Source organism: Arachis ipaensis, chromosome B8, assembly GCF_059453495.1.
Source record: "Arachis ipaensis isolate K30076 ecotype BB chromosome B8, ASM5945349v1, whole genome shotgun sequence".
Lineage (NCBI taxonomy): Eukaryota > Viridiplantae > Streptophyta > Magnoliopsida > Fabales > Fabaceae > Arachis > Arachis ipaensis.
Window position 1 is genome coordinate 13,171,233 of NC_142443.1, and position 62,289 is coordinate 13,233,521.

A 62,289-nucleotide genomic window follows, 5' to 3' on the forward strand; every position below is an offset into this window, starting at 1 on the left:
TCGCTCTTGGCACGCGATCGCGTCGTCCATGCGATCGCGTGGATGCCAGTTTCTTCAAAACTCCATTTTGCACTTTCCTTCCATTCTTGTACGTTTCCTTTTCCATCCTTTAAGTCATTCTGCCTTAGAAAATCTGAAACTACTCAACACACTAATCACGGCATCGAATGGAAATAAAGGTAATTAAAATAATTAATTTTAAAGCTTAGGAAACATGTTTTTCACATACATCACATAATAAGGAAGGGAAAGTAAAACCATACAATTAATATGAATAAGTGGGTAAAGGATTGAATAAATCACTCAAACTAAGCACAAAATAACTCATGAAATATGGGTTTATCACAGGGCTCCTTCCATGGAAAGCTGTATGTTGGTGGATCACCGTTGTCAATGGCTACCATCCGTCCTCTCAGTGAAAATGGTCCAGCTACGGGTTTCGTAGGGCTAATCATCTGTCGGTTCTCACTAGTGTTGGAATAAGATCCATTGATCCTTTTGCACACTGTCACTGCGCCCAACATTTGTGAGTTTGAAGCTTGTCACAGTCATCCCTTCCCGGATCCTACTCGAAATACCACAGACATGGTTTAGACTTTCTGGATCTCAAGAATGCTGCCAATTGATTCTAGCTTATACCACGAAGACTCTGATCTCATAGATTTGAATGCTCTGTTGTCAGGAGAGGCAATCAAACTCGTGAACTAGGAACCAAAAAGATACACACTCAATCTAAGGTAGAACGGAAGTGGTTGTCAGGAACGCGTTCATAGGTTGAGAATGGTGATGAGTGTCACGGATCATCACATTCATCATGTTGAAGTGCGAGTGAATATCTTAGAATAGAAACAAGCGTGATTGAATGAAAAACAGTAGTAATTGCATTAATCCATTGAGACACAGCAGAGCTCCTCACCCCCAACCATGGGATTTAGAGACTCATGTTGTAGAAGATACAAATTCTGATGTAAAATTTCATGAGGTACAAAATAAATCTCTAAAAGTAGGTTTTATACTAAACTAATAACCTAGGTTTACAGAAAATGGGTAAACTAAGATAGATAGTGCAGAAATCCACTTCCGGGGCCCACTTGGTGTGCGCTTGGGCTGAGCATTGAAGCTTCTATGTGTAGATCTTGGAGTTAAACTCCAGCTTTTGTGCCAGTTTGGGCGTTTAACTCCAACTTTTATGCCAGTTCTGGCGTTTAACGCCAGAATATGGTAGAAACTTGGCGTTAAACGCCAGTTTGCGTGATCTCAACTCAGGCAAAGTATGGACTATTATATATTTCTGGAAAGCTCAGGATGTCTACTTTCCAACGCAATTGAGAGCGTGCCAATTGGGCTTCTGTAGCTCCAGAAAATCCATTTCGAGTGCAGGGAGGTCAGAATCCAACAGCATCTGCGGTCCTTTTCAGCCTCTGAATCAGATTTTTTTTTTTGCTCAGGTCCCTCAATTTCAGCCAGAAAAACACACAAACTCATAGTAAAGTCCAGAAATGTGAATTTTGAATAAAAACTAATAAAAATATAATAAAAAGTGAATACAATATACTAAAAACTACCTAAAAATAATGCCAAAAAGCGTATAAATTATCCGCTCATCATAAGTGCATAGATTCATATCATTTATGTAAAGAATGCATTACATAGTAATCATATATCTTTTATTAAACAGCTTGTTCCATGTTTTTAACTAGGTTCAAAATTAACGCAATGAAATTGTTGACTCTGATTTGCAATCACTTTCTTGGAGTCCTTCAAACAAAGCAAAAAGTTATCCAATTTATAAAGTAAATAGATATACAATTTCATACTCTTGCAAGGACAAAAAGAAAAAAATCGATAACACTGGTGTGTCTGTCAAAGGTGATGTAGGCAATGAAGAAAGTGATAGGTTTGGAGTATTAGAAGATATACTCGAGTTTAAATACATTGGTGGTGACTCTAATCGAGTTGTTTTGTTCAAATGTCAATTGTATGATCCAAGTCGTCCAAATGGAACGTATTCATAATGACTAAAAAATAACTGAAGTCAACCATAGCAAAAAATATCGCCACTATAATTCTTTCATTGTTGCCCAAAAAGCTAAACAAGTTAACTTCTTGCCTTATCTTGGAAATTACAATTCTATGTGGCATGTTGTTGTAAACACTAAACTAAGAGGTCGATTTGAAACCAATCATGTATATGTAGACAAGGATGAGGATGAGGATGATGTAGCTTACCAAGTAGGTGAGAGCAATCCTTCTAGAATTTCTGACACTGAGCCTCCTATCAGTCTTAAGTCTCCATTTGGAGAGGACCGCATTATCGAATTATCCATTAGATCTAGTTCTGGGGCTAATCAAAATGAATATGATGATGTTGTAGACTTTGATGATGATATCGATTTTTAATAGGGTAACTATTTTTAATATTTGACTTGTCTTTAATATTGTTTTAACTTGTGTTGTTTGAACGTATATTGTATATTATTGTATATTTTTTTAATGGGGTTAATCTTTAAAATGTACATGTAGGTCATGGCTCCTCGGGTCAAGGGTAAAGGTGTCAAGGGTCATAAAAGTTCTTGCACCACTGCCGCAGCCGCTATTACCACCACCTCTACCTCTTTTGGGACTTCAGTTGTGCCAAATTTTCAGTCAGGACCACTTACCCAGCAATCGTATTTGATGGTGCCTAATCCAGGCTACACAGGTCCTCCTCCACCAAGTTCGCCTACTCTAGGATGTATGGGTCCCCCTCCCCACCCCCTCCTCCAATTTTGATTCCTCTTCTGTCTCGCAATTTCAGTCTATTAGTTGATTTAGAGATAATTGGAAGCTCTAGTACATCTCTTCCATTAGAGACTGCATCGGTTCCTAATGGTGTCACAAAAGAAAGATTGGTTCCAGATGGAAAAATAAGGTAAAATTTGATTGTTTGAATTAGAGAAATAATTACTTTTTTTAGTTTCTTAACTTGTCAATTCTTTATAAAATTATCAGTTGGTTATCTTTCTCTCCTGGTTCTCAGAAGATTACAGAGATTATCAAGAAACGGTATGATAAACTGTACAAAAAATTTGGGGATGTCCCTCTTCCGACAAAGAAGCTTTGGTTTAAGGAGTGAAAGGTAAAAGTAACAAATATATTATACAAATCATATAAATTATTCTAAGAAAAAAATAAGTTATTTTCTTGTCTTAAATATTATTACCAACAAGATTATTTTCTTATATCATAGTATCTTTTTTATATGCAGAGCCACTTTCTTATTGATGATGATGATGAAGGGTTTTTTTTGGAGGGCTTTCAAGTATAAGACAAATAAGTGATTTAGCCAAATGATGTCGGATATTCGTAAAGGTGTGGATACAATTCACGAATGACTAATTCCTTCTTAGAAAAAGGTGTTGAAAAGATACCGGAAAATAGATGAGAAATGAAAAAATATAAGGAAAAAAGCAAGGGAGAATCGAGCATCACTCTTAGGTGGTTCTTTCAATTGCGGTGGTTCTATTCCACTGAGCTCAACTATAGAGAGGATGGTAGTATAATTTAAGTGGCTTTAGATCTTATTTAATAGACATCTATTTATGTAAAATTTTTCTTATTTTGTGTTTTATGTGAAATAGAAGAAGCAGTTAGGCCGTACGCCAACCTACGAGGAAGTCTTCAAAAAAATTCACACACTTAAAAGTGACATGTCTAAATGGGTGGACAAACACTTTCAAGACACTCATGTGAGATATAGTATAAATGTTAAATCATTAATTAATTAAAATGTTATATAAATGTTAAACCAGTGTCTATAATGTATCTCCGTGTCCCTGTCTCAGTGTCCTGTCTCTGTAAACAAACACAGCCTAAAAATTTTGGGTCAGGAATGGATATATGTTATAGCTAGCTATGATTCTTAGATATATAGTAACAGCAAACATATGAAGACAAGTATGTATAGTAGTCATTATACGTTGAGATAGTAGGTATGATCATTAAAACATGGGACCAATTTCAATTTATCATCGTTGTTTATGTCTATGTCGTTCCACACATTATTACATCACAGTGTTGCATTTATAGTAATTTATCTAAAAATAGAAAAAAAATGAGCCTTTAAGCTAGTAATTAGTAAATCATTCGATCAATTCTGTGAGATTTAAGCTAACATGCAGTTAATTAAGACTTTGTAGTGCCAGTACCAATCATTAAGGTCTGCTATTCAGTTAATACTGTGTTCATTGTTTACCTTTTTGTTGACTTGTTTAGCAAGGGTTCATAGATAAAAAATCCTATCTAGTTTACATGGGTTAAATGATTTGTGAGGCAATATCATAAAGGCAAACGCTTTTAGGTACAAGTGACAATGCTGTAATGTGAAGTGAAGGGTAGGTGGGAGATAAGTATACTTTAGGACTGCTTGAGTATTGTTTCATAGAGATTGTGAACTGGTTTGGGTTAGCTAGGGTGTTGAAGAACTGCTTTAATTTACACCGCATTTTCTTATTATCATTAATTTTATGGGATGAAGTTTTTTCTTTCTTAGTTAGCAAGCTTTTTGTTATTGCAATAATTCTGCAGGCAACAAACTATACTATGTTTTGATTTGTTAAGAAAGTAAAGTGGAATTGAACTAATAAGTAACGAGGATCATTGAATAAACTTACTTTTGGACTAATTGAGTGTATAAAGCTAACAAGTAAATTATGTGTTAAAAAGAAAAAGCTGATGATGGAATGGTTGTTGAATAATGTGGTTGCATGTGGGTCATTCAGGATCTAAATTATATAGTATGCTACCTCTCTTATATTTGGGATCAATGTGGTTGATGCAATTTTTTTTTCAGCAACTTTGCAGTATGTAACAGTTTTATTTGATGTATGCATAGGAATATACATGCTTATGATTTATCTCATGCTGGATTGAAACTTGGTTTATATAATTGATATAATTATTGTGTAACAGGAGAAGTTTATAAAAAAGTTGGCAGAAGTTTAGGCCCAACATGCCGAAGCTTAATCATAGGGAATGGAGCTATGATGTTAAAATTATCGTCGGTCTAGAAATTTCTCATAATAGAAAAGGAAACTCGTTGTAAGCATAGTTCCAAACCAACAAATAATCCTCAATCAAATTTAAATTGTTTGTCACAAGTACAAACCCCAATAAAAATAAACCGAAGTATTTAAACCTCGGGTCGTCTTCTCAAGGAGTTGCAGTGAGGTATGCGTATTATCGGTTATGGTATCAAAGGGGGGGGGTTTGATTGATGAAAGGACAAGAAAATAAACCAAGCAAGCAATTAAAGAAAGTAATTAATAAAGAGAGACATTCATGGCAAGAGTTGAGAGTTAAGCTTTCTATCATAGTCATTAATGATCATACAATAATTATCAAGAGTTTATCTCATTTAGTCATCTCTTAACAGTAGAAGAAGGTACAAAATTATCTTCACATGAGAAAAAGTCAAACAAGACTAGTTAACCTCAATCCAAAAGTCCTAATCAACCTACTAATTGAATTAGCAAGAGATTAGAGTCAATAGAAACAATATTAACTAATAACCCTAGATCACCAACATGAGTTGGGTATTAATGACTCAAAATTGTCCAATTTCTCTTTCCAAACCAAGAATGCTCAAAAACTACTCTAACATCCTACCAAACATTTTGTCAAACACTTGGAAGGCATAAAAGAAAAGCACCATAAATTGCAAGAAACTAGTAAAATCTACTACTACCCAATTGTAAGGAAACAATAACAATAACTCAATTAAACAACATTGAACATGAAATACCTCAAATTGCATTAAAGGAAATTGAAATTGACAAGAGTTCATCACAACATAAGAATAACCAAATTGAGAAATTAACAAGAGGAAATAGGAGAATCAAGATAATAGAACTAGAAATTGTAAGGAAAATAAGATGGAAGCAAGAATTTAACCCTATATCTAAGAGAATTTAACCTAAACCTAATTCTAGAGAGAAGAGGGAGCTTCTCTCTCTAGAAAACTAAGTAAAGGCTCATCATAACTATTCTAAGTGCTCCTCCCTTGTCCAATCTTCAATTCTACATGAAATAGTCTCTGGAATCAGTTGGATTTGGGCCTGATAAACTCAGAAATTGCCCCCAGCGTTTTCACTTTAATGAGGTCACGTGCAAGCTACGACGCATACGCATGGGTTACGCGTACGCGTTGCTTGGCATTTTACTTTCCATGCGTACGCGTCATGTCACGCGTACGCGTCACCATGCGACTTCATATCCACGCGTGCGCGTCAATAAATGCACTCCAAATTCTTGATTTTCCATGAATTCTCCACTTTGCATGCTTTTCTCTTCACTCCTTTGATCCATTCCTAGCCTTTTCAACCTGAATTCACTAACAAACACATCAAGCCATCTAGTGGAATCAAAGGTGAATTAAAACTAGCAATTTAAAGGCCTAAAAAGCATATTTTTACACTTAAACACAAATTAAGGGAGAATTATAAAACTATACTATTTCATTGAATAAATGTGAGGAAAATGTGATAAAATTTTCCAAATTAAGCACAAGATAAACCACAAAATTATGGTTTATCAAGCTACCACCAATTGATAAAGACTTGATTTGGGAGAAAGTGTGTGGTAGGCAAAAGAAGAATCGAGTTTACGAAAAAAGGGCATTCTTTTCTAGCTCTATCAAGTCTGGAACCACTTTTGCCAACTCTGTATCTAGAAGAGCATCTACAAATCAAAATTTTGTTCCTGATTTGCGAGAACAGATTTATAATCTCAATGAAGAGATTTTTTAACGTGTTACTCAACAGACAGATGAGCATATTAGTAAGTTGTTAGATACACGCTTGACTTTTTTGGAAAAGACTCAAAAGAAGTTGAAAAGTTAGAACGGACAATTGGAAATGCCAAGAAGAAAAAGCCGAAACAGAAGAGATGGAATGAGGCTTATGTTAGCTATTACAAGAAGGTTAGAGCGTCAAATAGTTTCACTTCTGTTCTACTACCACCGCCACCTTCAATCTCTTTGGATGAGGACTATAATGATAATGGGGATGAAGATGACTCTGAGGACTATAGTTGATAATTTTAGTATGGTTGTATCAATACACTTTGTTTATGTTTTGAATTATATTGACTTGCTTGTTTATAGTATTTTTCTTTTAGTTTCATAATACGATGAACTTGTTTATTTTTTAAAATATTATAAATGTTCAAATACAAGTTAGATGAAAATTTGTATTCATTAAATTTATACTTATTTTATATGAAAATAAGTTTATTTTGCAATGAAAAAATCTAAAAAAATTATGTTTTACCTTACTGATGGATTTACAGACGGATTTTTTGTCTGTATTCAGAGTTTGGAAATGCTTTCCAAGGCTCTGATTACCGATGGAAAATCTGTCGAAAAAATTGATGCTAGTTACCAACGAAAAATCTGTCAGAAAATTGGATGGTTTAAGCGAAATAGAAGTGACGATTACCGAGGAAAAATCTGTTGATAACGGAAAAAATCTGTCAATAACTTATTGACAGAAAATCTGTCAAAAAATCTGACGATTTTTTAGCGAAACAGGGGACCATTACCTAGGAAAATTCTGTCGGTAACGGGAAAAATTCTGTCGGTAAATTACCGACGGAAAAAATCAGTCAGTAAGTAATTTTTGATGAGGTTTTTATAGAGGGACAAAATCTGTCGGTAATTTCATCGGTAACCAAAAATTCGTCTGTAAAGAAGACTAAATCTGTCTGTAAATCCATCTCTAATAAGTAATTTTCTAGTTGTGAGCAGTGATGAGAATCAATTTTAAAAATAATGTCATAGTTCTCTCACTACAAGAAAAAAGTTGAGTACCGTCGGATTTAGTGTCATAGAGTAGCAGCGAATTTACCGTCGGAATTATCGGCAATAATCATGTTGAATTCACAAGGTTTTTTAATTACTCGCAGATTCTATTTTCCGATGGTAAATCCGCCGGTAATTTTAGGAGGGAATATAAATTAAATTGGTGCGTTCTTTACCATCGGGTTTACCGTCGGATAACTTAATTTAGTGAAATGATGTGTTTTAGTGACTCACAGTGGTTTATCGTCGGAAAATTTCGATGGTAAAAGTGGCGTAAATTCAAATCACAAACCCCTTCCCCCTCATTCGAACCCTCACCATCATCACCACCATCCCCCGTCCCACTCTTGCATTCCAGCTACTGTCACCATCCTCTGCTGCCACCGCCAAGGCCACTGCCGTTGCCTTCCCCTCTCCGTCGCCGTCAACCCCCACCGTCGCCTCCTTCTTCTCCTTCTTCCCCCCTCTCAGTGCCACAATGGTCCTTTCCTCCTTCTCCTTTCGCCTTTTTCAGCCCATAGCCTCCAGCTCGCCCTTTCCTCTCTAAGATAGGACCAAGCAGAATAGGGCAACCGTAGTCCAACTCCCTACTCTGGCGGCTCATAACCGCCTCCTCTAGCGCCAGCAACAACATAGTGACGTCACCTTCCTCCCTTCTTCTTCATTACTTTCTGCACCCTGCATTCAAGATTTTTTATTTGAACTATGTTTTTTTTTTGTCTAATTGTGTTATTGCTGCATTGATGACTGTTTTACCGAGAAATTATTACTGAAATTATTTGATAATTTGATATTTGCAGACATGTCGATAGGTAGAGGTGCTACGGATCAGGCTACTGGTCGTTGCCATAGCCGTGGTCGGGGTAGAGGGAGGGTTTCTTCAGGTACCCCCCAGGACTTTTGGCTCCTCTCCCTCTACTCTGAGCACCTTGGTGATGCCACAGGTTGTGGATTTAGCGGAACAGCCGTTCATCATGGTCTTTAACCTCAACTACGTGCCACTGTCTAGGGTGACGACACTGCCCCCTATCGCTCAGCAGCTCGCATCCACATTGACGCCGCCTCCAATGATGGATGCCACGGCTCCGGAGTCCATCCACGATAGTAAGGCAGCAGCTGATGCCCCACCACCACCACCTCCCATCGTATGGTTGAAGATTTGGCCTGATGGCGACACGGGGTAAGTATCAAGTTGAGTCTCATGTATTTCCTATTTATGGTTATCGCTGAAAGTGACTAAAAATTGATTCTGGTTTAGCCGATTTATGTTTGAATACTGGTTAGTGTTTTTCAATTTCAATGATTATGATTAACTTTGTTTCTGAAAGTTCCTAATAATTGATTCTTGACTAGTGGATTTAGGTTAATTTGGTTGCCTGTTTAGTGTTTCTTGTTTCAATGATTATGGTTATTGCTGAAAGTTTCTGAAAATTGATTCCTATTTAGCGGATTTAGGTTGATTTGGTTGCATGTTTAGTGTTTCCTGTTTCTATGATTATAGTTATTGCTAAAAGTTCCTGAAAATTGATTCCTGTTTAGTGTATTTAGGTTGATTTGGTTGCCTATTTAGTATTTTCTGTTTCAATGATTATGGTTGTTGCTGAAAGTTTCTGAAAATTGATTCCTGTTTAGTGAATTCAGGTTGATTTGGTTACCTGGCTAGTGTTTTTAAGTTTCAATGATTATGATTAACTTTTTTTTCTGAAAGTTCTTGATAATTGATTCATGTCTAGTGGATTTAGGTTGATTTGGTTGCTTGTTTGGTGTTTTCTATTTCAATGATTATGGTTGTTGCTGAAAGTGCCTGAAAGTTTATTCCTATTTAGTGGATTTAGGTTGATTCTTGTTTGTGGGTTGTAGGTTTGCGCTGAACAACAACGTATGTACTCAGGAGTTGACCAACATCATCAAGTTGATGTACGACCACCCCTGGCCCAGCTACATGAAGATCCCGCTGAGACCAAGGAGCGATGGTTTCAGAAATGGGTGATAATTAATATTTTTTTATGTTCAAACCTTTTTAACTACTTTATATCTTCTATCTTTCTTAACTAATTTTGAAGTTTTTTGTTGCAGTTGCACTTTAAGTGGGATGTAGAGCATGATCTGACTATCCGGAAGATATTCGACCATAGAATGGGTCGACGGCTCCAGTAGATGCTGAATGATGTTCGCAGTGGCTCTAACCAGACATAAAGAAGGCTCTATTTGTTCATTGGGAGACCGATGAGGGTTTTCGGCATCGATGTTTCACTAACAGAGCTAATAGTGTCTCGGTTAGGTCATCCAAATATACTGGTGGCTCAGTGACCTTCATGAAGACGAAGGTCAGGCAGGTATGTAAAGTGACTTTAATTTTGTTAATAACTTAGTTATATTCTTCTGCATATCATTACTAGACATCTTTATCACATTGTTTTAATGTAACATATGTAGTCGAAATTGTTGGATCACGAGTGACGTTGGCAGAGACGTTCAAATACACCCACATGCTAAAGGAGAACAAAGAGGCATTTGCTTATCAGTGGTCTCAGAATCATTATGTGAGTAAATATACATCTGATTATGTTCTGCTATAAAATTATTAGAGATTAACTATATATCTATCATACTAATCACAATAACTTGTGTCAATTATACAGGAATCCTACACACAGAGACTAGAGACCGCGACTTAGCAGTCTCAGTAAGGTGGGGAGGATGCCGCCGATGGCTCTACAGTTGTAGTCGTCGATCCCGATGTGATTTGGCGAGAGACCGCCCCAGCGCTACAAGAACCGCTTATATAGGATGTGGTCGTTTTTCGCCAGCAGCCTCCGCACATCCACATTGAAGCCATCGTCAGACTTCACCACCAGTCAAGCCGTCGAGTCTGAGGAAGGCATGGATTTGAGACTGCAGGCTCAAGAGCTTAACGATTATCGAGAGAGGTATCAGGAGATTCTCAACAGCGTGACGTCTACAGATGTGCTCAGGCTGGAGTGAATGCAACATATGGAGGCTCAGATGGAGGTGTACTAGACCCAAATGCACGCTACTAACATTGACCTTGCTGGTGGCAGATGGACATCACCACCTTCTGCGGCGCCGACTCAGAGCCACGGGACCGACGACGACGACTACCTGGATCTGTAGTTATTAGTTGTTCATTTTATTGTTTCATTGTATTTATTTGATATACCAGACTTTTAATTTATTTGAACATTGTATTATTTATTTTAAATAAATTTTTTTCATTATTTATGATGGACCACTAATTGTGTGAAAAAATTTAAAATTAAAATTGACAATTTATTTCAAATTGAAAAAAAATGACATTACTGTCAGAGTTATCGTAGGAATAATCCGATGGTAATAGTACGCGAAATAACATTTTTTGGCGCCAACAATACCTCGAAAAAATTCGCCGTAACCAATTAGTTTTCCAAGCTGATAATCCATCGCAAAATCCGACGGTAATCACCGTTGGACGAAAAAATTTCATCGGTAAATATTTACCGGTGAGGTTTATACCTTCTAATTGTTTTCAATGGTAATTAAATCACTGTCAAATTTTATTTGTTTTTTCGATGATAAATTTGACGGTACTCAGCGTTTTTCTTATAGTGTTTATTTCTTCAATTTTGTGGATTTTGGGGTTAATAGGAATGAAAATGGGAATTTCGGATTTGTATGTGTGGAAGTGGTGACAAAATAGGAGAAGAGAGGTGGTTAAAGGTGGTGACAGTTTTCTGTTTCTTTGTTAGAATGTTGTTGTTGCAGCGACTTCAATGAAAAAGAAGATAATGTTGTCATTGTTGCAATTTCGAAATAGTAATTGAGATCTGTTGTTCTCGCGGCTACTCTGGGAAGATTTAGGAGAGGGAAAAAGTGACTCTGATATTGTTTGTTATTGTTGTTGAAGTTACTTTGGGGAGTGAAGGAGTGAGGGAGAATGAAAGAGAAAAAAAAAAGGAAGAGAAGCAGTATAACAGAATTTATTTGACACCTTAGCCTATTCTACTACTGTAATAGATTTTTTTTTACAATTGAGTATTTTAGTAGCGTTTCTAATATTTGAGAGATATTTTTGTCGTTAACAAAATAAAAATAATTCTTAGGGTTAAGTATTTTTTTTGTCTCTAACGTCTTGGGTCAAAATCAAAATCGTCTCCGACCTTTTTTTATTAATATTATCCTCAACGTTACAAAACGTTATAAAATCATCATTTTCCTAATTCTTGGACCAAAATATCCTTTATTATCATCTCTCTTCCACCATCTCCACCACATCTATTGTCAGCAAGAAGAAGAAGAGGAAGAAGAAGGCTTTGCTGGCGAGAAAGGGTGCAACGGTAGCAAGGTCGTCCCAGCAACAATAACCCTCTCTCTCTCTGGAAGAAGAAGGCTTTGCTGGCGAGAAAGGGTGCAACGGTAGCAAGGTCGTCCCAGCAACAATAACCCCCTCTCTCTCTCTCTGAAGATGAGGAGAAGGATGACGAAGAAGGGTATTTTAGTCTAAGAATTAAAAAAATGATAATTTTATAACGTTTTGTAACGTTGAAAATGATATTAATAAAAAAAATCAGAAATAATTTTAATTTTTGATATGGTCACCATTAATACGAGCTATAACTCGGCCTCATAACCGTTATTGGCAGTCACCATAACTCGTCATTTTTCGTTATTGCTCGGTTCTTATGAGCTATAACTCGGTGACATCAATACTCTTATCATAACCGACGTCTCAAACGGTATGATAAAATCGGTTACGAAACCGACAATTTATCACCCAGAATGTAACAGACGAAGAAATATCTATAAAAGAAAGGTAAAGTATCTTTTTGAAGAACATTTTTGAACTTGACACTATACTGACTTAAGCATTGGAGTGCCTTTGCAGGTGCATTCCCCCCTCCTCCTCTTTGTATTGCTTGTGCTCTCACACAAACAACAAACACAAGAAGCTCGGATTTTAAGAGACGGACGCTCCACCTTGCAGCCTATAGCTCGGTCGATTCCGAGAAATTGAAGCCGATCTATTTCCCAGGCAAGATCATTTTCTTTTCAGTTCCTAGTCTTTAATTCATTTATTTTCCAGCATTTCAGTTTTAAATTTCATTTCAATCAGAACGTAATCTAATTCTCTCAAAGTTTTTGAAACATTTTTTGTTTGTAAACTTTTCCATTGTTAATACAATTTAATTATTTTTATTTCACTGTGTCGAGCATCTATCAATAGGTTCTTCGGTTGAATTTTTTGAGAAGATATATATACTCTTGATACAAACTTAATTGACATATGATGTCAAAGTCGAAATCAAAATTCAAACAAAATCTGGCACAGACCTACATAGTGCAATGGGGGCACTTGCCCCACTCTCATTTCAATTTTTTTTTAAAATATATATATATATAATGTGCCTCTATTTTAAATTTTAAATGACTCCACTATATATAAACTAATCCCAATTATTTAAAGTTTTAAATCCATTTTATCCTTCTATCATTTTGACTATTAGTTAACTTAATCAAATTTAGATCCAGTTTGGATAAATAGCTTAATTAAGCTCCTTTTAAAAAAATAGCTTAAATAATAAATGTTTATATTAAAAGTAGCTTATAAATAAGTTATTTTGTGTTTGATTTTTTAGTTCTAAAAGTATTTATTTTAAAGAAATGTGATAAAAAGCTTTTTATTATGAGAGAAATCATTGTTTTTAGAGTAAATGTCATTTCCGGTTCCTAACTATTTTTTCGATGGACTTCGCACCCCTAACAAATATAAAAACCCAAATCGTTCCCTATCTACTTTGATATATGTACGTTTCAGTCCTTGCAATCGGTTCCGAACAGGTCACTTGCTGACGTGTCAGTCACTTGCTTGGCCATCTTCTTCGTTATTGTAGGGACAAGTTACTGACACATCAGTAAGTGACCTATTCGAAACCGGTTGCAGGGACTGAAACGTACATATATTAAAGTAGATAGGGACCGATTTGAGTTTTTATATTTATTAGGGGTGCAAAGTTTATCGAGTAAATGGTTAGGGACCGGAAATGACATTTACTCTTGTTTTTAACTTCTTCATAAGCACTTAAATAGTTTCTTAGAAAGATACAATTTAGTTTTGAAAATTACACCAAATATTAATACTACTACTTTTCATAAATCAAAAGCTCAAAAAAGTAACTTTTAAAACTTCCCAAACGGGCTCTTAGTCTTCTCCCATTCTCAAATTTCAGTCGTCATTCCTTTATTCTCTTAAACCCTCTTCGTAGTTTCATATTTTCAACCTTCTTTTTTTATTCATTGTCTAGTGGTCATCTTCTCTTCATCAAAAGATAAATTTTAAATTTTCTATTTTTTTATATAGCTCTCTATGACTCTATGTATCTTACAATTTCATTGTTTCTCTTTTTGATGTTTTTAATTGTAAATTTTAATTCAAGCAATTATAGTTTAGGTATTAATATAATTTTTTATTCTTTTCATGAATTTATATATTTTATTTTATTCTCAATTTAGTAATCTTTATTATTTATTTATTTATTATTTTATTATATGTAATTATGTTGCATATAAATTTTTAAAGTGAATTGATCAATTTATTAATTTAGAATATATATTTTTTATTTTTAGAAATTGTAATGAAAAAATATTTCAAAAAAAAGCTACCACTAGAATCTGAAGTCACTCCATTAGTCTCTTCTAAGAAAAAGAAGTTCTTAGAATCCAATGTGGAAAGCCTGGATCCTAGACAATGACCCAAAATTTTAAATTATAATCCAAATGGTGGAGATGAAGTTTTTACGAGCTTATTTGCAAAAAAGTTCTTGTCAAGCAAGAGAACATGATTTTTTCCAAACATATTTTGGGACTTTTTCTGTAGATTTAATGCTGATTGGTTTGATAAATTTGACAATTGGTTGGAATATAGTATTTCAAAAGATGTTGTCTTTTGTCTCTATTGATATCTTATGAAACCTAATGGTGCGAGTGGTGATGCTTTTGTAAAAGAGGACTTTTTAAATTAGAAAAAGAATGAGTGATTACAAACACATGTTGAAAATCATGATAGTGCTCATAATCAAACTCGAAAAAAATGCGAAGCACTCGTGAAGCAAAAGTAACATATTGAAGTTGTTTTTCAAAAGCATGACCAAGCTAAAAGAGATTACCAAACTCACTTAACAGCAACAATTGAGTGCATTAGGTTCTTATTGCGACAAGGATTGACTTTTCGTGGTGATGATGAATTGCACAATTCAAACAATCAAGAAAATTTTTTGGAGCTTCTTGACTTTCTTGCTCAACATAATATAGAGATTGATTGTATTTTTAAAAATGCTCGTGAGAATCTTAAACTAGTAGCACCTAAGATTCAAAAAGATATCATTAGAGCTGCTGCAAGTGAAACTACTAAAATTATTATTGATAATCTTGGAGATGATGTATTTGCTGTTTTAGTTGATGAAACTCGAGACATTTCTATTAAAGAGCAAATGGTTGTTTATCAAGTGGTAGATAGACAACTTCAAGTTGAATTATTTTCGAGTTACTTCTTTGTATAGCTTGTTTGAATCCAAGTGACTCATTTTTTGCATTTGATAAGAAGAAGTTGATTCGTCTAACTGAATTTTATCCATATGAATTCTCTTCTACTCAACTTTTGGCACTTGATAGTCAACTTAAAAATTTTATACTGAATAGGCGTCTTGATAATGAATTCTCTAATATAAATGAAATCGGTGGACTATCTCAAAAATAAGTTGAGACAAAAAATTATATTATTTATCCATTGATATTTTTTCTGTTGAAATTAGCTTTGATTCTATTTGTGGCAATGATATCAGTTGAAAGAACATTTTCTGCTATGAATATCATAAAGAGTCGACTTCGTAATCGAATGAGAGATGAGTGGTTGAATAATTGTTTGGTTACATATTTAAAAAGAGAGACATTCAATCAAGTTGATAATAAAATAATTATTTTAATATTTTCAAAATATAAAAACAAGAAGAAAAATACATTCAAGATTTGAAGAGAAGAAAGTTAGTGATTAATGTAATATTTAATTTTTTTTGTATTCGAATAATTAATGTGCACTTTTATTTATTTTTTTTAAATTTGGATTAATATATCTTTTGATTATAATGTGTATTATTTTTGCTTTTTAATATAAATTTTTTGGATCCATCACTACACAAAACAGAAGAATTATTTTACGAGTTTACTAGATCGAAAATTTTTCATTTTTGGTGTTAAAAAAAATTATAGATCCAAATCCAATGTCACATTCAGTAAGGATTTATGATACATGTATAGGATGTACTCAATGTGTCCGAGCCTGCCCCACCGACACCGTGGTTCGTAGCCACGTGCTCTAATCCTCTGAGCTACAAGCCCCATCCCGTCTCCACTGGATCTGTTTCCCGGAGTACCCTAAAATTAAAAAAAGAGAACCTTCCCTCGGTTATTGATAGAGTGAATAAATCTATCATTTCTTAAGATCTCTTCTGATTCAAAATCATGGTATAACGTGTATCCCCCTGTTCCTTCAAAAGTTATGATATAACTATTTTTTAGATAAATAATTAAGAGTAAAAATGTACGTACAATTGTACAAATATGCGTAAGAGCTCTTAGATTATTCAGCTTTTATTGATTTGATATTTTAAAACAAAAAATAAATATAATGATACTTTTTCTTAATTATATTTTTTTATCTCTTGCCAAAATTAGAATATGTCTAAAATGAGTATAACCATTATGTGTTTATTGGATGTGCCATATTTATATAGACCATTAGATTTGATTAGATAAAAATCAAAGGCTAATATAAAAGAAGAGCATTGATGGACTCTAATAAATACAGAATATCCTAGTACATAAATAAATGCTTTAAATGACAATACTTTAATACACAATACTTTAAATAGTAGCAGAATCTTTTATTCTTAAATAATTAAATATAAAACATATAAATACAAAAATATGAGTATTCTTTATTCAATAAGATTAATTATTATGTAAGAAATTTTTATGATATTAAAAAATCATATTAAAATAAAATTTTAAACTGTAACATAAAAATATAAAATAATTAAAATTTTATTTTATATTATTTGACAAATAATTAGATTATTATATTCAAAATTTATTAATTAATTAATTTTGTTAAAGATATTATTATATAAAATAATTTTTCGTCAAAATATTTCGAAAATATAATTTATTTAAAATATTATATATAATACATGAAAATATTAACTTTTTTTTCAATTTTTTTTTAGAAAAACGAAATAAAAATAATATAATTCTAAATACATGCCTATCACATTATATATTTACTTATATTAGTAAGACCTAAACTAATCAAACTTACGTAATTAAAAATATAAAACATATAAATATAAAAAAATAAATATTTTTTATTTATTAAAATTAACATTTAAAGTTTCATATATATAATATTTAAAATTATATATTTATTATTTTCAAGTATTTTTTATTATTTTAGTTAAATTTTTTATTCTCTAACTCGACCAAATTTATATATATAGGTGAATTATATCCAACTCCCTCTAAAACAACATGTAAATTAGCCTCTATGACGTGATATATTTTAATTAGATGTTTAATTTTAATTTGAGTTAATTTAACTCAATAAGAGTTAACATCTTAACTAAAGTAGGACTATTTTATAATAAAATATTTTTTTAAATGGATAATTATATAATTTTTGTAAATATTAAAAAATAAATTTATATTCTTTTACCAAATCATTATTACTTAAATTCGTTCCACCCTTCTATTAAAACATACTTTTTCTATTGAGTGAAGTATATTTCCTCCCTTCTACTGTTCCTTCATCACTCAAAACGCGTTGAAGGCACACTATAATTCAAATCAGGACGGAGAGTAAAGATGCAAGTATCCTTTGAATATCTAATGCAACAGATCTTGTGTACGATCCAATGATCCATAACCATTTCAAAGAACGATTTTGATATAATTGATATAGTTCAATTTAAATTCTAACATACGGATGGATCAAATGCATATCTAATTCAAGCATCATTTTAATATATGCAATAATTATCATAACCCTAAATCATAGATTAATGCATCCTGATAATCAAGAATTATGTCACACGAAATTACGTGAACTAAAGAGTAAAAAACAACTACAAAATAGCAGCACGACTAAATACACTATCTTCAACTAATCGCAGATCCACTACAAATTGAAATTAATATAAAAGAGCAATTAGAGAGAGAAATCATGAGGTTACAGAGAGCAAAGATTCTATTTTTAAGTATTTTATCAAATTATATATTTATTCTTTTAAATAATTTTTTAATTATAAAATAGTTTAATCATAGTTAACATAACCAATTAAAAAGTGACATGTCATAAAGAATAATTTACATGTTAAAATATAAAGAATAGAGTATAATTTAGTGTACAAATGTCATAATATTTTCAAAATATTTTTATTTTTTTTGGTATTTATATGTTTTCTATTTTTAATTACGTAAGCTTGATTAGTTTAGGTATTACTAATATAAGTAAATATATAATATTAGCCATGTTTTTAGAATTATATTATTTATTTTTTTAAAAAAATTAAAAAAATAAAAAGTTAATATTTTTATGTATTATATATAATATTTTAAATAAATTATATTTTTAAAATATTTTGATGAAAAATTATATTATATAATAATATCTTTAATAAAATTAGTTAGTTAATAAATTTTAAATATAATAATCTAATTATTTGTCAATTAATATAAAATAAAATTCTAATTATTTTATATTTTTTTGCTACAGTTTAAAATTTTATTTTAATATAATTTTTTAATATCATAAAATTTTTTTATATAATAATTAATCTTATTAAATAAAGAATACTCATATTTTTGTATTTATATGTTCTATATTTAATTATTTACGAATAAAAAATTTTGTTAATATTTAAAATATTGTGTATTAAAGTATTGCCATTTAAAGCATTTATTTATGTACTAGGATATTCTGTATTTATTAGAGTCCATCAATGCTCTTCTTTTATATTAGCCTTTGATTTTCATCTAATTAAATCTAATGGTCTATATAAATATGGCGCATCCAATAAACACATAATTGTTGTGTTCGTTTTAGACATACCCACAAAATTACACTCATCAATTTTTTATTTCCTTCTTTAAATATATGCAAAACAACAGCAACAATAATATTATTGTTATTGTTGTTATTGATTAAAAAAATTGAAAATCAACAAAAATCAAAATATATTTTTCTAATCATTTTTTTATCATATACATAAATAAATAGTTGTTAATATTTAGTTTTCAAACATAAAAATAATAACTTCAAACTAATCATTCCAAAAAAAATTTTAGTTTGGGAGAAAATTATAATAAAATTCTACTTACATTACTAGCATGTGAATTTTGTTCAAGTTATTATTTTCCCGAACTTGTTTATTTTTGTTAGTTTTGGTTTGTAGTAATATTATATTGTTGTTACTTTCTATAATAGCTTTTATGGTTTTGTTTATTTTGTGGTCGGATCTGTAAACTATTTAATTTTGCTTAAAAAAAAAAAGAAAAAGAAAGACGCTGATTGCATTATACAAATGACATTATGTAAAGTGATTTTATTGTGAAGAAAAAAGGAAATATATAGTTTTGATTTTTGTTTGTTTTCAAATTTTTAATTATTTATTATTATTATTATTATTATTATTATTATTATTATTATTATTATTTATTTTTTTAAAAAAAATAAGAATTGGAGATGTTTTCAAAGGAAGAGATTGTCATGAAGGGAGTAATATTATCGATATGAAAATGGCATTTTTCACTCCCTATATATATATATAATTGAATGGTGATTTTTTTCTTGAATTAAGAGGATGTAGGTTCAGAGTACATTTCTTTTTATGGACTCTTGTTTAAGTGACTAATAAAATAAAATTTCTCTTGACTGATAAAATATTTTCTTAGAAATTGAGATTTTAAACATCTCACCCCTCAGGTAAGATTGAATCCATCCCTTTCCAGTAGGGGTGTTCGCAGATCGGATCGAATTGGATATGGCCAAAAATTCGATCAGATTCGCATTAAAATCATCGGATCGGATCGGATCCAATATCCGCAGCTTTTAAGGTTGGATCCGATCGGATATCGGATATATCCGCAAAACATAAAAATATTTTTAAAAGCTTACTTTTATTAAAAAAATGTCAATAAAATTTATTTTTTCTATTCTTTTAAATATGTTTACTCTTAAAATAATATTTAACATACTTTTCTTAAATAATAAATTAAAATAATATAACATATATGATAATTATTAATTGAAATAAAACATAAAAAGAATATTTACTTATTTATTTCTTTAATGTTGAGTTAAGAAATTAACTAAATTAATTAGTGATGACAAACATTATTTTTGGGAAAATAAATAATTAGTGTTGATTAATTATAATTGCATATTACTAATTGTTTATAAAATTGCTGCAGGCCAAAATCTGATTTACAGCCCAAATGGAAGGGAAAATAAAACAAGGGTAATGGGTTAATGAAATAAATGAAGCCCATGAGGAAACAAGGCTGAAAAATCAGAATGGGCAAAAAGATTGGATACCCGATCCAAGCCCGAATTGATTTCAATTCCCTCCATCTTGCTCCAACCAAAGCAACGTTCCTCTCCTCTCTAATCAAGTCACATCAAGACTTCAGAAAAGTAAGAAAGAGAAAGAGAGAAAAAGCTTCCTCCATAAGCTAGAAACCAAAAAAGCAAGAGAGAGAAAATTCAAGCTTGGAGTACAGAAGCTATAGCAGAAAATATAATCCAAATCAAGCTTAGGTTAAATGTAATCCATCTCATCTAACTTGCATAAAATCTTCTTCTCTTCTTCCCAACTCTCTGCTCTATCCGAAAATGGCATTCAAGGGAAAGTTGTTCTCTGCCCTATTCTGTTTCGCATCTACGGTCACAAGTAATACTTGGGGACCAAGTAGTTTTTCAATGGCTCAGATCAAGTTGACCATGAGAAGATCTCTATGGTTACTGCTTTATGGCTTTCAGTCAAGATGAAGAAGTCAAAAGGAAAGTTTCTACTCTGAGGATTAAGGAGAAAAAGTGATTCTGTGGGTTGGTGAAGCTCAAGGCTCAAGGTGTTGACCTTGGAAGAAGAACCAAGCAACATGCAAAGAGATAAAAGAAGCTTGATGTTCATTCAGAAAGCAAGGAGAGAAAACCAGAGTTTGAGAGTTGAGTTCTGTGAAGTACTCCATGTGAAGTTCCTCTACTTGGATAATGCTTTCTATCAAAGAAGCATTCGGCCAATACTGAAGAACTAAATCAGTGATTTGCGAAGCTGGTTTTTCACATAGCAAAGAGGCTGTTGATGAAGTCAATCTCCTTCATGTTTTTCTGAATGTAATGTACTTTTCTAAGTTTATCTTTCTGTAATTTTTTGTGAAAAAAGGCATTGTGAGAAAGCTCAAGTAAAAGCCATGAGTGGAAAAAGGCTGAGTGAAACACTTGAGAGAAAAGCCTAGAGTCATTTTCATATTTCTTTAGGTGTGTTTATGTCTTGTATCTTGTACCTGTGAGGTATCCCTTTCTTAGTTGGGTTAGCACTAAGAGTGAATAGCTAGGTATTAGCATAGCCAATGTCAAGTTAGGTTAGAACTTGAGTGTGAAAGGATTGGGTCAATCATGTGTTATTGGTGTATGTAATACTGTTAACTATAGTGAAATTCTTCCATAGTTGTGGAGGAGACTGAATGTAGGTTGCATAGCACAAGGCAACCGAACCAGGATACATGCTGGTGTTAGCTTGTCTCTTCTCTGCTGTGTTCTATTTTCTGATATTCATGAGACAAAAATAAATTGTCTCATAAATTTTCGCTGCTGAGTTCAAACAATCAGAATTGCAAATTTGTTTAAAAAGGGTAATAACAGCAACTAAAAAGGAAGGCATAGATTCAACCCCCCTTCTCTAAGCCTACCACAACCTTCATTTAATTTTGCGGATGCGCGGATATGCGGATCGGATATGCGGATACCAACACAAAATCCGCAATCCGATCTGATCCGAAAGCTTTGCGGATCGGATCCATATCCGCAATTTTCAGATCGAATTCGGATAAACACCGCAGATATGCGGATCCCTTACTTCCCATGGAAGAGTCTGAGATTGCTTATTATTAACTCAGTTCCATTTCCTACATTTATTAATGGCACCTGCACCAGAAATAATTGAGGATCTTAATTTTGGGTGTTGAGGTAAACAATGCAACTACACACTAACACCCAAACTTTGCTAGAATGGAATCCAAACCATTACTGGGTCTAATATTTCTAACCTGACTAAATATACGCAAAAAATCAATCATATGCATAAAAGATTAATTACTAAATTAGTCACTTATTTAAATATAAATTAAAATATAAAATATATATTAAAAATAAATTAAATAATATATATTTATAAAAAACACACACTAAACATAATCATGAATCTCACAGACTCATCAAGTTCTTCTCAACCTATACATCACTCTACCCCTCTGAGCATAGACTGATTACCCTCCAGTTTAAAGAAAACTCTTGGAAATAAGATTGATCAGTTGGTAGAATTCACTCATGTTCCAGAAGACTCTCGAACCCCGGCCACTGAGTACCCTCTCATAAGTCCTTACTCTTTCTACCACAGACAAAAGAAATCAACCCTCACTTCTATTCGCCATCTCATCCATAGAAACCCTTCTCCTCCTCCTAAAGAAGTCATCCAGTCCTCTAATCTCCAACAGTGTGGTTTAAAAGCCACTACTGCTGAACAATACATAACCTTAGAAATCCCACAAGAACTCATCCAAAACTACCAAAACCAAGGCTACACTCATATGCATCTAGGGGCTGTCAGGCTCATTCTTACCCTTCATGGAAGGAGATCTCTTCCGGTAACAGCCAAAGTTGCTCTTTTAGATACTACTTTCAAAGAATATCAACATGCCTTGATCGGAGCATTAGTAACAACACTCTCAAATGGAAGTGTCATTCTTACTATAGCTCCTAATTTCACCATGAGATTATCAGATCCTACGATAAGTCAAAGGCTAAAAATCCAAATACAGTTGGTAGGAGTAATTCAAGACTCTAATGCTGAACAGGCCACCTTACATCACCAAGTCCTCTATAGAGTCCAAGATCATGCTCTTGATCTTAATCTCCCAAACACTACTGGAGAGGCATTATTCATGTTCACAGACAGTGCTGGAGGACCTGCAATAGTAAATATTCCAAGGATGATCACTACTGAAGAACTTTCTTCTATCATTCCGTTGGAATGGATTACTGATTATGAGAAAGCTTTCCCAAAAGAACAGGTTGATGTTCATACTACAGCACCTCCAACTATTACTCATAACAGTGATGGTACGGTGACCACTGTTTTTCAGAAACCTGGAATGACCAAACAAATTTCACTGCGAAGATCATCCTTCAGAAGGATCAATATGATCTCTCCTGTTCAGGTGCAAACAACTCATGATCAAAATGATCCACCAGTGCATTTCTATGAGAACGGAAAACCTGTTTACGTCTCTCACATAAATGGCCACTTCATTTGGGATGTTGATCCCTCTATGTGCGATTCTGACTGTGACTGTGCTGATCAATGGAGTGACACTGATGATGAAGATTATGCTAGAAGACGGAGGAACAGGAAAAAGAAGAAGAAGTTGTTACAAGCCCCATGCTCCTTTAAAAGACCTGAGCCTCCTGATGATGCTGAATCAGCTCCAATGCTCAGAAAGAAACCAATGATCAAGAGGACGAAACTGTCTAGGAAAAGCTTCGCAGATTATCCTTTTCAGCCAGTCGATACAATCCCATGTATCGCCACCCTCAGATCTTATGAGGAAGAATTCCCACCTTTAGTAACCCAAACTGATGAAAAGAAAATCACTAAGAGACCCTATGTGATACCTCAAGGAATCACTCCACATGGACATCAAGCAACAACTCCTCAAGAGGAAGTGCTCAATTGGCATACAGATAATGCAGTCAGCCAAAATAAAGTATTGCTCCGGATAGATCACACTCTTGATACTTTTGTAGAGAAAACTGAGGGTCTCTCAGTACAATTAAGTTCTATGGCAGAACAAGTGGCTGAACTCAAAGATCGACTTTCTGCACAAGCTTTTCAACTTGATCAAGAACTCAAGGCCTACATTGACAATCGCTACTTTGGCCCAGAATTCCAAAAGAAGAACAGAGAATTGGATCAAATCAAGGCTCAACTTCGACAAATTGAGATGGACAAAAGCAAAACAACTATACCCCAAACGCTGTCCATAGACCCATTATCTATGTATGCCAAACCATATCCCTCATATTCACCTATCTTATTTCCTTCCACATGTTCACCACCAGAAACCCCAGACTATGACTCCATCTTCAAATCCACCTACCATTTGGCCAGGCAAGCAAACACTAAAAGATCCATTTCTCCCCAAGGACGGCATCATTCGTCCCTGCCTAAGCCACAACAACCTCAGCCATCCCTCCAATCTAGACCTCATCCTCCTTGGAAATCAGGAAACTTTTTTAGAGACGAGACATCTCCCAATGTCCCTATAAAAAATAAGGGCATCAAAGAAGGGTCGCCAGCTCCAGGACGATCAATTTATACCTTTACTCTGGATACTCAATCACCCAGTGAAGAGATTACTGAATAATCAGAAGATGAGACCACTGAGACCAGTGAACAAGAAGATGAGGAGTCTGAAGGAGATTATGAAACAGATCTTTCAGCAATAGCCATGGTCAACCCTATAGAAGAAGAGGAGGAAGAGATAACTTCTGAAAGGGATGAACCAGAAACTTCAGCTAATCACGATCATATAAGCCCAATTGAAGTTAAAACTCCCAACAAATGGTTCACTTTTGATGATGTCCCACCAGCAAGGTACAGAGAAAGGTTGAATGAATTTAGTGTTTGGATTCAGACCATGGCCAACCCAAATCTCACAAGCAGACAAGTCCTTGCAGATTTCATAAATCGGATGACTGGCAATCTCCGAAAATGGGCAACTAACCTTTCTGAGTATGAAAGACTCCAGCTCATCAATGGTACCTCTTCACAGTTTCTGGGAATAATACATCAAGAATTTCTAGGAGACATTGCAATTATCCAAAAAAAAAATTCTCAAGAATACTTTGAGATGAAGTGCTGTTCACTCAACAGAAAAGACTTGAAAAAACACTACAAAAAGATGGCTGCTAAATATTATCCTCTTGGAGGAAATAATAATCCGCCACTTAAGCAAGTCTTTATAGCATCCTTGCCAGATGAGCTTCAGCCTGAAATACAGCGAATGATGATGACTCTTCGCAAAGAAGTGGCTACCACTACTATTGGAGAAATATACCAGTTAGTCCTAGCTGCCTTGGACAAGTTGTGTGAACAACAACAAATGTTCAAACAGCTTAACAAAAACTCAAGCAAACTCAAAAGAGCATGCAGCAAATCCCATTTGAAAATTAAGTGCAAAGAGTCAAGTATGTGTGAATGCAAGCCAAAGAAAAAGACGCATTGGCGATCACCAACCAATACATTTCATCAGAAAGCATTCAGAAGGAGAAGAAGCAAGCAAAAGTATCGTTACTTCAAAAGGAAGAAACCCTATACCAAGTCGAACAAATGCTTCATCTGTGGAAAACAAGGACACTTTGCTAAGTCATGTCCTCACAAGACAAAAAAGGAGATAAAAATGCTCCAGTCTTTAATGGATGCTGCCTCCATTGGTGATGAGGAAGATCTAGAGTCAGTACTTGAAGAACAAAGAAGCAAAGATGATGAAACTGAATACGTTTTTTAAGACTCTGACTCAGAAGAGAATGGTTCAGAAGAAGACCTCCCACCAAAAAGGTCTATCTTTACCATATCATCCATTGCTTCCATCACCACAAGAATTCCTAAAGGAACGAGTATGCCAGAAGAAGAACTTGGGTATCTCGGATCTTTATGAGTAAAACAGATTGATGGTACTCCTAGACCTCATTTTGATAAACCAATAAAGGCTGTTGCATTAATGGACACTGGATCTTGTGCTACTGTCGTAAAACCACATGTCTTACCAAAAGAAATGTGGACACCTTTTTCCAAGAAATTCGCAGTAGCTAACAGTGAAGTCTTCACCATCAATCTCATCTCCAAAAAACCAGTTGGATTGGAGATATTTGCAGGCCAGACCACTTGGCTTAGAGTACTGGGAAGTTATCTCCCAGACAAAGACGTTTTGTTCGGATTCGATGCCTTCTTCCGAACTCATGGGCTACATATCAAACCCACTGGTCTGAGTTACAAAGGGCAGTTTTTGCCTTTTACAGGGATACAAAGTATCCTCGAAATTCAAGAAGCTCCAGAAGAATATAAGGAGATCCAACAGTTACTCCTCAATGCTTGCTGTGATAGTCATGATCAATTCAACCACCCTGCTCCTTTATGGAAAAATCCAGAATTTTATGTTCGACTCCCCTTCAAAAAGAATGAAGACATCAACCCTACAAAGGCCACTCATTCAGGGATGAACTCTGAAGATCTTAAGTTGGCAAGAGCTGAATGTGCAGCCCTTCTTGTTCAAGGACTCATTGAACCAACCAACTCCAACTGGACATGTCAAGCATTCTATGTTGAAAAAAGAGCCGAGCAAAATAGAGGAAAAAAGAGGCTTGTCATTGATTATAAGCCACTTAATGTCTTCTTACAAGACGACAAGTTTCCTCTACCAAGAATCTCAGTTATTACACAGAGATTAAGTGGAGCAAAAATATTCAGCAAGTTTGACTTGAAAATTGGATTTTGGCAAATTGGGCTCCATCCTGAAGATAGGTATAAAACAGCGTTCTGTATGCCTGAATTCCAATACCAATGGACGGTAATGCCATTTGGACTCAAAATAGCCCCCTCTCTCTTCCAAAAAGCAATGACCAAAATCTTTGAGCCCATACTACATTCCACACTAATCTACATTGATGACATCTTACTGTTCTCAAAAGACAGTGAAGCCCACAAGGCACTTTTGGCCCAATTCACTCAGATCATCAAAGACCAGGGAATCATGCTATCAGCAAAAAAGAGCTCTATTGCTAAGACAAAAATTGAATTTCTTGGGATGATTTTCGAAAATGGATTTTTCCAACCAGGGGATCACCTCGCCAAAGAGTTAATCCATTTTCCTGATGAAAACTTGACAGTCAAATAAGTCCAACAATTCTTGAATATCGTCAACTACATCAGAGACTTTATCCCAGATGTGACCAGACACACCAGCCAGCTGTCAAAACTCCTAAAAAATAAGCCCCACCATGGGGACCTGAGCAATCCACAGCTGTCAAAACCCTGAAGAAGATAGCACAAGACCCCACCTTTAAAGATTCCCAGCACAGGAAAAAGAATATTGCAGACAGATGCTACTGATGAATTCTGGGGAGCTGTGCTACTTGAAGAGATTGATGGGACGAGACACTATTGCGCGCATGCTAGTGGACAGTTCAAAGAATCTGAAAAACATTACCATGCCACTTACAAAGAGATTCTTGCTGTCAAAAGGGGAATAGAGAAATTCAATTTCCACCTCAGTGCTTATCATTTCACTGTAGAAATGGATAACACCTCTTTCCTATCAATGTTAGAAATCAAGAAAAAAATTCTGCCAGACTCTCAATTGCTAAGATGGAAGGACTGGTTCTCTCGCTATAAATTCGAGGTAAGACACATCAAAGGACACCAAAACACACTTGCTGATTTCCTATCCAGGCCAACCAAAGAACCACTCCCAAACCAGTAGAATTACTCCTCAAACCAATCCATTACATTTGCACCATGAGTTCCTACAACCCTTCATACACCATTCCATTTCCTGATTGTCCACTTCACAATAACTCATACAGAAGAAAAATTGGTCCTTTTTCCTTCAAAGCAAGACCCCAGACAGCATTTCAAATAGTCTGTCTAGCCAGACAAACTTTGTTCTACTGGTTACACCAGCTCCTTACCATAACCCAAATACATCCAAATCCGAAGTACTTTGACGTGGATACCCCTTTTTGCACTATACCAATAATCCAAGGACCTATACCAGAGAAAATGATGTGGTATATCTGGGCTCTGTCCTCTCTATATCCATGTGCCATCATAATACCACTCTTCCCTGTATATCACATCCTGTGTAACCGCACTGAAGCCCAGTCTCATCTAGTCCGGTTATTTGCTATGTATGCACCACTTGGGGCATGGAGAGGAATGTTATATAACATGATCGAGCAACACCAATTATGGGATAAACCCTCCAAGACAAAGCGAAAATTCTGTTGTTTTGTCACCCTTCAGAGAGATTATTTTACTGGATGTAAAGCACATACTGAGAAAGCACATACCATGAACAAGGTCGATATTGTTGGATATTCTACCATATGGCCCACAGATGAAAAGACAGTCCTAAATGCCTTGACTAAATACCTTTGTCAAATTTGGCAGCCTGGACTATATGGTGAAAAAGATGTAGTTGAAGGACTCACATTTCAATCAGATGTTCCACCGATAACTCTCCAAGAGTTTCAGTCCGATAATCAACCAATTTGGACAATACTCCTTTTATGCTCCAACAGACCAGCCCAGTACGTCCACACAAGTTCCAAGCAGAAATTCTGAAGAAGATCTGAATTCTGAAGATCCAGGTGGAAGAGTTTATGCCTTACCACCAAGCCCAACTAGAATTGATGCAGGAATACCCGATGATGCTGAAGGCCCAAAATCAGACCCATATGACCCATACCTGCAAGATGCCCAAGATCCAAATGAAGGATACACTGAAGATCCGTTTCTCTACCTACAAGACTCGGATACAGATTTCAGAGCTGTCAATTTAGCTTCTGACTCATCCTTTTCAGATGGTGATGGGACCCTTCCAGAAGACTATTTCAAACCGTCTCTTTATTAGAACACTGTTGTTCCTACTATGTATAATTATGAGTGTGCTGAAATAAAGTGACCTTAGTCACATACTTAGAAAACGCCAAAAAAGATAAGGCTTATCCTTATCCTCCAGTTGGTAATGTATGATAGGATTGTTTAGATTTCACGTCTATCTAGAGACCTCTATATAAGGAGGTGCTCACCCCAATTGTAATCAGATCTCAAGAAACATTGTAATATATCCACTTTTCCTATCTCTCAAAATGTTCTGAATTCTCTTTCTCTCTCTGAAAGCTTAGCTAGTGCTATTTCCTTCTTCCTCAGTCCAGTGCCATAAAAGTATGCTCTGAGCTTGCCTCTTTAAGAGGATGAGTCAGAAGCTAAATTGACAGCTCTGAAATCTGTATCCGGGTCTTGTAGGTAGAGAAACGGATCTTCAGTGTATCCTTCATTTGGATCTTGGGCATGTTGCAGGTATGGGTCTGATTTTGGGCCTTCAGCATCATCGGGTATTCCTGCATCAATTCTAGTTGGGCTTGGTGGTAAGGCATAAACTCTTCCACCTGGATCTTCAGAATTCAGATCTTCTTCAGAATTCCTGCCTGGAACTTGTGTGGACGTACTGGGCTGGTCTGTTGGAGCATAAAAGGAGTATTGTCCAAATTGGTTGATTATCCCTGAAGTTATAAATCTGGACTAAAACTCTTGGAGAGTTATCGGTGGAACATCTGATTGAAATGGGAGTCCTTCAACTACATCTTTTTCACCATATAGTCCAGGCTGCCAAAGTTGACAAAGGTATTTAGCCAAGGCATTTAGGACTGTCTTTTCATCTGTGGGCCATATGGTAGAATATCCAACAATATCGACCTTGTTCATGGTATGTACTTTCTCAGTATGTGCTTTACATCCAGTAAAATAATCTCTCTGAAGGGTGACAAAACAACAGAATTTCCACTTTGTCTTGGAGGGTTTATCCCATAATTGGTGTTGCTCGATCATGTTATATAACATTCCTCTCCATGCCCCAAGTGGTGCATACATAGCAAATAATCGGACTAGATGAGACTGGGCTTCAATGCGGTTACACAGGATGTGATATACAGGGAAGAGTGGTATTATGATGGCACATGGATATAGAGAGGACAGAACCCAGATATACCACATCATTTCCTCTGGTATAGGTCCTTGGATTATTGGTATAGTGCAAAAAGGGGTATCCACGTCAAAGTACTTCGAATTTAGATGTATTTGGGTTATGGTAAGGAGCTGGTGTAGCCAGTAGAACAAAGTTTGTCTGGCTAGACAGACTATTTGAAATGCTGTCTGGGGTCTTGCTTTGAAGGGAAAATGACCAATTTTTCTTCTGTATGGGTTATTGTGAAGTGGACAATCAGGAAATGGAATGGTGTATGAAGGGTTGTAGGTGCTCATGGTGCAAATGTAATGGATTGGTTTGAGGAGTAATTCTACTGGTTTGGGAGTGGTTCTTTGGTTGGCCTGGATAGGAAATCAGCAAGTGTGTTTTGGTGTCCTTTGATGTGTCTTACCTCGAATTTATAGCGAGAGAACCAGTCCTTCCATCTTAGCAATTGAGAGTCTGGCAGAATTTTTTTCTTGATTTCTAACATTAATGGGAAAGATGTGTTATCCATTTCTACAGTGAAATGATAAGCACTGAGATGGAAATTGAATTTCTCTATTCCCCTTTTAACAGCAAGAATCTCTTTGTAAGTGGCATGGTAATGTTTTTCAGATTCTTTGAACTGTCCACTAGCATGCGCGCAATAGTGTCTCGTCCCATCAATCTCTTCAAGTAGCACAACTCCCCAGAATTCATCAGTAACATCTGTTTGCAATATTCTTTTTCCTGTGCTGGGAATCTTTAAAGGTGGGGTCTTGTGCTATCTTCTTCAGGATTTTGACAGCTGTGAATTGCTCAGGTCCCCATGGTGGGAGCTTCTTTTTTAGGAGTTTTGACAGCTGGCTGGTGTGTCTGATCACATCTAGGATAAAGTCTCTGATGTAGTTGACGATTCCCAAGAATTGTTGGACTTGTTTGACTGTCAAGTTTTCATCAGGAAAATGGATTAACTCTTTGGCGAGGTGATCCCCTGGTTGGAAAAATCCATTTTCGAAAATCATCCCAAGGAATTCAATTTTTATCTTAGCAATAGAGCTCTTTTTTGCTGATAGCATGATTCCCTGGTCTTTGATGATCTGAGTGAATTGGGCCAGAAGTGCCTTATGGGCTTCACTGTCTTTTGAAAACAGTAAGATGTCATTAATGTAGATTAGTGTGGAATGTAGTATGGGCTCAAAGATTTTGGTCATTGCTTTTTTGGAAGAGAGAGGGGGCTACTTTGAGTCCAAATGGCATTACCGTCCATTGGTATTGGGCTTCAGGTATACAGAACGCTGTTTTATACCTATCTTCAGGATGGAGCCCAATTTGCCAAAATCCAGTTTTCAAGTCAAACTTGCTGAATATTTTTGCTCCACTTAATCTCTGTGTAATAACTGAGATTCTTGGTAGAGGAAACTTGTCGTCTTGTAAGAAGACATTAAGTGGCTTATAATCAATGACAAGCCTCTTTTTTCCTCTATTTTGCTCGACTCTTTTTTCAACATAGAATGCTTGACATGCCTGAATGAGTGGCCTTTGTAGGGTTGATGTCTTCATTCTTTTTGAAGGGGAGTCGAACATAAAATTCTGGATTTTTCCATAAAGGAGCAGGGTGGTTGAATTGATCATGACTATCACAGCAAGCACTGAGGAGTAACTGTTGGATCTCCTTATATTCTTCTGGAGCTTCTTGAATTTCAAGGATACTTTGTATCCCTGTAAAAGGCAAAAACTGCCCTTTGTAACTCAGACCAGTGGGTTTGATATGTAGCCCATGAGTTCGGAAGAAGGCATCGAATCCGAACAAAACATCTTTACTATCACCCATATCAAGAAACACGCGATTGCCTTACCAACCCACTCCCTGCAAGGTCTACATCATGTTAAATCCTTTCTGTATGCGAAAAGAAAAAGGTGGCATCTTCACGTGAAGATGATAGTTAAGATGTGGACATGTTCTATGTTAAATACTTTAGTCAAACATATCAAAGTATCGAATAATTCTCATATATAATTTTTACATGAATACATTTTTACGTAAGTAGGCACCAAAGAAAAAATGTTATGGGTACTTATTGCGTATGAGATACCCTGCGACTCATGTCTCATCTAATAATGAATGAAGTATAAATCGACACTGTCCTATATAGAGTATTTACACATGGTCAAGGAAAATATTTAAGTACCTAACATTTTGAAGGGTATACAAGCAAAGATGCATAAGAGTGAAGAACAAGGGTGAGAAAACTTACATATAAGTGATTATGAGAGATAGAACAAGAACAGCAACAGTATTTATTGGCCTTTCCCAAGCGAAGATTCCTTGAACCCATGGGACTACATGTTTGAGTGGTTTTAATAGTTCCTATAAAATAAAATTAAATCAGAGTAAACAATGCTTTCAACTCCAAAACATATATGTATAGTTGAGGATACTTACTGTAAGAACCATAACGCTGTCGATGACACCATCATCCTTTAATTCTTCAGTCATAGCTTTCGCGATGAGAACTTCATTTTCTTCCTCCCTTGATTGTTTGATAGCTGTCTTCAAGGAAGGACTATCTTCTAAAGCACTGGCGCTACTTTCAACTTCTTGACTTGGCTTCTCTACTATTTCATCAGAAGGTATGGACCTATACATGTTCATAATTCTAAGGATTGAGCTTGCGCTACATGAGTGTCCGCTATTGACCTTCTTGAGGCTATCCGCGAATTCTTCGAGAACATAATCTCCCTTTGGCAGCTCGTGGTATAAGGAGAATATTAGGAACTTCGTTGGGACAGGTGGTGATATTCTTAGCATTTCTCTGGCTGCATGAAGCCTTATGATTCCCAATATTGTCCTTGCATGAATCTCCCATGCTTGGATTGGACCATTGATATTGTACTTCGATAAAAACTGGTGGAGAAACATTATTTCCCTTATCAGTGCTAGCCAATGTTCGCGCCTCGTGGAACTTGTGAGTTCTGGAAACTCTAGTACAATCTCCTCTGATCTAGAAAATTCAGAAGAAATTTCTTCATATCAATGACATAAGTGAAGATTAGTTATGTGTACATATCAACTTCGACACACTATGCCGACTCGCAACCCATCCAAAGGTGGACAAGATGCCAGATGACAATGTCTCATGCATAATATGTAAGCATTTTCCTTTTCAACAAGAATATCTCCAAAGGATTATGTTGATGCACTTACAAATCAGATGATTCATAGATTATGGCCTTGTCAAAAAGTTGAGCTCCCCAGGGACCTGTGGCAGCTGGTTTTACACTCTGCTCGACATCCTTGGAGAGGTCCATTTTTATAGCATCTTCGTAATTTATTATTCCCGAGGCCTCGAAGTAAAGAGCATAGTTGGTCAGAGTTAGCCTACCTGTCAATTAAAATCAAAGCAACATGAACGGATTAATTTACTAAGATTTCCGTTTTAATATTGGAATGAATAGTCAGATAAACCAAACTGCAGACCAGGCCAACTTGTCGTCCCAACGTGGCGAACGACTCTCTGGGAGCTTGCTGTTCCTTCGACATGTAATATGTATTCGTCATCGGCCAGTTCCACACCATTTGGCTTTGTCTGATTCTGCAAATGCTGTATGCACCTGAGGAATCGGGAATCCCAGACAATAAGTATGTTTTCAAAACTCCAAATATCTTTACAAATCAATAGACTACAACTATCAAATCATTTATATGTCCACTAGAAACTTCTATGCCAAATGTTCATATACTATATATACCAAGGTAGTCACCTACTTGTCCATATTTTTTAAGAATATATCGTATGCCGGATGGTGTAGTCGGAGCCCTGTTGGTGCTGTTAGAGTTTCAAAAGTAAACCTTCCATTTGCAACATCTGCTACTAAAGGAAATTGTGATCCCATCCACACAAATGCATCTTCTCCAACACTGGCCTCATTAGTAACCTGGAAAAGAAAATGCATCAAGTACAATCAGAAACCTATAATCATAAATGTTCCTATGTACTAAACAAATCTGGTCCATGTTCTAAACAGAATATTCAACTGACTATTGCATCAAGAAGACGAGCTTCTCATGGCTGGAATTCAACCTCACAATTGAAACAACAAAGAAAGGAAGTAAAAAACATCTATGTTCTGTAGTACCATGAAAAATGAGAAGGAAACACTCTTACAAGTAGAGGCATGATGTCTGAATAAAAAAGAGGGATATCTTCCTGTTCTTGAGTGGCTTTTCGAGCTATCCTTTCTTCGTGCTCCTTTGCTACAGATTCCTGAAAACCTCAAAATGCTAACATTATCCTCTAATCTGATTAAATTACAGGGGATGGCAAAAAGCAAAACTATAGTTCACATCTCATATATATAATAGGGGACAAAGCTGAAATTGAGATCAAGCCAGACCATATCTTTGTTTAGACCATTTTTTTAATCACAAGATCATAGGCTAATGTTGCATGACATGATTTCAAACTATGCAGTTACTAAAAGCAAGCTTACTTTGATTACCATGCAAAATTTCATTTATCATATATTCATATTTCTCTGCATTACAAAATATTTAGGAACAAAACTAAATGCCAAAGGCTCATTAGAACTTCAATTTTAAATGTTTTAGAAAGACTCTTTGATCAACATTGAAGATGAAGCTATAACTTATCATCTCAAACCAGCACGAATGCTTTGCTGCCATAAGTTCGAAAAGGGGAAAATTTGATTTCCCCAGTAAAGTACTTCCTTTGAGATGCGAAGTAATGGAACTAATAGAAAATAACTTATATCTTCATGAATGTGATGAAAGAAAGATCAATGTCAAGTAAATTCCACCAATAGGCAAATTTTGTCAAGTTAGAGAAACTAAGATTGAATTTCAGCATTCGATATTGTTTTTCATAAAGAAAACTAAGATGCAAGCTAATCTTCAAGAAATCATCACCAAATATTCAAATTGACATATTCACCAAAGTCCTGATTTGAATAAAATGCATTCATGTTTCAAAACTTAGTATAGTATAAATTAACCCCAATTCAAATAACTGTAAATTTAGAAATGTAAGAGTAAGACAATAATTTGCATGTATACCGTGCCGTCTTCATCATAGTATCTAGGTCTCTCCCAAGCAAGCATCATATCATAGGTCAACCTGCTAAATGAGCCATCGTTGATCTTTTCCTGTATGCTATCCTGGCACATTTTTTGACATAGAGTCTTGCTACTGCAAAATTCCACTAATTTTTTGCAGTAGTCTCCCTCATCTGGGTTCCATCCTGATTCAAATTCTTCCACCAATCCCTCTACTGGAATTTCCAGTTTCCTAATTAAAAACAACAGTAGCAGTAACTAAATATTATACAATGTCATCCAATTACAAATAGTGTATCAAAATTAAATTAACATTCATTAAATATAAGTAAAATCTGATTTTGATACCGTGTAAAACAGTTTTGCATTATGTTATTAACTACGAAAAACAGTTTTGCATTAAATATAAGTAAAATTTGATTTTAATATTATACATTCATTATGTTTTGATTTTAAATTAACTACGTAAATGATTATCCAAATTCATATAACTATACAATTGGATGATAGTGTTAGTGCATAACAATTAAAACTCCAATTATATTATTAAGCAAAAATTGGAATTTGGTCAAATAAACGAACATTTCAGTGATGTAATGTCACATCCATTTATCAATCTTCAATGGGCAAATATTAAATTGGATACAAATAGTATCATTTCCCCGAAGAAGAAAATTCATATATAGATAAAGATGACAAACAAAGTAATATTCCACATGTGTGGCCGTGTCATTTCATCAACAAATTCTTGTAAACAATTCCTCGAATGCAAGTGTATGTGTAGCATTTTTCAATGATATGATATATGAAGTTGAATTTTGATAACAAATGTATTGGTAAGGAAGAATATATTACTGTGCACATCTCTTAAGAACGTCCTCTGCAATGGAAGACAGATACTCTAGCTTTGTAGCCATAACATCTACGTATCTATATGACGCCGTTTCTTCTTCTTCTCCTCCTCCTCCTCCTTCTTGTTGTTGATGCGGTTCGTTCTTTTTTCTATATAACTCTTATCAGTAGCATGTTGTATGTATGGATTATGGAAGCACCGAAATTCACAATCAAGACTGATATCGGTTTTTTTTAAAAAAAATATATATAGAAGGGTTTGACACGTGTGACCACTATGAGGCGCCACTTCATAACTCCCATGCAATGTTAAGCATCATGCTAACTCCTCCGTCTACTACATTTTTTGATAGTATAATAATCTGATCCATTTCTCTCTCGTGCAAGGTTCTGAAAACCGAACCGGTCATCAAACCGTTCTCGTTACTGGTTCATAGGTTCAACCGGTTCGATTGTGGTTGAACCGAAAAAACCGTTTTATAATAAAATAATAATTAAAATATAAATAAATACATTAAAACATAATTATAGTTTAATATAAACTTTAAAATATCATCCAAAATAAAACCAAAATATTATGATCTCATTCAAATACAAACTCAAGTCAAATAACAAAAACAACCAACTAAACATAAAATGCCAACATCCAAGTTTGTCATCAATCATATTTATTCATATTCACAGTTTTATCACATTCATTTATATTCATAATCCCTTGCCTTATTAAACAGCACAAAAATTTAATTCAGTTAACCATTTATCCACTTGAAATGAAAATGGCAAATAAAACACCTGTTCTGAGAACATCAGCAACAGCATCCTCTGCTGATTTTGCATACTTCTGATATTCATGTGGCCACTACATGTTACTATTTAATATTAGGAAGGGTACTAGTTATGCCCAATAGAATTACTTAGTCTTTTAAGAATATAGATAAGAGACTTTTATCAATGTATTAAAGCTTAAAGGAATTAATGAATTGATATTGAACTTGGTTCAATTTGGAGTTTCTCTCCCTAATTCATAGAAGGAGTTCTAACATTGGTGCTCTCGCTGAGAGGTTTCTTCCATTTTTCATGGGAAAACAAATAACTCAACAATCTGAAAATACATTTCCAATATTCAATGGGAAAGATGGTTATGGATGGACACCTGAGGAGCAGAGATTCATAGAGGTGGAAAGAGGTTTGAAAGGGAAAGCTCTAAGATGGTTTCAGTTATGGAAGGCGCTCAATCCATTTGCCAATTTGGAAACATTCGAAATTGCTGCTGGAAAATTGAGTGGGAAGAGATTAAAGCTAGACTAAGGCAACACCGGCAACCAAATCTCAGCTATCAACAGAACAAGACTCGCAGCAACATCAACAGAAATTCAAGAAAAAAGAGAGGCCAAAATCGATGCAAATTCAGATTCAACAAGCAATTTAGCTACAAATCCAACAACAGATCACAAATTCAACTTCACAAGATCAGTTCACAAATCAACAAATCCAGAATATGAAATTGACGAAGAAGAAGAGTCAGATTTCAATTTTGAACTTCAACCACAACAACAATAAGAAGAATTAAACAGAAATTGCAGATCAAGCACGAATTCAAAATTCAAATCCAGAAATTCAATAAAAAATAACTCTAAATCCAGAAAATCAAGTACGCTTAGAGACAATTGCAAAGAAAGTAGCAGATCGCAACAATAGTGAGGAAATCAGAACAACAAACCCTAGCAGCGGCGGTCTCTCTCGCAGCTTCGGTCTCTCTCGCTTCCTTCCTCACGTGACAGCGACGACGATGGCTTTGCGCAGCTCCAACAAACCCTAGCAGCGGCGGTGATGGATTGGCAGCGATGGAGGCACGGCGGCGACGCATCAGAGGCTCCCTCCTCCCCTGCGGTGGCTGCGATTTTCGAAGGCTGACTTCGTGGCTGCGAGCGAATAGAGCTAGCTGACGTTAGCACAACGGAAGTTGTGACGGCGGCGGTGGCTCGACGGAAGTTGCGCCGGAAGCTCGAGGTGAGTCAGACTGGAGACGTGAGAGGTGAGAGTGGAGGCTGAGGCTCGAGAGGAGAGGAGTGGGTGACTAGTGTTCTCTTTTGGTTTTGGCCCTTTCAGCATGCAAAACGCAGCGTTTTGCCTAAATTTAAAAAACCGGCCAGGTCCCGGTTCGGTTCGACCGACCGGTTCCCGGCCGGTTCGGCGGTTCAACTCCGGTTTTTAAAATTGGCGGTTTACTATCTGTCCGAATCGTATTTATTATAACAGCGGTTTTCGGTTCGACCGGTTCGACCGGCCAATCGAACCGGTTTTCAGAACATTATTTGAAACAAAATAAAACTTACCGATATTTTTAAAACTTTTGTCAAACTTTAAAAACAAAAAGTATACTTTACCATAAATTTAATATTAATTTTTTAAGTTTTTTATTAAATAATTTTTTATATATATAAATTAATTTATTTTAATTTTACATGGATCTAAATCTAGTTGCATATAATTTCATATCTTTTGTCGCCTAAATTTTTTTACTATATACCCGAAAGAAGTCCAAATTATTAAAGACTAAAATTTCTTACTATATTTTCTGAAATTGACATTTTCTTTGGATTTATTCTGACTTAACAGGCTATTTATATTAACCAAGTGAGGTACTGTTAAGATTGATGTTTATTTTTCACTAATAATCAAATTTTTTTCGCCGCTTTCTTTTTTAAAATGTTAAATTTTAAAATTATATTACTTCAATTTTGGTTTTTAAATTACATATTATGACATAAATATTATAATGATGATATTAAAGAAGTTTTTAGTGTAAAATTGTGAGAAATGTATTAACATACTTAAAAAAAATTTTAACCAGTTGCGTGATATCCTTGAGTTTCCTTCTCATTGTTTCCACCCAATAAAGACGTTCTTGTATTTCCACCATATGAATAATTTATAGTATATCTTAGTGGCTATATTGAACGGAACAACAAAGTTCCGCTTCCCTACAGAAAATACTAAAACCGCTTCCTATTTTATAATATAGTGAATTCACCATGTAAATTGTTGATCTATCCTATAATAATTAACAATTAAGTATCACTGTAAATGAGCAATGCAAAATCCGGATACCTATCGTTAACTAAGCTGAAATATCAATTTAATATTAAGTAGTACATTGTTTATTTTACTTTATCGTTGGGAAATAATTTCCCTTGCTGGTTAGGTGAAATTCGATTAAACAAAATTCTTATAGATCATATAATTCTTTGTCAAGAAAAAAAATGAATTAATAATTTTCTTGTTGTAAAATAAATAAGGAAGAAGTAATAAAATAAAAATATAAATAGAAAATAATATTATTAGTATTTACCAATACTATTATACTACTATAAAGATAATATATTAATATTATATTAATAGTATATGAAGAAAGAAAATAAAGAAATGCTTTATATAAGAAAGAGAGAGAGGAAGTATTTGCTTTTTATTGCTAAGTGTATATTTCTTTTATCTCGTTCATGCTTTTATAGGCAAACAAATACAACTTTCCACACTTCATTAATCATAGTTGTCAAAATCGGACCGGACCGACCGGTTCGACCGAAAAACCGGTGAACCGAACCTCACACCGATCCGATACGAACCGGTCAAATCTGGAATGAACCAGTGAGAACCGGTCAAATTCGGTGAAAACCGGACCGGACCGAACCGCGTGGGTGGCAGTTGAAGGGAAGTGCAGAGTAAGATCACTTCCGATCATCAAACCGCTCGAGCTACTGGTTCATCGGTTTAGAAGTTCAACTGGTTCAACCGTTGTTCAACTGAAATAACTGAATTATAATAAAATAACATCAAATTATAAATAAATATACAAAAATATAAATATATTCTGATATAAATCTTATATATATACAAATTAAAAGTATAATTCCAATTAAAATCTCATAATCACATTTAAATACAACACGAGTCAAATATAAAAAACCAAATATTAAAGGTCAAAACTTATATAAGTATAAAATTTATATTATATGAAATTTAAGATAGTCACAAGAAACAAAAAAAAAATTCATTGGATTAACCAAATCAATAATAAATATTTGATCATCTACTTATCTGGTTAATTGAGTTTATTCAGTTAATTCAATTCATCTATTTCTTCATTAAAAACAAAGATGACAAATTTATTTCTTCTCTAACAAAAGATTGATCATAATGAACAAATAGAAACTCCGAAAAACTTTTAACAAAATTTTCAACATAATTTTCAGCTGATCACAATTTTAGCAAAATTTCAACACAATTTTAACAAAGATTAACAATTTTTTTCCAAAAATTAACTAAAAAAAACCAGCAGTTAACTAATCATTCAATGATTCAATCAACACCAAAAATACAGAATATAGAGTACAGAATATAGAGTACAGAACAGCACTGGAGCATAGCTAATCATTCAATGATTCAAGTTATGGAAGGAAAAGCTCTAAGATGGTTCAATCATCGCTAACAACCAAATAAGCTTTCAATCTTGCCAGAATCAAGCAATAATTCAGCAATCATCAACCACAATTTTAGATCTAAAACCAGTAACAGCAGAAATTATTGAAATGCACCATTCAATGCAACAAAAACCTATGCAGGATGCACTGTACAACAAAAGTATAGTTCAGGAGTTGTATATGGGAAAATAAGATAGTAAATCAAAAATAAATTTTTTTCACCATATCACCATATTTAAAAACTCATATATCCACCTTAAACTAAGACAAATAAATTAATCTCAGAATTAAGCCAGTCATAATGCAGCATAATTTGTAAGACTTAATGACACACAAAAGATAAATAAAAGATAAATAAAAATTCGGTGTTTATATTTATGAATTATGACTACTTGTCCTTGTCCCGATGCAATGCAATGCAGTACCATGACCCATCACCCACAAACCCAACCAAAAAAATATTAAAATGACATCACCGCAATCAAAGAATTTTTATTTCATGCATTGTACTGAGTGTCCTTCATTTTATCTTAAATAGAGAGTATAATTTGAAGTCAAGTTTAATGTACATGTAGAATTTTTTTCGAGACAAATACGGTTAATTAACAACGCCGTGAGGTAGGAGCCAAAAGAATATTTGTACAATGTGCATAATAAAAGTTTAAGGAGTATTAGGGAGTATTAGAGATATAACCATTAGTGTTACCTTTTCCTATCAATTGAAGCTTTTGAGATAAGTGGTATCATGACATGGTATTAGAGCTCTAGATCCGAAAAGTTAAGAATTTGATCCTTGGTAAACCCCAAAATCAATTTAAGTTTTTGGGAAGATGTTTATTATTCCTAATACTTGGATGGTTATTCTAGATAGTATAGGAGATGTTTATTTTGTAACTCAATAACCCATTATACACATTGTACAAATAGTTCATTGGCTCCCTCAGGACTCTTTCTAAATTTCACTACACCCCATCTGAAAAGGAGTCTTTTAACTCCGATAAAGAATTCAATTTTCTCACCTTAGTTCTTTGTGACTCTGTGACATCTGAATTTTACACTGAAACCCTGAGGCCAATGATCCCCAGATAATTTAAGTAACTAAACACCTAACTCCTGCTCATTAAATAAAGTTATGAATTTAAACTTTTTAACTCTCAAATAGTAAATAGATAAAATAAAACATAAAACTCAATGCAAATTGTACCAAGTTAAAAACGTGCCTCGTGGTCCGTGTGGGTGTATTTCGGTATAGGTCCATATCATTTTAGTTTGAGCTGACCATCCTTGCGTATGAAAAACTATGAATAACAATCATAATGTAACACTGAGAAAATAAAAATGGGTAAGTAAATAGGTATATAGCCATTAGCCAATTTAACAATTCAAAACAACGTAGGAAGCCGGAACAATAGCAAGAAGAGACTATTCTAAAATATCATCATCATCAACACCATCATAGTCATCATCATCAACCTCCTCTTTACAAGGAAAACTTTTTTCTGCAGATTCAACCTAATTAAGTATCTGAAAAACTACCGACGAAATTAAAATTATATTGTTTTTTATTGGGGAGGGAAGGGTAGGGGGAGAAGAAAAAAATAGTAGAATGAGGATGGGTTTTCTTCCTTGTTATGGGTGAATTGATGGACGATGCTCTTTGCACTTGTCTTATCATTGTCTTGTGTGTGTATGAAAACAAAGTTTAGATCTTGAAAAGGAGGCCACCATGGGTGGCAAAGAAGGGAGCAAAGACAAGGGACTCAACGGCCATAAGTTTGATGAGAATGTTGAGTGAGGGTCCAGATATGTGCTTCAGTGAGTCCCCAATAGAGTCTCCAATCACAGCTGCCTTGTGACAATCTGACCCCTTTGGCCCAAGGCTTCTCGCATGCTCAGATGCACCAGCCTATGACATCCAAATAATTCATTTACACATTAGACCATACTCATTAAACCTTTCACATCAATTTATATATATAGCCCAACTCCACAGTAAACTCCTTTACTTCTTGGCATGTGCCAGTCAGGGACTAGAGAAATGCCTCCAGTAAAAAGGAGAACCCAGAAGATTGTTGATAGAGCCAAAGTAAAACAATCGGTTACTTGAATATTGAGCATGCAATAAAATATGTACACTAAACTAAAATATTACTTGTACACCAGACACCAGAGATTACACCAAAAGGTGTTTCTACTCCAAAGAAGATACCGACAATGAGGGGTGTAAGCATGACAAGGGCGCCAGGCGGGATCATTTCTTTAATGGAAGCATCGGTGGAGATCTTAACGCATGTGGCGTAGTCAGGCTTGGCAGTTCCCTCCATCAGGCCAGGAATGGTATTGAATTGCCTGCGCACTTCCTCAACCATCTTTAGTGCATCACTTCCCACACTCTTCATGGTCATGGAAGAAAACCAATATGGAAGCATTGCACCAACAAGCAAACCAATGAAAACCTTTGGAGTCAACATGTCAATAGTTGTGATAGCAGCACGGCTCACAAAGGCACCAAAGAGAGCCAGAGGCACAAGTGCAGCAGAACCAATTGCAAATCCCTGAAAAAGAATAACAAATTGTCACGCACCTATCTGGAAATGTGGTGTTTCCATAAAATCAAGATATCAGACTGTCAAAAAATCCAAACCTTTCCAATAGCAGCAGTTGTGTTCCAGCGGCTTCAAGGGCATCTGTTCTCTCCCTAATTCTGTGGCTCATGCCAGCCATCTCAGCAATACCTCCAGCATTGTCACTAATTGGACCTTAAGCATCAATGGCCAATCCAGTGGCTATGGTACTCAGCATCCCAAGTGCTGCAACAGCAATACCATACATGGCAGCAAAGCTGAAGCTAACAAAAATACTAGCGGCAATAGCAAAAATTGGGATAATGACAGACTTGTATCCCAAGGCAAGCCCAAAGATAACATCAGTGGTAGCACCAGTCCTGCAGGAATCTGCAATATCTTGCACAGGGCTGCAAAAGCAGGTAGGGAAAAAATAAGGTAACATCTAAAAATGAGAACATGTGAAAGTGCAAAATATATCCTAAAACTGCTTACCTATATGCATTGCTGGTATTGTACTCGGTTACAAATCCAATAATAATCCCTGCCCAAAGACCAACAGCAACACATAAAAATAGTTGCCTGCAAACAGAAAGCAATTTCATTAGTTCCAAATAGGCAATGTACCATTAATTATTTTGCTAATGGAGAATTGTAAAACATACCAGTTCTTGACATCTTTCTGGAATCCAAAATTGAAGATAGTGAAAGAAGATGGTAGTGCAATCCAACTAACAATTGCAATCTCAATGGTCATTAAAGCAGTGGAAATATTAAAGCAGTGGAAATAATGAGTTGTTTTTTCAATGCCGGCTCAATTTCCTTCACAGCCTTTATCTCAAAAGAGTCAGTTGCAAATAAGGTGGTAAGTAAACAGACTATGATACCCACAGAGCTGACAATGAGAGGGTACATCATAGCAATCAACTCATGGTTCACCCCAAAAGAGGAGATGGAAGCAACAACAAGGGAAGCACAGTATGACTCAGCATATGAACCGAAGAGATCAGATCCCATATCAGCAATATCCCCAACATTATCACCCACATTATCCGCAATCACCTGGTTACAACATGATTGACTCAGAGTCGGATATACAGGAAAATTATTGAAAATACCTTAAAAATAAAATCTAGCTCAGGGAGATCTCTCTTACAGTAGGATTTCTTGGGTCATCCTCGGGAATGTTCCTTTCAACCTTGCCAACAAGATCAGCACCAACATCAGCAGCCTTAGTGTAGATACCTCCACCAACTCTGCCTAAGAGAGCCATAGAAGACCCACGAAGACCATAACCAGTTATGGCCTCAAAAAGACCTTCCCAGTCATCGCCATAGTAGACCTTGAAAACGTTGATAGCAATGTAAAGAACCAATAGACCATTTGCAACAAGGAGAAATCCCATAATTGCACCAGATCTAAATGCAGTGATGAAAGCCTTTCCAACACCCTTCCTCACCTCCAAAGTGGTTCTCGCATTTGCATAAGTAGCGATTTTCATTCCAAGGAAACCGGAGACTAGCGACGTGATGCCACCGAGCAAGAATGAAATAGTGCTGAAAAGGGCAGTGGCTAGAGCTGGTTTACACATCTTGGTTTCATCATAGGTGCAAGGCTGGTGGCTTGTGTTGAATCCTTACATAGAGCCAAGGAAGAGGAATATCAAGATGGCAAAAGCCACCATGAAGATTCCCACATGCTTGTACTCAGTGAAAAGGAAAGAGGTTGCTCCTGTTGATGATCAACAATAAATATATTAACATAAGAAGAAATACACAACAATAGTTAGAAAAATATCCCGTAAATGTGAATTGAAGATTTAAAAAAAAAATATGCAGAGATATATAAAACTCCAAGCAACAGCTGAAACTAGGATTAGGTCTAGTAGTATTAAACTGAAACAAACCGAAGGCTAAAAGGTTTTTGTGAAGATATAGCCAATGGAGAGAAAATTACATATAAACCATGTTCAAACGGCAATAAGGAATTAAGAGTACGAAAATGTTAAAACTGTTTCACGGATGACAGAGAAAATATGTACTCTAAGCTGATCAATAAACACATACTGCTCATATCGAGATCAAATCTAGTTTACATATATGGAATGTTAAAATGGACTATTTTGTGACAGTCATATTTTCTTTTCTTGAGCTATGGACTACCTCCGTTTGATTTTCCAGACCTGGTTAATGTCCTTTATCAATCTGTCAATCATTCTATATATATATATCATCTGATTTAGGGTGTGACTGATCAAATGCTGTAAATTCATGCACTTCCTCTTCTACCTCAATCGAACTAGCTCCAGAAGGCTTTTGGCTTCCTGTGTTCTTCATTTGCCACTTTACACTAGCAACATTCACCCAATCCCCTGCTTGAGCATAAATGTTTGACAAAAGGTTGAAATTTCCAGGATCCAATGGTGCCAACTCAAACAAGTGTTCGCACACAGCGTTTGCAAGATCTACATCATTATGCATTCGACAAGCCCCCAAAAGAGTTCCCAAGACTATTTCATTTGGCTCCATAGGCATGTTGCGCACAAGCTGAAAAGCTTCCTCCAGGTGTCCCCCTCAACCAAGAAGATCAATCATACAACCATAGTGCTCAACTTGAGGAACAATCCCATGCACTTTCTCCATTCAATAGAAGTAATATGCCCTCATTGACAAGGCCTGCATGGGTGCAAGCACATAAAAGGCCAATGAACGTATATTTGTCCGGTTCAAAACTCTCATGTACCATCCTAGTGAAAAGCTCAAGTGCTTTCTCACCACATTCATGCATGTCTAACCCTTGAATTATGGAATTCCAAGGCACCAAATCTTTCTTTTCAATCCTACTAAAGACACCAAGGGCAACATCCACACAACCACACTTCGCATACATATCGATGAATGCGTTCAACACCTTAGTGCTACATCTAAACCTCCGCCTCTCAACAGAAGCATGAATTCTTTTCCCTAACACGGCCATTCCAGACTCGGCACATGCAGTCAAAATACTTATCAGAAACCCATCATCAACCCTCATCCCAACTCCCTCCATCTTATCATACAACTTTATTGCCTCATTAACAAGCCCCTTCTCAGCATCCCAGATATCATAGTGGTCCAAATCACCAAGTTCTTCCCAGGACACTTATCAAACAACATCCTTGATATATTCATATCCCCAACTCTACAGTAGCCCCAAACCATCGTCGCCCATGACACGACATTCCTCTCAGGTATTCCCTCAAACATCTCAAGCACCTTCCCCATCTCCTCAGCCTTAGCATACATATCCAACATGATGTTCCAACTAACTACATCCCTCTCAAGCGTTTCATCAAACACCTTGCAGGCTTTCTCAAACTCACCACCTCTCACCAACCCACCAATCACAGAGTTCCAAGACACCACATCCCGTTCCTCCATCTCCAAAAACAACCAAATTGCGGCATCAATTCTAGCACCCCCACATTTACAATACAAATCTATCAACGAGTTCGGCACAAATATATCACTCCCAAAAAACCCAAACTTCACCACATGTGCGTGGATCATCTGCATCATCCAAAACTGTTATAACCATCAAAAGCTTTCAACAGACACGTGTATGTGAAGCTATCTGAAAAAACATCGTTCCTTTATATCTGGAAGAAGGTTTCAAATGCGACGGAAGGGTGAGCCTTGTTTTGGGCCTGAGCTCTGAGAGAGTGTTGTAGAGGTGGGCGTTGGGGTTGGTTACGAGGTTGAATGCGTTGACGGCGGAGGGAGGTGGCGGGAGACGGAGAACGCGGCGACGAGTTTCGGTGCGATGTAAGGGTCTTGGTGGACGTCGTGTTTGAGGACTTGAGCTTGGATTTGCTTCACGGTGTTGAGGTTTGAGCAGCGGTGGAGGTCAGAGAGCTTTTCATCGAGAAGGCGGCAAGTGTAAAACCATGTGGGCGCACGCGCCGCTGCAGCAGGCAATTGCATCTGTCGCTGACGGTGGCTCTGCAGTGAAAGGGTTTTGAAATGAAATGTCTCAAAACAGCAAAACCGCTCGAATTATGCCCACCAGGGTTTATTATTATAAACGGCCCTCCATGTAAATCATCTAATCAAGTTGGCCTAAATTTAAAATAATTAATGCGCTTTCGGTCTCATTAAAAAAACGTGACTTTCACGCACCACATACAAACGAAATGACTACTTCATTCGTGTTTCATTATGAAAAAACGTTCCTTCTTCTTTAACACACATAAAACCATTTCGTCTCTTCGAATCTCTCTCAAAATTATTCAAATTTCAGTCACGTTCTCTGTAAAAACCACTATTGCAGTAGAATCGCAAAAAAATTTAGTAAGAAACAACAAAAAAAGAACGAAAACAGTATCACAGACTATAAAAGGTATGAGAAAAATTACTGTTCATTTGAAATCTTGTAATATCGCGTTTCTCCTAGTTGCATTTTAGGTGTATTGAATTTATTTTCTTTTTTTAGTAGATCAAACTATTGTGAATGCATTTCTACAGTATAATTAGGGTTTTGAATGAAATTTATTGTTGTTTTCATTCAGTTCAGTAGACAGTGTAACTAGCGCTTTGAAATTGGTTGTTATACTGTTTAGTACTTCTTTTGCATGGAGAAATACTATTCTTGATGATTAAAAGTTGAAAACGATTTATTCTTGACATGAACATTGTTTTGTTCGGTGGCATTCTTGAAATACTGATGATTGAATTTTTACAGTAGTATAACTATGGCTTTGGAATAAATTTTGTGGATATTTTTAAATTTGACCAAATGAATTTTATTCGGTTCGGTGGCTTCCTTTTGCTTTGTTTGATGGCTTTTAATTGACTTCATTAAGATATACATGCTTGTGTTTATTGGTGTATTGAGTGAAGTATTGACCAAACTTTTTCTTTACAGCAAAACAGAACAAGACAATGGCAACAATGAAGGAGAAGCCGCACTATAACGTAAGCACATTAAATATATTTATCCGCTTTCATTCGAATAATATCTATTTTCTATTATAAATATATCCTCACAATCTGTTTCAAAACTTGTAGAAAACTCATTATTGCAGATGCCAAACAAAGATAATGGCAACGGTGTATAGGGATATGATTCAAGAAAAAAAAGATATAGTGGAAAAAATAGAATTTGGTGCCTTGGCACATGTCCCAGAAATGAATCTCTCTCATGCCCTGTTGAGAGAATTGATTGATCACTTTGATGAAGAGAAAGGATGCTTGAAAACTCTCTAGGACAGAATATACATAACTTCTAGGAAAGTAGGCATAGTTATCAAATTCGGATCAGACCAGCCGGTTCGACCGAAAAATCAGTAAACCAGACCTTAAACCGGTCCAAGTGAACATTTTAACCAAACAAATAAATGAACCGGTCAAATTTGAAAAATCTGGTCAAATTCGATCTAAACCGAAACTCGAACCAGACCGCTGAAGTCAGCATCACTCAATTTCAAAAATTCAAAATATATAAGGGACACGTTTTCTTTTTACATTATATAGTGTCTTTTAATAAATATATTACTAACTATTAGACATATCCTAATTAATAGTTTGTGTATTAATTCTTTTAGTCATGTAAATTTAAGATATTTTTTTTATCTTTTTATTCTAATGAATAGTGTTTATATTAATTTAATTTATTTTTTATTTTATACTTACTTTTTTAAAAATGAATTATTTTTTAATTATATATAAAAATTAAACTTTGTTAAATATCTATAAATTAAAAAAGATAAGCAAAAATTTTTTATTAATCAATGACATATTTTTGTTATTGATAATTATATAACATCTATTAATATTAATATTTTTTAATATATATTTAAATATGTAATAGATACTAATTATTTAATGAATTAGAAAATAAGTTAATTTGATATAAAAAATTAAATTTTATATAATTATTTAATTATGACCGAGTCAACTGGTTGAACCTGTGACTCATTGGTTGAACTAATGACCCAGTGACCAGTGACCAAGCTGCTCGGTTCTGATAACTATGATTGTAGGGAATCGTTTTGATGATAAGGTTGATTACAACAACCTGAATTCAGAAGACAAGGAAATATTTGACAGTGTCAAAAATATTTTCTTGGCGACTTTGACATGGAATGTGCTGGATATGAGCGTAGAAAGGGAGGAGAACTGGAAAAAATTCAAGAGGACTTTTGTTGTCTTCAAACAAAAGTGATTCTTGCTGCCCACACGGTAAGTGTGACCTTCCCAATCCATAAGCCACCGATCTTTCATATGGACAACATTCGGGAATGGGATTGGACAAAACATGTGCTCAACTTCTTGATAAAAGGAGTTGAAAACAAGAGAAAGGGGGGAGGAAACAGTCTGTTGATGGCTGTGTTTTTGTGTTGATGTTGATATACTTTCACGAAACCAAGTTCCCTCACCCGTTCGCACCTGATGCTCCCTGGTACACAAAATTGTGATCCTCTTGCAATCGCTCCAAAGACTTGGTACTCGATTTATGATTCACACTTTGTCACAACTCCATGTAACTGACCAGCAAGTGCACTGGGTCGTCCAAGTAATACCTTACGTAAGTAAGGGTCAATCCCATGGAGATTGTCGGCTTGAAGCAAGCTATGGTCATCTTGTAAATCTCAGTCAGGCGGATTCAAGTGGTTATGGGGTTTTCAAAAATATAAAGATAAATAAAACATAAAATAAAGATAGAGATACTTATGTAATTCATTGGTGGGAATTTCAGATAAGCGTATGGAGATGCTTGTTCCTTCTGAATCTCTGCTTTCCTACTATCTTCATCCAATCATTCATACTCCTTTCCATGGCAAGCTGTATGTTGGGTTTCACCGTTGTCAATGGCTACCTCCCGTCCTCTCAGTGAAAATGGTCCTATACGGTTTCTGCACGGCTAATCAACTGTTGGATTTCTCATCTCGGATGAAAAATACCAGGTACAGCTACCGCATGGCTAATCAGCTGTTGGTTCTTGATCGTGTCGGAATAAGATCCAGTGATCCTTTTGCGCACTGTCACTGCGCCCCACAGTCGCGAGTTTGAAACTCGTCACAGTCATCCCTTCCTAGATCCTACTCGGAATACCACAGACAAGGTTTAGACTTTCTGGATCTCAGGAATGCTGCCAATTGATTCTAGCCTATACCACGAAGGTTCTGATCTCAGATTCAGATGCCCCAGTGTCAAAGGGGAAACGATGTAAATCATTGATTAGAAACCCAAGAGATATTCATTCAAGCTTGTTTTCATGTAGAACGGAAGTGGTTGTCAAGCACGCGTTCATAAGTGAGAATAGTGATGAGTGTCACATAATCATCATATTCATCAGGTTCTTGAGTGCAAATGAATATCTTAGAATAATAATAAGCATGAATTGAATATAAGCACAATAGTACTTTGCATTAATTCTCGAGGTACAGCAGAGCTCCACACCTTAATCTATGGTGTGTAGAAACTCCACCGTTGAAAATACATAAGTGATAATGGTCCAGGCATGGCCAAATGACCAGCCCCCAAACGTGATCAAGAGATCTCCATATGGTCAAAGGACAATCAAAGATCAAAAGACGATCCCCATATGAAAATACAATAGTAAAAAGTTCTATTTATACTAAACTAGTTACTAGGGTTTACAGAAATAAGTAATAATGTAGAAATCCACTTCCGGGGCCCACTTGGTGTGTGCTTGGGCTGAGCCTTGAGCTTTCTCATGTAGAGACTTCTTTTGGAGTTAAACGCCAGGTTGCAACGTGTTTTTGGCGTTTAACTCTAACTTGTAACGTGTTTCTGGCGTTTTACTCCAGAATAGGGCAGAGAGCTGGCGTTGAACGCCAGTTTGCATCATCTAAACTCGGAAAAAATATGAACTATTATATATTGCTGGAAAGCCCTGGATGTCTACTTTCCAACGCAATTGAGAGCGTGCCATTTAGGTTTCTGTAACTCCAGAAAATCCATTTTGAGTGCTGGGAGGTCAGAATCCAACAGCATCTGCAGTCCTTTTTCAGCCTCTGATCAAATTTTTGCTCATGTCCCTCAATTTCAGCCAGAATATACCTGAAATCACAGAAAAACACACAAACTCATATTAAAGTCCAGAAATGTAATTTTTGCTTAAAAACTAATAAAAATATACTAAAAACTAATTAAACATACTAAAAAACTATCTAAAAATAATGCCAAAAAGCGTATAAATTATCCGCTCATCACAACACCAAACTTAAATTGTTGCTTGTCCCCAAGCAACTGAAAATCAAATAGGATAAAAAGAAGAGAATATACTATAAATTCCAAAATATCAATGAAGCTTAGTTCTAATTAGATGAGCAGGACTAGTAGCTTTTTGCTTCTAAACAGATTTGGCATCTCACTTTATCCTTTGAAGTTTAGAATGATTGGCATCTATAGGAACTCAGAATTCAGATAGTGTTATTGATTCTCCTAGTTTAGTATGTTGATTCTTGAACACAGGTACTTTTATGAGTCTTGGTCGTGGCCCTAAGCACTTTGTTTTCCAATATTACCACTGGATACATAAATGCCACAGACACATGACTGGGTGAACCTTTTCAGATTGTGACTCAGCTTTGATAAAGTCCCCAGTTAGAGGTGTCCAGAGTTCTTAAGCACACTCTTTTTGCTTTGGATCACGACTTTAACCACTCAGTTTCAAGCTTTTCACTTGGACCTGCATGCCACAAGCACATGGTTAGGGACAGCTTGATTTAGCCGCTTAGGCCTGGATTTATTTCCTTGGGCCCTCCTATCCATTAATGCTCAAAGCCTTGGATCCTTTTTACCCTTGCCTTTTGGTTTTACGGGCTATTGGCTTTTTCTGCTTGCTTTTTCTTTTTTCTTTTATTTTTTCGCCACTTTTTTTTCCGCAAGCTTTTGTTATTCACTGCTTTTTCTTGCTTCAAGAATCAATTTTATGATTTTTCAGATTATCAATAACATTTCTCTTTTTCATCATTCTTTCAAGAGCCAACAAATTTAACATTCATAAAATTCAATATAAAAAATATGCACTGTTCAATCATTCATTCAGAAAACAAAAAGTATTATCACCACATCAATATAATTAAACTAATTTCAAGGATGAATTCGAAACTCATGTACTTCTTGTTCTTTTGTTTTTAAAACATTTTTTATTTAAGAGAGGTGAAGGATTCATGGAATTATTTATAGCTTTAAGACATAGACACTAGACACTAATGATCATGTAGTAAAGACACAAAACATAGACAAACATAAAGCTCAAAACCGAAAACAGAAAAATAAATAGACAAGGAGATTAAGGAATGAGTCCACCTTAGTGAGGGTGGCGCCTTCTTCTTGAGGAACTAATGGTTTTCTTGAGCTCTTCTATGTCTCTTCCTTGCTTTTGTTGCTCCTCCCTCATAGCTCTTTGATCTTCTCAAATCTCATGGAGAATGACGGAGTGCTCCTGATGTTCCACCCTTAATTGGTTCATGTTGTAACTCAAACCTTCTAGGGAAGTGTTGAGTTGTTCCCAATAGTTGTTTGGAGAAAAATGCATCCCTTGAGGTATCTCAGGGATTTCTTGGTGAGGAGCTTCCTCATGCGTCTCTTGAGATCCGTGAGTGGGCTCTCTTGTTTGCTCCATCCTCTTTCTAGTGATGGGCTTGTCCTCTTCAATGAGGATGTCTCATTCTATGACAACTCCAGCTAAGTTGCATAGATGACAAATGAGATGAGGAAAAGCTAGCCTTGCCAAGGTGGAGGGCTTTTCGGCCACTTTGTAGAGTTCTAGAGAGATGACTTCATGAACTTCTACTTCCTCTCCCATCATGATGCTATGGATCATGATAGCCTGATCCACAGTTACTTCGAATCGGTTGCTAGTGGGAATAATGGAGCGTTGAATGAACTCCAACCATCCTCTAGCCACAGGCTTAAGGTCCGGTCTTCTCAATTGAACCGGCTTGCCTCTTGAGTCTCTTTTCCATTGAGCTTCTTCCACACATATGTCCATGAGGACTTGGTCTAACCTTTGATCAAAGTTGACCCTTCTAGTGTATGGGCGTGCATTTTCTTGCATCATTGGCAAGTTAAACGCCAACCTTACATTCTCTGGATTGAAATCTAAGCATTTTCCCCGAACCATTGTAAGCCAATTCTTTGGGTTTGGGTTCATGCTTTGATCATGGTTCCTAGTGATTCATGCGTTTGCATAGAATTCTTGAACCATTAAGATTCCAACTTGTTGAATAGGATTGGAGAGAACTTTCCATCCTCTTCTCCTAATCTCTTGTCGGATCTCCGGATATTCGCCCTTTTTGAGCTTAAAAGGGACCTCGGGGATCACCTTTTTCTTGGCCACAACTTCATAGAAGTGGTCTTGGTGGGCTTTTGAGATGAATCTCTCCATCTCCCATGATTCAGAGGTGGAAGCAATTGCCTTCCCTTTCCTCTTTCTAGAGGTTTCTCTGGCCTTAGGTGCCATTGATGGTTATGGAAAAACAAAAAGCTATGCTTTTACCACACCAAACTTAAAAGTTTTCTCGTCTTCGAGCAAAAGAAGAAAGAATATGAGAAGAAGAAGAAGAAAATGGAGGAGATGGAGGGAGGTTTAGGTTTCGGCCAAGGGGGAGTAGTAGAGGTTGTGATGTGTGAAAAAGAAGGAGTATTGAGGGATTTATATAGGAGAGGGGGGAGGGTTAGGTTTCGTGTATTAGGGTTGGGTTTGGGAGGGAACGGATTTTGAATTTTAAAGGTAGGTGGGGTTTTTGGGGAAGAGTGGATGGATGTGAGTGGTGAAGAGGTAATGGGTAAGAGAGATTGAGGTGATTGGTGAAGGGTATTTGGGGAATAGTGTTATTGGATTGTGTGAAGAAGAGAGAAGGTGAGTTGAGGTAGGTGGGGATCCTGTGGGGTCCACAGATCCTGAGGTGTCAAGGATTTATCATCCCTGCACCTAGGGGTGGCAAAGCGGGCTGGCCCGCACTAACCCGCCCCGCCCTGCCCCATAAACGGGCGGACCGGCCCGCCCAGCCAATTAAAATGGGTTCAAAATGCTAGCCCGCCCTGCTTTATGGCGGATTGGCAGGTTGGCGGGCTAGCCCGCTTGACTCTTTTTTTTTTTTTGAAAAATAAAATTCATTAAAATTAACCAAAAAATAATAATTAAAAAATCAAATACAAATAAAAAATAGTCAAATGATAATATAATTTTTTTACTATTTTTTTAATTTTTAACTTCAATAAAATTGTTCAAAATAATATTTGTCAATAGAATCATCTTTATTTTAAAAAATAAGTCACATAATTTAAGCATATATACGAAATTGTAAAATAAAATAAATAAAGTTAATAACTAAAAGAAGAATAAAAACAAAAAAATAAAAAAAAGTGTTTAAAAATTCTATAATTATTAATTTTATAATAGTAATCACTCTTTTATTTAATATAAAAAATAAAAATAAAAATCTTCGGCCCGGCAGACCGGCCCGCCCCGCCCCGCCAAAACCCGCCAATTTGGCGGTGTGGGTTTGGCGGGTTTTTTTAATTTGGAGGGCTCCAAATCCTAACCCGACCCGTCTTTTTTAGCGGGTTTAGCGGATCGGCCCGGCGGGCTCGACCCGTTTTGCCACCCCTACCTGCACCATTCAGGCGCGTAAATGCCCTCTAAGTGCAATCCTGGCGTTTAACGCCAGACTGCTGCGTGTTTCTGGCGTTAAACGCCAGCTCTATGCTTGTTTCTGGCGTTAAACGCCATTTTGTTGCTTGTTTCTGGCGTTTAACGCCAACTTACAGCCTGTTTCTGGCGTTAAACGCCACCTTGCTGCTTGTTTCTGGCGTTTAACGCCAGCTTGATGCTTCTTTCTGGCGTTAAATGCCAGTCTGATGCTTTTTACTGGCGTTTAAATGCCAGTAAACTTATCCTCCAGGGTGTGCTGTTTTTAATGCTATTTTTGATTTTTTTTTTTGTTGTTTTTGTGACTCCACATGATCATGAACCTAAGAAGACATAAAATAACAATAGGAAAAACATAGATAAATAAAAATTGGGTTGCCTCCCAACAAGCGCTTCTTTAATGTCAATAGCTTGACAGTGAGTTCTCATGGAGCTTCACAGATGTTCAGAGCATGATGATGGCCTCCCAACACCAAACTTATAGATTGAATGTGGGGGCTTCTCAACACCAAACTTAGAGTTTGGTTGTGGCCTCCCAACACCAAACTTAGAGTTTGATTGTGGGGGCTTTGCTTGACTCTGTATTGAGAGAAGCTTTTCATGCTTCCTCTCCATGGTTACAGAGAAAGATCCTTGAGGTTTAAACACAAGGTAATCCTCATTCAATTGAAGGACTAGCTCTACTCTGTCAACATTAATCCCAGCTTTTGCTGTGGCTAGGAAGGGTCTTCCAAGGATAATGGATTCATCCTCATCCTTCCCAGTGTCTAAGATTATGAAATCAGCAGGGATGTAAAGGCCTTTAATCTTTACTAACACGTCCTCTACTAATCCATAAGCTTCTTTCATTGATTTGTCTGTCATCTCTAATGAGATTCTTGCAGCTTGCACCTCAAAGATCCATAGTTTCTCCATTACAGAGAGTGGCATAAGGTTTATCCCTGACCCCAGGTCACACAGAGCCTTCTCAAAGGTCATAGTGCCTATGGTACAAGGTATTAGGAATTTACCAGGATCCTATTTCTTTTGAGGTAAAGTTTGCTGAACCCATGTATTTAGTTCATTAATGAGCAATGGAGGTTCATTCTCCCAAGTTTCATCACCAAATAGCTTGGCATTCAGCTTCATGATTGCTCCTAGATATTGAACAACTTGCCCTTCAACAATGTCTTCATCCTCTTCAGAGGATGAATAGTTATCAGAGCTCATGAATGGTAAAAGGAAGTTCAATGGAATCTCTATGGTCTCTATATGAGCCTCAGATTCCTTTAGGTCCTTAATAGGGAACTTCTTTTTGTTCAAAGGACGTCCCATGAGGTCTTCCTTACTGGGATTCACGTCCTCCTCCTCCCTTGTAGGTTCGTCCATGTTGATTATATTAATGGCCTTGCACTCTTTTTTTGGATTCTCTTATGTGTTGCTTGGGAGAGTACTAGGAGGAGTTTCAGTGACTTCCTTACTCAGTTGGCCCACTTGTGCTTCCAAATTTCTTATGGAGGATCTTGTTTCATTCATGAAACTGAGAGTGGCCTTAGATAGATCAGAGACTATGTTTGCTAAGCTAGAGTGGCTCTGCTCATAATTCTCTGTCTGTTGCTGAGAAGATGATGGAAAAGGTTTGCTATTGCCAAACCTGTTTCTTCCACCATTATTGTTATTAAAGCCTTGTTGAGGCTTTTGTTGGTCCTTCCATGAAAAATTTGGATGATTTCTCCATGAAGGGTTATAGGTGTTTCCATAGGATTCACCCATGTAATTCACCTCTTCCATTCTAGGATTCTCAGGGTCATAAGCTTCTCCCTTAGAAGAAGCACCTTTAATACTGCCGGATGCATTTTGCAATCCAGTCAGATTTTGAGAAATTATATTGACTTGCTGAGTCAATACCCTGTTCTGCACCAGTATGGCATTCAGAGTGTCAATCTCAAGGACTCCTTTCTTCTGAGTTGTCCCATTGCTCACAGGATTTCTTTCAGAAATATACATGAACTGGTTATTTGCAACCATTTCAATGAGTACTTGAGCTTTTTCAGGTGTTTTCTTCAGATGAATGGATCCACCTGCAGAATGGTCTAATGACATTTTAGACAATTTAGACAGACCATCATAGAATATATCTAGGATGTTCCATTCTAAAAGCATGTCAGAGGGACACCTTCTAGTCAATTGCTTGTATCTTTCCCAAGCTTCATAGAAGGACTCACCTTCTTTCTGTCTGAAGGTTTGAACATCCACTCTAAGCTTGCTCAGCTTTTGAGGAGGAAAAAACTTGGCTAAGAAAGCCGTGACTAGCTTATCCCAAGAGTTTAGGCTATCTCTAGGTTGTGAATCCAACCATGTTCTAGCTCTGTCTCGTACAGCAAAAGGGAAAAGCATAAGCTTTTAGACCTCAGGATCAACTCCATTGGTCTTAACAGTATCACAGATCTGCAAGAATTCAGTTAAGAACTGATAGGGATCTTCTGATGGAAGTCCATGAAACTTGCAGTTCTGTTGCATTAGATAAACTAATTGAGGCTTTAGCTCAAAATTGTTTGCTCCAATGGCAGGGATTGAGATGCTTCTTCCATGGAAGTTGGAAGTTGGTGCAGTATAGTCACCAAGCATCTTCCTTACATTGTTGTTGTTCTCATTATTTTTGGCTACCATCTCCTCTTCTTTTTCAAAAATTTCTGCAAAGTTTTCTCTGAAGTGTTGTGTTTTAGATTCTCTTAGCTTCTTCTTCAGAGTCCTTTCAGGTTCAGGTCAGCTTCAACAAGAATGTTCTTGTCCTTGCTCCTGCTCATATGAAAAAGAAGGGAACAGAAAATAATAGGGATCTTCTTTATCACAGTATAAAGGCTCCTTTATGTGAGTAGAAGAGAAAAAGAAAAATTCGAACACAGAAAGAGAGAGAGGGTTCGAATTTTTGATGGGTGGAGGAGAAGTGTTAGTAAATAAATAAAATAAAATAAATAGAAAGGGATGAGGGGGAAAGAATTCGAAAATTAGAAGAAGGGAAAAGAAAAATATTTTTATTTTTATTTTATTTATTAATTAGTATTCAAAAATGTTATAAGAATTAAAATTAGAATTTAAAACAATTAGTTAATTAAAAAGATTTTTGAAAAAGAGGGAGATGATTTTCGAAGATTAGAAGAGGGAAAGTGGTTTTGAAAAAGATTTTGAAATTAATTTTGAAAAGATAAGAAGTTAGAAAAAGATATTTTGAAATTAAAGTTTGAAAAAGATATGATATGAAAAAGATATGTTTGAAAAGATATGATTTTGAAAAGATATGGTTTTAAAAAGATATGATTGAAATTAATTTTGAAAAAGATTTTATTTTTAAAATTGGAATTAATGACTTGACTCACAAGAAATCATAAGATATGATTCTAGAATTTAAAGTTTGAATCTTTCTTAACAAGAAAGTAACAAACTTGAAATTTTTGAAGCAAAACATTAATTATTAATGTAATTTTCGAAAATATGAAGTGAAAATAGGAAAAAGATTTTGAAAAATTTTGAAAAAGATTTTTGAGAATTTTCGAAAACAAAGAAAAATTGGAAAAGATTTGATTTTGAAAAAGATTTTGAAAAGAATTTTTTTTTGAAATTGAAATCTTGACTTGACTAACAAGAAACAACTAATTTTAAAAAATTTTTGACTACGTCAACCCAAAGATTTCGAAATTTATGAGTAAAATAAGGAAAAGATATTTTTTTTATTTTTGACATTTAATAGGGAAAGAGAAAAATACTAAAATGACTCAACACATAAAAATTTTAGATCAAACAAATGATGCAGGCAAGAACACTATGAATGTCAAGATGAATACCAAGAACACTTTGAAGATCATGATGAACATCAAGAACTTATTTCTGAAAAATTTTCAATAAAAGAAAACATGCAAGACACCAAACTTAGAAATTTTTCATGTTTAGACACTATGAATGCAAAAATACATATGAAAAACAAGAAAAGACACACACAAAATAAAATTTAAAGATCAAACAAGGAGACTTATCAAGAATAACTTAAAGATCATGAAGAACACCATGCATGAATTTTCGAAAAATGCAAGAAAAATAATATCATGCAATTGACACCAAACTTAAAACATGACACAAGACTCATACAAGAAACACTATTTTTGGTTTTTATGATTTTATAATTTTTTTTGTATTTTATTTTATTTTTTTGAAATTATATAGGAAAAAGAAAATAAGAAATTCAAAATTTTTAATAAGAACTCCAGAAATCTTTGCAATGTTAGTCTAAAGCTCCGGTCCAGGAATTAGACATGGCTTAATAGCCAGTCAAGCTTTGAATGAAAGCTTCGGTCCAAAACACTAGACATGGCCAATGGCCAGCCAAGCTTTAGCATAAACCATACAAGCATGTCAATGAGAAGTGGAAGCCTCAGTCCAAAAGATTTAGACATGGCTTAACAGCCAGCCAGGCTTCAACATCTCATCATGAAACTCTAGAATTCATTTTTTAAAAATTCTGAAGGATTTTTTTTTCGAAAACAGAGGGAAAGTTTTGAAAGATTTTTGAAAATAAAACGAAAAGAAAGTTACCTAATCTGAGCAACAAGATGAACCGTCAGTTGTCCAAACTCGAACAATCCCCGGCAACGGCGCCAAAAACTTGGTACATGAAATTGTGATCCTCTTGCAATGGCTCCAAAGACTTGGTGCTCGATTTATGATTCACACTTTGTCATAACTCCATGTAACTGACCAACAAGTGCACTGGGTCGTCCAAGTAATACCTTACGTGAGTAAGGGTCGATCCCACGGAGATTGTCAGCTTGAAGCAAGCTATGGTCATCTTGTAAATCTCAGTCAGGTAGATTCAAATAGTTATGGAATTTTCGAAAATATAAAGATAAATAAAACATAAAATAAAGATACAGATACTTATGTAATTCATTGGTGGGAATTTCAGATAAGTGTATGGAGATGCTTGTTCCTTCTGAATCTCTGCTTTCCTACTATCTTCATCCAATCATTCATACTCCTTTCCATGGCAAGTTGTATGTTGGGTTTCACCGTTGTCAATGGCTACCTCCCGTCCTCTCAGTGAAAAGGGTCATCTACGGTTTTTGCACGGCTAATCAACTGTCAGATTTCTCGTCTCGGATGAAAAATACCAGGCACAGCTACCGCATGGCTAATCAGCTGTTGGTTCTCGATCGTGTCGCAATAAGATCCAGTGATCCTTTTGCGCACTGTCACTGCGCCCCACAGTCGCGAGTTTGAAACTCGTCACAGTCATCCCTTCCCAGATCCTACTCGGAATACCACTGACAAGGTTTAGACTTTCCAGATCTCAGGAATGCTGCCAATTGATTCTAGCCTATACCACGAAGGTTCTGATCTCAGATTCAGATGCCCCAGTGTCAGAGGGGAAACGATGTAAATCATTGATTAGAAACCCAAGAGATATTCATTCAAGCTTGTTTTCATGTAGAACGGAAGTGGTTGTCAGGCACGCGTTCATAAGTGAGAATGGTGATGAGTGTCACATAATCATCATATTCATCAGGTTCTTGAGTACGAATGAATATCTTAGAATAATAATAAGCATGAATTGAATATAAGCACAATAGTACTTTGCATTAATTCTCGAGGTACAGCAGAGCTCCACACCTTAATCTATGGTGTGTAGAAACTCCACCGTTGAAAATACATAAGTGATAATGGTCTAGGCATGGCTGAATGGCCAGCCCCCAAACGTGATCAAGAGATCTCCATATGGTCAAAGGACAATCAAAGATCAAAAGATGATCCCCAGATGAAAATACAATAGTAAAAAGTTCTATTTATACTAAACTAGTTACTAGGGTTTACAGAAATAAGTAATAATGTAGAAATCCACTTCCGGGATCCACTTGGTGTGTGCTTGGGCTGAGCCTTGAGCTTTCTCATGTAGAGACTTCTTTTGGAGTTAAACGCCAGGTTGCAACGTGTTTTTGGCGTTTAACTCTAACTTGTAACGTATTTCTGGCGTTTTACTCCAGAATAGGGCAGAGAGCTGGCGTTGAACGCCAGTTTGTGTCATTTAAACTCAGATAAAATATGGACTATTATATATTTCTGGAAAGCCCTGGATGTGTAATTTCCAACAAAATTAAGAGCGCGCCATTTGGGTTTCTGTAACTCCAGAAAATCCATTTCGAGTGCAGGGAGGTCAGAATCCAACAGCATCTGCAATCCTTTTTCAGCCTCTGATTAGATTTTTGCTCAGGTCCCTCAATTTTAGCCAGAATATACCTGAAATCACAGAAAAGCACACAAACTCATAGTAAAGTCCAGAAATGTAATTTTTGCTTAAAAACTAATAAAAATATACTAAAAACTAATTAAACATACTAAAAAAATATCTAAAAACAATGCCAAAAAGCGTATAAATTATCCGCTCATCACTCCCCCAGCACCTTGAGTGGCCCATTGGACTAAGCAAATTATGCTTGAACGGATTTCTAGAGAAGCAACAGAACCATTGGTAAATACTCTACTAAAATTCTCCCTTAAATTTGGTTTCAAATGCTTTTAAAATACTCTATTAACAAAATAAACTTTTGTTTCGGGTTATAATTAATTAATTTGTCCTACTGGTAATTGTTCACCATATGAACCTTTTTCGGTTCAGTGGGCTCGCTCCCTTTGCTTCACCTTATTGTTACTGTGTTCAATTGAGTCCTTGTGCATGCAAAAAATGTTTCTTTGATCATTAAATAATTATCATGTTTTATTTCTTTTCATTCAGCACATTAGTATCATTCGGTAAAGTGGGTTGCTCATGTTGATTAAATGATTGTTATTGTATTTCTCATTAAATAATTGAGTCATTGTTTCTGATTTAGGGACTTCTGTATAAAAAAGAAAAAAAGAATGAAAAAAAACAGAAACAAGGAAGCTGGATAAAAAAGAGAAAGGAAAGAAAATAAAAAAAAATTGTGAATCTAGATTCTTCTTCAGAAGAAGAAAGATTTTCTGAATCTGAATCTGAATCTGAATCCGACAAAACACTATCGGCAAAGAGAGCAAGACAAAAGAAGGTGCTTGTTGAGAAGGATTCACAATCAACAAGTGAAACTAAAAGTATTCCCACAGATCAAAAAGCAAAAATGAATCTGAAAACCAGTAAGTTTAATGTTCATATTGATTTCATTTAACTTGTATTTGCTTAAATTTGTTCTTATACGCTTGTTCTTATGTATTGCAGAGAACAAAAAATAAAAAAAAAATCGGAACAAAGAAAAGAAAACAACCACCGAAGGTGGTTAAAAAACAAACCAAAAAAAGGAAGCATGTGTCAACAGATTCAGAGAGCACAAGCAAATCTGAAAGCCAGTAAGTATTGTTCAGCAAATGAATTTCTTTCAGTTTGGTGTTCTTCTAATTTTCAGTTCTGTCTTTTAATTATTTTTGGTTCGGTGGTGTCTATCAGTTTGGTTGAATTGATTGTTATTTTCTTGTTCTTGCTTATATTTTTCTCGGTTATAAATTCGATGTATTTGTATGTCTTGCAGAGAAAAAGAAATTGAGAAAACACCCATAATAAAAAGAAAACAACCGCAAAGGGTGGCAAAAAAAAAAACCCAATATAACAGGGAGTAAGTTTCTCGAATCAGATTTTCTTTTATTGATACTTTCGTTTTAGGTGTATTGATACTTATTTTATGAACTATCAGAAATGAACAAGCAAAAGAT

At 35.6% G+C, this 62,289-nt stretch overlaps 2 protein-coding genes and 2 pseudogenes across 15 annotated transcripts; 1 reads left to right on the forward strand and 3 right to left on the reverse strand.

Annotated features, from left to right (window-relative positions):
* LOC148547246 (uncharacterized) overlaps nt 1-2,400 on the forward strand; it is a 14,945-nt pseudogene extending 12,545 nt beyond the window's left edge.
* A 3,819-nt stretch (nt 2,401-6,219) lies between these two features.
* Nucleotides 6,220-37,985, reverse strand: LOC107613185 (uncharacterized). Of its 13 annotated transcripts, none has more exons than XM_088496706.1 (10): nt 37,594-37,985; nt 35,877-36,023; nt 35,022-35,253; nt 34,114-34,212; nt 33,714-33,883; nt 33,426-33,559; nt 33,153-33,330; nt 32,391-32,949; nt 32,203-32,315; nt 6,220-6,361 (listed from the first exon to the last, which is right to left on the reverse strand). In XM_088496706.1, exons 2-10 carry the CDS (start codon nt 35,936-35,938, stop codon nt 6,235-6,237), a joined length of 1,674 nt encoding a protein of 557 aa, XP_088352832.1. In that variant the 5' UTR covers nt 35,939-36,023; nt 37,594-37,985; the 3' UTR covers nt 6,220-6,234. The 13 variants fall into 13 exon arrangements, with proteins under 13 accessions (XP_088352832.1, XP_088352833.1, XP_088352838.1 ...); XM_088496707.1 differs by having other exon boundaries at nt 35,877-36,263; nt 37,594-37,930; XM_021108878.2 differs by lacking the exon at nt 6,220-6,361 and adding an exon at nt 16,040-16,261.
* Nucleotides 37,986-41,693: 3,708 nt separating this feature from the next.
* Nucleotides 41,694-45,236, reverse strand: LOC107610512 (pyrophosphate-energized vacuolar membrane proton pump-like; annotated as a pseudogene). Its single transcript, XR_015896431.1, has 7 exons — nt 45,101-45,236; nt 44,075-44,649; nt 43,584-43,980; nt 43,414-43,500; nt 42,999-43,328; nt 42,568-42,909; nt 41,694-42,260 (listed from the first exon to the last, which is right to left on the reverse strand). The product of XR_015896431.1 is annotated as a pyrophosphate-energized vacuolar membrane proton pump-like (transcript).
* LOC107610514 (pentatricopeptide repeat-containing protein At3g29230) lies at nt 45,077-46,880 on the reverse strand. Its single transcript, XM_021108117.2, is given in 7 exon segments — nt 45,077-45,142; nt 45,144-45,576; nt 45,578-46,013; nt 46,016-46,477; nt 46,480-46,617; nt 46,620-46,676; nt 46,679-46,880. Coding segments are annotated over 7 exon segments (1,794 nt in total).
* Nucleotides 46,881-62,289: the final 15,409 nt, after the last annotated feature.

What these genes read in the sequence shown, in the direction of transcription:
- LOC107613185 (XM_088496706.1), bottom strand. Translation starts at nt 35,938, where the DNA reads ATGGCTACAAAGCTAGAGTATCTGTCTTCCATTGCAGAGGACGTTCTT. An exon ending in ACTATGATGAAGACGGCACG is followed by an intron (nt 34,213 to 35,021) that starts GTATACATGCAA and finishes TGAGGTTTTCAG; the next exon opens with GAATCTGTAGCAAAGGAGCA. An exon ending in TGGGACGACAAGTTGGCCTG is followed by an intron (nt 33,331 to 33,425) that starts GTCTGCAGTTTG and finishes TTTAATTGACAG; the next exon opens with GTAGGCTAACTCTGACCAAC.